At 38.9% G+C, this 72,089-nt stretch overlaps 1 protein-coding gene, 2 non-coding genes and 1 pseudogene across 3 annotated transcripts; 2 read left to right on the top strand and 2 right to left on the bottom strand.

The window, feature by feature from the left end:
• Nucleotides 1–46,367: 46,367 nt before the first annotated feature.
• On the bottom strand, nucleotides 46,368–46,470 carry TRNAL-CAA (transfer RNA leucine (anticodon CAA)). Its single transcript is given in 2 exon segments — nucleotides 46,368–46,413; nucleotides 46,433–46,470. It is a non-coding gene; the product is annotated as a tRNA-Leu (tRNA).
• A 116-nt stretch (nucleotides 46,471–46,586) lies between these two features.
• On the top strand, nucleotides 46,587–48,216 carry LOC120599529 (40S ribosomal protein S27-like; annotated as a pseudogene).
• A 7,031-nt stretch (nucleotides 48,217–55,247) lies between these two features.
• TRIM27 (tripartite motif containing 27) lies at nucleotides 55,248–71,793 on the bottom strand. The gene is made up of 8 exons (XM_039858627.1): nucleotides 71,028–71,793; nucleotides 69,964–70,059; nucleotides 67,049–67,279; nucleotides 61,682–61,704; nucleotides 59,691–59,806; nucleotides 59,536–59,568; nucleotides 57,648–57,674; nucleotides 55,248–56,067 (listed from the first exon to the last, which is right to left on the bottom strand). The coding sequence occupies exons 1-8, from the start codon at nucleotides 71,445–71,447 to the stop codon at nucleotides 55,472–55,474; spliced, it is 1,542 nt and encodes a 513-aa protein (XP_039714561.1). The 5' UTR covers nucleotides 71,448–71,793; the 3' UTR covers nucleotides 55,248–55,471.
• On the top strand, nucleotides 64,576–64,680 carry LOC120599563 (U6 spliceosomal RNA). Its single transcript, XR_005651929.1, has one exon. It is a non-coding gene; the product is annotated as a U6 spliceosomal RNA (small nuclear RNA).
• Nucleotides 71,794–72,089: the final 296 nt, after the last annotated feature.

Raw genomic sequence — 72,089 nt, 5'->3', positions numbered from 1 at the left:
TCTGAATGAGTCTCGATGAAGGTTTATCAATTTTGTTTATATTTTCAAAGAATCAGATCCTGGTTTTATTATTTTTTTATTATTTTATTTATTTTTTTCTATTTTATTTATTTCTACTCTGATCTTCATTTCTTTCTACTCACCTTGGATTTTGTTCCTTCTTTTTTCATTCCTTCAGTTATAGGATTATTTGAGATTTTTCTTGTTTCTCAAGGTAGGCCTATATTGTTATGAATTTCCCTCATTAGAACTACTTTAACTGTGTCCCATAGATTTTGGGTCATTGTGTTCTCATTTTCATTTGTCTCTTGATATCTTTTGATTTCCTCCTTGATCTCATTGTTAACACATTCATTTTTTAGTAGCATGTTGTGTAGCCTCCACATGTTTATGTGTTTTTCAGTTTTCTTCTTGTAATTCATTCTAGTTTCACACCATTGTGATTGGAGAAGATACTTGATATGATTTCAGTCTTCTTAAATTTATTAAGACTTGTTTTGTGGCCTAAAATGTGGCCTATTTTGAAAAATCTTCCATGTGCCCTTAAAAAACATATTCTGCTGTTTTCAGATAAAATGTTTAATAAAATTTTATTAAGTCAATCTGATTTAATGTATCATTTGAAACACTATTTCTTTGATGATTTTCTGTCTGGATGATCTATCCATTGATGTCAGTAGGGTGTTAAAGTCCCTACTATTATTGTGCTATTGTTGATCCCTCCCTTCATGTCTCTCACTATTTCATCTCAGACAAAATACACTTTAAAACAAATAATGCATTTGTTTTAAATGCATTGTTTGATTTCTGAGTTTTCCAGGTAGTGGATTAGGCCATGTACACGGAAATTTACCAAGATGGATCATTGCTCGTCCCTTGGGACTGGGTACATGGCTGCCTAAACAGCATTGAGGATCCGTTACCAAGGAAGACAGGAGAAATTACTATTGGAGAATTAACAGTGACTGCCATGAATAGGGACCTCTCTTCTCAATGAATGGTCCTGCCTGCTCTCTCTGCCTGCACCCTGCCTTGACCTCCCCATGTAGCAGCTCCAAGTGTGTGCTGTGTACTTTCTCTAGGACTTGAGCTTGGTGGTGTTGGGGGCCAGTAATATATGAAGAAATCCAGCTGGAGTACCAGCATTGATTCTACTGCTACTCGGCTCAAGCATCAACATCTGTAAAAGGAGGCTGTTGGACTAGATCATCTCTAATCTTTTCATGGAAGGATTCTGTAACAAGGTTACCCTGCAGCTGGACTGACTTGGAAGATTTTACCTTTGGATCTCAGAGTACAAATAGTTCCATCAATATTCAATTTCTCAAAGAAGATTGTGCAAATATTCACTTTGCTTAGACATCTGGGAGATTTCTTATAGAGTAACCTGATCATAAAGTACGTGGCTTTCAAATATAGACTTTCTGGTGTCCACTGAGGGTTCATCAATGATGTAAAGATAACCATCTTCAAAGCCAGTGTGGAGAGTGATGTCAGAAATATGGTAGAGTGACAGATATCTCCAGATCTCTCTCCTTGAAACAGCAATAAGCCGAACATCTAAAACTCAACAGAAAACACCCAAACTGCACACTAGCACATCTGAGTGTGGGATCTGCTAATAAGAGCTACCACAGGTCAAAATCCCAAGGAGATTGAAACTCTCAAAAAAAAAAAACAATGAATAGACCTTCTGGAGATAAAAAACAAACTGCAAGAGTTGAACAATGAAAAAACAACCTTGGAAAATAGAATCGACCAAATGGAGGAAAGGATCAGTGATATCAAAGACAGAAACCTAGAAATAAATTAGAAGGAAGAAGAGAGAAACCAAAGGATGAAAAATAAAGAAAGAGAAATACAAAAACTAACTGATACCATATGGAGAAGAAACATAAGAATAATGGCATTACTGAAGGGTAGGAAAAGAGGCAAGGATTAGAAAGCAATTTCAGACAAATAGATGACCAGGATTTCCTAAATCTAAGGAATGAACTGGAGCTTGGAATTCAAGAAGTCAATAGAACACCCAATGATCTCAACCCCAAAAGGCCTTCACCAAGACATATTATATTAAAGTTATCAAAAATCAATGATAATTTAAAATCAGAATTCTCAGGGCAGCCAGTGAAAAGAAGATGGTAACCTATAAAGAAAACACATTAGATTATTGTCAGACTTCTCAGCACAAACTTTACAAGCCAGAAAGGAGTATAATGAAATATTCAAACTATTAAATGAGAGGAACTACCAGCAAGAACAATGTATCCAGCTAAGCTCTCCTTTAGATATGAAGGAGAAATAAACCTTTCCAGACATACAAAAATTGAGGGAATTCTCCACTACGAGGCCTGCACTGCAAGAAATACTGAAAGGGGTCAGCTCACCTAAAACAAAATGACAAAAAAAAAATACATAATTAGGAAGAAGGTGACTAGCAGGCATATTAGGAACAGGGCATAATATGCTTAAAAATAAGAGATATGCTATAGCAAGATAGTGATGAACATTCAGCATACATAGGAATGAATAGAGACAACAATGACTGAAAAGGAGAGGGTTCAAAGGTCCAAATTTACAAAGAAGAATGGAGATAAGGCACTCGCAGAAGAAAAGGAACTACTATATAAATATAACTATCCTTTACATATTCGTAATGATAACCACATGCCAAAGATTCAGACTAAAATATATAACATAAAACAAGAAGAACCAGAGGGAACCCACAAAAACCAACCAAAATGAAGAAAACAGAAACACAAGGACAAGGAAGCAATGGAAACACCGAGATACCAAAAAGCAAAAGATAAACGGCTATAAGAAGACTTCATATTTTAATAATCACCATAAAGATAAATGGACTGAACTCACCAGTAAAAAGGCACGGAGCTGCAGATTGGATCAAAAAACAAAATCCAACCATATACTGCCTCCAGGAGACATATCTCAGTTCCAAAGATAAATATAGACTCAAAGTGAAAAGATGGAAGATAATATTTCAAGCACATGGCATTCAGAGAAAAGTGGGAATAGCAGTACTAACATTGGATGAAATAGACTTCAAAATAAAAAAGGTAAAGAAAGACACTGAGGGACACTTCTTAATAATAAAGGGAATCATGCACGAAGAACACATACACTTATTAATATCTATGCTCCCAATCAGGAAACCCCCAAATATATAAAGCAATTACTAACAGAACTAAAGGGAGAAACAGACCAAACACTATCGTAATGGGGGACCTAAATACCACATTGTCAGATATGGACAGATCATCCAAACAGAAAATCAATAAGGAAATAACATCCTTAAATGACATATTCGACCAACTGGACATAAATGACATTTACAGAGCCTTTCATCCCAAAACAGCTGCTTATACATTCTTCTCTACTGCACATGGAACATTCTCAAGAATTGACCACATACTGGGACATAGAGATAGCCTCAACAAATACAAGAGGGTTGAAATCATACCAACCATATTCTCTGATCATAATGCTTTAAAACTAGAGATCAACTGTTAAAAGGAAGAGGAAAGAACCACAAATACAGGGAGAGTTAACAACATACTACTGAAGGATAACTGGGTCAGAGAAGAAATAAAAAGAGATATCAAGAGATACATAGAAATGAATGATAATGATAGTACAACATATCAAAACTTTTGGGACATGGCAAAAGCGGTCATAAAAGGAATGTTCATATCATTACAGCCTACTGCCAAAAACAAGAACGAGCCCAAATAAACAACCTAATGCTTCATCTTAAACAACTAGAAAAGTAAGAACAAATGAAGCCTAAAGTCAGCAGAAAGTAAGAAATAATCAAAATTAGAGCAGAAATAAATGAAATGGAAAAGAAAAAAAAAACAATAGAAAAAAATCAGTGTAACAAAGAGCTGGTTCTTTGAGAAGGTTAATAAAATTGACAAACCCCTGGCTAGACTCACTAAAGAAAAAAGAGAAAGGACACAAACAAAATCAGGGATGAAAGAGGGGAAATTACAACTGACATTGCAGAAATACAAAGGATCATACAGGAATACTATGAAAAAGTATATAACAGCAAATTTAACAACCTAGAAGAAATGGTCCAGTACTTAGAAAAATACAACCTTCCGAGACTGAATCAAGAAGAACTGGAAAATCTAAATAGACTGATTAGCAGTATGGAAATTGAAACAATCATCGAAAACCTACCAAAAAGTAAAAGTCCAGGACCAGATGGCCTCACCAGTGAACTCTACCAAACATTCAAAGATTTAATACCTATTCTCCTCAAACTCTTCCAAAAAATCGAAGAGGAGGCAGTACTTCCCGTAAATTATTTTATGAGGCTGATATCACCCTGACACCAAAACCTGGTAAAAATAACACAAAAAAAGAAAACTATATCTCTCATGAACATAGATGCAAAAATCCAAAATAAGATACTAGCAAACCAAATACAGCAACATATTAAAAAGATTATACACCATGATCAAGTGAGCTTCATCCCAGATACTAGCAAACCAAATATAGTAACATATTAAAAAGATTATACGCCACGATCAAGTCGGCTAAATCGATCAATTAATACACCAGATGAAAAAATTAAAAAATAAGAATCATATGATCACATCAATAAATGCAGAAAAAGCTTTCAACAAGGTACAGCACCCATTTATGATCAAAACACTTAACAAAATTGGTATAGAAGGACAGTATCTTAGCATAATGAAAGTTATATTTGACAAGACCATTATACTTAATGGTGAAAAACTAAAAATCTTCCCTTTAAGATCAGGAACATGGCAAAGCTATCCACTATCACCACTGTTATTCAATATAATCTTAGAAGTCCTAATGAGTGCAATCAGGCAAGAGAAAGATATAAAAGGCATCCAAATAGGAAACAAGGAAGTCAAATGTCACTATTTGCAAATGACATGATTCTCTACATAGAAAACCATAAAGACTCCACAGGAACAGTACTAGAAACAATAAGCAAATACAGTAAAGTTTCTGGTCACAAAATCAATGTTCAAAAATCTATAGTGTTCCTATACTCTAATAATGAAGTGTCAGAAAAAGAAGTAGAAAAAAGAATTCCTTTTGCAATTGCAACAAAAAGAATAAAATACCTAGGAATAAATCTAACGAAACATGTGAGGGACCTATATAATGAAAACTATAAGACCTTGTCAAAAGAAATCCAAGAAGACACAAAGAAATGGAAAGAGATTTCGTGTTCTTGGATCGGAATAATTAACATAGTTAAAATGACCTTATTACCTAAAGCATTACACAGATTTAACGCAATCCCCATCAACATCCCTTCGGCATTTTTTAAAGAAATTGAACAAAAAATCATCAGATTTGTATGGAAGCACAAAAGACCCCGATTGCCAAAGCCATCCTGAGAAAAAATAATGAGGCTGGAGGCATCACTCTGCCCAACTACAAAGTGTCAGTAATCAAAACGGCACTGTATTGGCAGAAAAACAGACATACATACCAGTGGAACTTAATCAAGAGTCCAGAAGTAAACCTATATTTATATGGGTAAATAATTTTTGACAAAAAAAATTCGAAAACATACAGTGGAGAAAGGAAAGCCTCTTCAATAAATAGTGTTGGGAAAACTGGAAAGCCACCTGCAAAAGAATGAAACTAGACTATTGTCTATCACCACACACCAAAAGTAACTCAAAATGGATTAAGGACCTGAATATAAGACCTGAAACAATAAATTGCATAGAAGAAAACATAGGAACTAAACTCAAGGATCTTGGACTTAAAGAGAGTTTTATGAATTTAACCTCAAAAGCAAGGGAAGTAAAAGCTAAAATAAATGAATGGGAATACGTCAAACTAAAAAGCTTCTGCTCAGGAAAAGAAACCATCAAGAAGATAAAGAGACAACCATGCAAATGGGAAAATATATTTGTAAGCAATACCTCCAATAAGGGCCTATCCAAAATATATGAAGAACTCATATGACTCGATAACAACTACAACAACAACAAACAATCAATAAATGGGCAGAGGACCTGAACAGATACTTCTCCCTACAGGACATACTAATGGCCAACAAATATATGTAAAGATGCCCAACATCGCTAGCTATTAGGGAAATGCAAATCAAAACCACAAAGAGATACCTGTTAGAATAGCTATAATCAACAGGACTAGTAAAAACAAATGTTGGAGAGGATGCGGAGAAATAGAAACCCTCATACACTACTGGTGGGACGGCAAATGGGTGCAGCCACTATGGAAAACAGTATGGAGTTTTCTCAAAAAACTAAGAATTGATCTACCATATGATCCACCAAGCTTTCTACTGGGCATTTACCCCAAAGGCTTCAAAACTCATATCCAAAAACTTGTATTCCAACACTATTATTTACCCATTGCACACCGATGTTCATAGCAGCATTATTCACAGTGGCCAGGACATGGAAGTATTGAAGGGCCCTGTGATAGATGATTGGCTAAAGAAGCTGTGGTACATATATACAATGGAATATTACTCATCATAAGAAGAGATGAAATATTGCCATTTGCAGCAACATGAATGGACCTTGAAATAATCATACTAAGCCAAATAAGCCAGACAGAAAAAGTTGAAAATCACATGATATCATTTATATGTGGGATATAAACCTGAAAGCAACAAATGAGCAGGACAAAAAAACATAGACTCGTGGACATGGATAATGGACTAGTGGTTATCAGAGGGGAGGGGGAAGGGGAGAGTTAGATGGGGAAAAAAATTTAAATTATTTCTTCAATTAAAAAAATTAATTAAGAATGTGAAAAAATAAAATAAAATAAATAATACAAAAAGAAACAAAGAAGGAAATTACATAATTATAAAGGGGTCAACCCAAGAAGAGAATATAAAATCTATAAATACCTAAGCATCCAACATTGGAGCATCAAAGTATATAAAGCAAATATTAATGAACATTGTGGGCGACTTTCATACTACACTTACATCAATGGATAGATCATCCAGACAGAAAATCAATAAGGAAATTTTGGCCTTAAATGGTATATTAAACCAAATCAACTTAGTAGACATTTATAGAACATTTTATCGCAAAACTACAGAATACACATTTTTCTCAAGTGCACATGAAACATTTTTCAGGAAAGACCACACACTGGGCCATATAATAAGCTTCAATAAATTCAAGAAGATTGAAATTATATCAAGTATATTTTCTGAGCACAATGGCATAAAACTAGAAATCAACTACAGAAAGAAAACTAGGTAAAGAGAAATATGTGAAGATTAAACACCAGGCCACTAAACAACCAATGGATCCAAGAAGAAATCAAATTGGAAATCAAAAACTACTTTCAGACAAATGAAAATGAAAACACAATAAAATTTATGGGATGCAGTAAAATAAGTTCTAAAAAGGAAGTTCATAGCAAATAAATCTACCTCAATAAATAAGAAAAATCCCAAATAAACAATCTAAATTTTAAAAAGAACCAGAAAAAGAAGAACAAACAAAACCCAAGGTAAATAGAAGGAAGGAAAAAAATGAAGATCAGAACAGAAATAAATGAAATAGAGACTAAAAACTTGGGGAGTGGGGGGAAATCAATGAAACTAAGAGACAGTTATTTGAATGAATAAATAAAATTGACAAACCTCTAGCTATGCTTGTCAAGAAAAAAGAAGAGAGATTACAACCTATACCATGAAATACTCAAGATCAGTAAAGAATACTATGAAAAATTATATGCCAACAAAGTGGATAATCTAGAAGAAATCCAGAAACATACAACCTCCAAGACTGAACTAGGAAGAAACAGAAAATCTGAACAGATAAATTACTAGCAATGAAATTAAACTAGTAATAAAAAAAAAAACTCTAAACATACAAAAACCCAGAATAAGATAGCTTCACACGTTAATTTTACCAAACATTTAAAGAAGCATTAATACCTATCCTTCTCAAAGTATTCCAAAAAACTGAAGAGGAAGGAACACTTCTAAACTTATTCTATGAGGCCAGAATTATCCTGTTACCAAAACCAGACAAAAACACTTCAAAAAAAGAAAAGTATAGGTCCATATAGACAGCATGGATAAACCTAGAGGGCATGCTAAGTGAAATGTCAGAGAAAGACAAATACCATATGATTTTACATACGAGTGTAATTTTTAAAAAATCAAAACAAATAAACAAAGAAAGAGACTCATAGAAACAAAGAATAATCTGGAAAAAAATAAATGGCGTAGATGATAGACGCTCTGTTCATCCCTCTGGCAACAAAATCAAAGTTGTGATGGAAACAAGGAGCAGCAGCAAGGAAAAATTGCCTGGGATCTAGATAAACAAGCCATACAACTATGGAGATATCCTAGAAATCACCTTGCAACGGCAGAATTTAGGACTGGGAGAGGACACGGGGCTCCCAGGTCTCAAGCCACTGAGTGAGTCAAAGGCAGCAGCTACTACAGAAGCTTCTTAGAGGGGCCACGTCCGCAAGCAGATTTTCGCAGCGACAGACCTACTCGCTCTGAACATCAGTGCCAGTTCTGCTATGTGCAGGGGGCACCGGGGACTTACAAGGAGACATTGTTAGAGTGAGGGCCGAGGCAAGACTCGTTCTGTACAGAAGTGCTGGCGGAATCCATTGTTCCCTGTTGAGCCCTCCCCACTTCCCAGTGCACGAACACAGCACTGCCATAGCCGAGACATCATCAAACTAGATAACAGAGGTCACTCTGCCCAGAGGATTCCCTGAGATCCCGCCTACCACAACTCACGGCCCAACCCAAGCTACATCAGGTGTATCCTCAGCGAGTCAGGTGCTCCTTGCTTATCAGCGCCTAGATTCAAATTAGAGGCAGCTGGCCTCTGTTTCTGCTGTGTCCTTTTGAGGCAACTATAAGCACAGTATCTGTGGATTGCTTGCTGAATCTTAATAGGTGGCCCCAGAGGGGTTGGGTCTTGGGCTAAATTTGGCCTGCAGCTGAACCCCTCAGGACTGTGCCACTGGACACCTACTTCACAAATCCACACTAATAAGACCGGGAGATTTAGGAGCTTTACTTAGTACATAGAAACAGACACAGAAAGGCAGGCAAAATGGGAAGAAAACGAAGCAGAAACCATATGAGAGAACTAAACAGAGATCCAGATATAATGGAGTCAAGTAATCTAACAGATGCAGAGTTCAAAACACTGATTATAAAGATGCTCAATGAACTTAGGGGGAGTGTAGATAAATTCAGTGAGAACTTCAACAAAGAGATAAAAAACATAAAAATAGAAATAGAAATTATAAAAGGGAACCAGTCTGAAATGAAGAACACATTATCTGAGAAGTATATTAAATGGAATAAATGAAGAAATAAACAAAGTGAATAAAGAAAAGGATTAAACGCTCTATCTAGAAGATAGGAAAGCCAAGGACACGAATCAGAATGGCAAGAGATAAGATGCCAAGACTATAGAAATAATTTAAGGAGAATGTGGGACACTATTAAGGGTCCAAATATCCTTCTGATCGGCGTAACTGAAGAAAATCAAGATGTTGAACAGCTGGTTGAAGAAATAACGATGAAAAACTTCCCTAACCTGGGAAGGAAATGAACATAAAACTCCAGGAAGCTCAGAAAATTCCAAAAATCAGCGATCCAAAGAGGCCCACACCAAGACATATCATAATTAAAATGCCAAAGGTTAAATACAAAGAAAGAATATTAAAAGCAACAAGAGAAAAATAGATAGTTACTTATAAGGGAACACCCATAAGACTGGCAGCTGATTTCTCAAAAGAAACTATGCAGGACAGAAGGGCTCGGCACAAAACGTTTGACAAGATGAAGGCCCAGGATCTACAACCAAGAATAATTTATCCAGCAAAGTTATCATTTAGAGTTGAAGGACAGAGAAAGAGCTTCCCAGACAAAAATAAGCTAAAGGAATTTATCGTCACCAAGCCAGTATTACAGGAAATGTTAGAAGGACTTCTTTAAGAAGAAAAAACATGTATCAAAAACAGGACTAAAGAAAGGTAACAACTATATCCCTATCAATAAGTATCTTAAATGGAAAAGAATTAAGTGCTCCAACCAAAAGATAGAGTGGCTGAAAGGATAAGAAAACAAGACCCTGACATATGCTGCCTACGAAAGACTCACTTCAGATTAAAAGACACACACAGATTAAAAGGAAGGAGATGGAAAAAGATTTCACTCTGATGGACCTAGAAGGTATTTAAATCAGACAGAGAAAGATAAACACTATATGATTTCACTTATATGCGGAATCTAAGGAATAAAAAGAACAAAATGATCAAAAACAGACTCACAAATATAGTGGACAGTTTGAAGACAGAGGGGAGGGGGTTTGGGAGCTGGGAGAATGGGGTGAAGGGTTAAAGAAGTACAAATTAGTAGCCGATGGATGATCTCTGGGATGGGGAGTACGGCATAGGGAATACAGTTAGCATTAATACATTGGCTAGGTGGAGGGTCAGGGGAGGGAGGGATCAATTGAGGGGATCGTTTTACAAACTATATAGATGTCTAACCGATGTCTTGTATACTCAAAACTAATTAAAACAAATTTTTAAAAATTAACAATCTGGTGTTTGCCAAAGGCGAGGTTGTGGAGAGATGGGTAAAAAAGGTGAAGGGGAATAGTCAATAATACTGTGATAACTTTGCATGGTTACAGATGGGTACTAGACTTCGTGTGGTGCTCATATTATAAGACATATAAATGTCGAATAACTATGTTGCACACCTGAAACTAATATAATATTGTATGCCAACTATACTTTAACCTAAAAAAATTATTTTAAAAAGATAAAATAATAACAACAATGTATTTGATATTTAGAGCTTATGGGTAAGTGAAATGAATGACAGCAATGTTATAAGGGTTGAGAGGGAAGAATTGGAAATACTTTGTTATAAGGTACTTGTCCTACCCATGAAACAGTATAGTATCATTTGAAAATGGAATCAGATTAGTTGTAACTGCAAATTGCAAACTCTAGGAGAGACACTAAATGTTTTTGAAAAGAAGTATTGTTCATCACATAAACAGAGTAGACAAGCGGCTATTAGGGGCCAGTGGGTGGGAGAAATAAAGAAAAGTTAGTAAAAATGTACTTTCAGTTATAAGATGAATGAGGCCAGAGGATCTAATGTATAACGTGGTGATTATATTAATAACATTGTATAATTTAAATTTGCCATGTTGAAATACTGTTATACACCTAAAACTAATATAATATTGTATGCCAACTATATCTTAATAAAATAAGATTTTAAAAAGAGCTATCAAGCCATGAAAAGATATGGAGAAACCTTAAATGCATATCGCTAAGTGAAAAAGCCAGACTGAAAAGGCTACATACTATACAATTCCAACTACATGACATACTGGAAAAATGCAAAACTATAGAGGCAGTTAAAAGATCAGTGTTGCCCTGGGTTCAGATGAGAAAGGGAGAGAGTGACCCCAGGGGATTTTTAGGGCAGTGAAACTATCCTGTATGATACTGCAATGGTGCATACATATCATTTTGCACATGACATTAGTCAAAACCTATAGAACTGTGCAGCACAAAGTTCATACTTTGTTAATAATGTATCCATATCGACATCAACTATAACAAACATACCACACTGCCAGATGTTAATAATAGGGGAAACAGTACTGGGAAGAGAAAGTACTTTCTGTATTAACTACTCGATTTTTCTGTAAACCTTAAACTGTTCTAAAATTTAAAGATTGCTAGTTAAAAAGAATAAAAGCTAATTGGAAATTGAGTATATGAAGGAGGCTTGTTTACTATGATTTGCGCATAAGATCACAATGGTGATCTGGTGAGCTATTTTATTGTTGGTATCTAGGTCTCTCCTCTTGATGCGGTCAGATTCCACAGAGAAGGCTCTTCCAATTGCCTGCCTAGAGAATAAAGGCCTGGCTACCAGCATTTTAGAAGCTGAGTAAGGGAAAAGGGTTGGGCGATAACACAGAGGGGAGGCAGTCTTAGCATTCATCAGGCATAAATTCACTTCATCTAATTTCAGTATGGCACTCCTCTAATGTCTCTCGGTATAGGCATGCTCTCCTGAGAAAATATTCATCCGTGATGAAGAAGCAATCATACCTATCAGAATAGTCTGGAGACATCAGAATCTCAGTGCTTCTTAAACAACTTAAAAATAACTTCCTTTATTTTAGCACCCCACAGCACTCATTCCCAGAGATAGCTGGTATTTCTATTGGTGCTTCCACTATACAAATTGAGTTTTCTCACTGACAAGGAGTTTGCAAAATTAATTAGCCTTAGGTCCGTTTACTTACCTGCTTCCAAAACTGTGTTATTGTCCTTCAATTTTCCTTGCCACTGTGGGTTTATATATCTTGTAAAAACTCTTTTTACTCTTGTTTGGGAGGGAAATAAATTAGTTGCTGTGGTCATTGTTGTCTTTACCCATATGTTCACATCTCTAGTAATAACAAATAGAAAATGATGTGCATTTTTAAAATTTACAGGAATGATATCATATTTTTGGCAACTTCCTTTTTTTATCCAACAAGGTGCTTTATCGTGTTTATAGCTACAGGTATAGCTGACTTCCTTCACCTGACATTACATTCTATTGTATGTAATAATTTTATTTATTCCCATATCTAGCATACCTTTTTAATGTTTTCAATTTTCATTTTGCACACAAGCATTCTGTCAGGCTTCCTATACAAGCAACAGACATATATAAGTGTGTGTGAGTAAAAGAGAACACAGAGAAAGCTAGTGGAAATGGGAAAGAAGTAAAGACAGAGAGTAAAAGAAGCTCAAACTGAAGTTAATACAATATAATTTAGGTAAAGACAGAATAACTCAACAGAATGGTGAATATTCTGTGACTGACTTGAAACCTTATCCTAAAGACAGTTATATACATTTTTTAAACAAACAAGATGACCAAAACCTGGAATCCAATCTGATCCGTTTTTCTCTTTAAAGTCATTAAATATGAACAATTTCTGTTCCTCTTGAAGAGTCCTTTTAGAGCAATAGGATTCCATCCAAGAGGAATGCAAATCCTACAAGGACACCATCCTCTTAGATTTTCTTTAGATCCTCTATTAGAGCAAATCACAGCTATCATGTATTCTAGTGGCTGCTATAGGCACAGAGCCATTCAGCATTAAGATCATATTGAGTGCTTTTCTGCTTGGAGCAGGCATTGTCCTACTTCAACCATATATTGTAGTAACACTGAAGATACCTGACTTTATGGTTGGGTGAATACACTATCACCACTAAGGGCAGCATGGATATCACAGTCACTTGATGTCCCATGATCAAACATTCAGTATCTATGATAGGTGATCCTAAAGAGAGGAGGCTATTTTATCTATACAAGATACGAGGTACAGAATAATATTGTTTCATTCAATGTCTTTTTACTATAACATTGATGAGATGATATAGGAACTTAACTCTTGTTTATATTAATCAGCTTATGATACAATTGTTTTCTTAATAAGTCGTTTTGCCACAGTTCCAAAGAACCTGTCAATGACATTAAGTGAACACTTACTGTAATCATAATAGAATTCTCCTGTGTGACACACTTCTACATGGGAATTTAAAAACTATAAAATCAAAGGAAAACACATCATCTTGATCCCTCATTGAAATTTAAAGGATTCCAAAAACATTTAGAAATCCCATTCATTCCCTTCAGGATTAGTATTGCCTATGCTTCTAAATTTTATTCAGAAAAAATCACTTTTCTGAAATTCTGGCTTTAAAAAAACTGAAAAAAGAAGCTTTAAAGTTCACAATCTCAGAACTTATATAATTATTATGCCACAGGCATAATATAAACCATGGGATACAATTTATGAAAATCTTTCTGATATCAGTGGTGCATCTATAATGGCTAATTGGATAGTCAGTCCTTTCTGGCATTTTTCTGTGTAACATCACTCATGATCCACACTGGAGTCAAAACTCGCACAGCCACTTAGTCTGCTGATAGGGCTTAAAAATTTTAGAACATGTAATGGGAAAAGGATTCCTCTTATAACAATAACTTATTTTAAAAAAGAAAAACTTAAATGTGGAGGGTCTCTAGTGAGTTTTTTCACCGCGGATGTAAAAAAAGAAAACTTTAAAAAATAGAAATATATGCTTTGCTCTTCATCTATGAATTTAATGCAATTCAAATATAAACACAAAAGGATAGTGAAGGGAGGGAGATAACATAACGTTCATCTGGAAAAATAAACACATAATAATCAGAAAAGCATTGGAAGAGAGCAATGAAAAGAACTAGCCCTACTAGATATTAAAAATATTTTTTAAAGCTGTAATGATTAAAGAATACTAGTACTGGAGAAGAGATGGACCAATGAAGGAAATGGAGTCCACCTGCACTTCTTCAGTATTCTTCCCCACCACTCCTCATTGCTTACCCAGAATAACCTTGGACTTTTACATGACTGTGTTAATTTTGAGTCTAGTGTTTATTACACCAGTTTAGTCTACCTTAAATTATATGACCCACCTAGTGTAAGAATAATTAAAGTCACTATTTTAAATCAGACCTCACTGATTTAATTCTATATAACTCTGATATAAGGAAGAGTCGTGAGAACTACAGAAATTGATAAGTTGTATTCAGAGCCTGCAATGTGCTATCAGACCACAGGAAGCTTATGGAACAAAGGAAGATTCCCGCTGTGATTACTAACAAACTATTTACCCACACCATGAAAGGAAAGCAGAGTTTATAAGTCATACCCTACACAAAATAAACCCCACCATTCATTACCTATAGCCAGACAATGGGAGACCTACAGGACAAAGGCTGAGGTTACTAGCATGCCTTTCATGCTGCGTGCCCATACCATCAAAGGAAAATAGGTAAAGTCTTTAAACTATAATTCATAGAAACTAAAAATCACATGTAAATTGAATTCCTCGAGCACTCAGGGTTTGTCTCTCTCATTCTCTGTCTCTGAGAGGAGACCACGCTCTGTCTATGGAGCATTATTCCTTCTCTAATAAACTTTCCTTTTGTCTCTAAACTCTGGCATGCGCTTAAATTCTTTCCTGCATGCAGTCAAGAACCCTCCCTCTTAATGTAGGACTTGAGTCCCCACTTAGGAGTATTCTCCTTGTCCTGCATCAGCTCAATCAGCTTAAGACTGTATAGATATTTTTATAATTAGAAAAGCAATCTACCCCTCCTTATAATATGTAAGGAAGGATAAGTAAAATAAAATCATTTTAAAGTAAAATAAAAGCATTCAGATTGACTTTCTAGAACTGAAGAACCAAATATGTCACTATACTTACATGATACCTTAATAAATATTTGGAGCTATAAGTTTTCTTGTTAAAAAGCAAATATCAATGGCAATGCAAAATGGCACAGCCAGTTTGGAAAACAGTTTACCAGTTTTTTTGTAAAGTTAAACTATACTTACCATCCAATTTGGCAAAACAACTTCTAGCTACTTATGCAAAAGAAATAAAAGCATATTTTCATACAAAGTCTTTATTCCTAATAACCAAATACTGGAAACAACTCAAATGTCCATTAACTGGTGAATGAATAAACAAATTGAGGTATATTCATACATCAAAATTCTACTCATCAATAAAAGTGGAACAATCATCTCAAAAGCATTATTGCTGAGTGAAAGAAGCCAGATTCAAAGAGCTGCATACTGTGCGATTCTATTAAATTCTAGAAAAGTGCACTATAATAAACTGTAGTGACAGAAAGCAAATTGGTGGTTGTGGAGGCCTTCAGAGTATGAAAACATTCTGTGATTATGGGGATAGTTTTATGACCATTAATTTGCCAAAACTCATCAAACTGTACTCTTAAAATTTTATTGCATGTAAATCATACCTCAATCAAGTTAATTTTTTTAAAAAAGACAGCGGCAGCCATCTATGCCTAAGATTTACCTGTGTAGGAGGTCCTAGCTGGTTGATCTTCTGGCTTTGCAAGACTCTTTATCCCTCCTAACAGCACCAAGTCTCTGCCCTAACACACATTCTAGGAGTTACTGGGTATTAGAATATCCTACTCAGAAAGTTGACCTTGAGCCTAAGAATGTGAAATGACACAGTGTAATGGAGAGAGAAGTTCATTTCTGTGCTGAAAAGTTCATTTTCTATATTCACTTTGGTAACTAGGTGTTTGCTCAAGTAGTGCTCTAAAAATCCAGTTGCCATAGTGTCCAAATTTCTGTCCAGATGTTAGGTCTCCCTGATTAACCATGGCCACTAGAAACGCTTCTCAGAGCTAGTGGGATCCAGATGCCTCCCTTTTTAAATGCCCCATAGACCTAATTTGCCTTCAGCCCCAAGCCTACTAAATTGAGTCCTGGTAGGGCCTCCTCCCCTGTCTATACCATAGTTACTTCACAGAAATGACAGTGAAAGTAAACAAATCCTTTGGTCTGATTCCATGTGTGTTATATCTAGTAGATATTCCTTTAAGCTTCTGTAGTGAGAATGTAACCCTTTCTTAGTTTCTGGAGTTATTTCAAATTTACTCCTGATGTTTCGTATCGTTGGACATTTCAGTGGGACTAGATAGGGGAGGAGGTGGGTAGTGAGCTTGATGCGCGTGTTAGGTTACCAGCTCATCCAGAAATCCCACCCTACAAAAGTCTTGTAGCTAGACTCAAGTACAGTCTACTAAAAGTAGTCTTGAATCTACCATCCCAGTGATAATTAGCTGAGTGGGAGCAGTGCCCTGTACCAGTACCCAGTCTCAGTTCCACAACAGATGCCACTCTTAACTGCACAATCTTGAGAAGCTCTCTTAACACGCGTTATGGGGTGAATTGTATCCTGCCAAAAAAGACATATTGGAGTCCTAACTTTCATTGTCTCAAAGTGTGGCCAAAACCAGCATCTGTAGAGAACCTGGTAGAAATGCAAATTATTGACCCCCACCCCAGACCTCCTGAATGTGAAACTCAGAGTGGAGTTGGGCATTCTGAATTTTGGCGAGCTCTCTAGGAGATTCTAACGCAAGCTAAAATGTGAGAACCGCTAGGTTAGAGAAAGAGATCTGTGGCAGAGAGTTAAGATATTACAAAAAAGTAAACGGGAAGATACAGCAAGCCTCTTTCCAGAGGTTGCTTCTCCTGGATGACCTTACAGGAATCCTACGCTTTCCTCCCCTCCTGACCGCTGGCGGAGCTCGGGTGCTGAGTCCGCGGCGGAGAGGGATTGCCCCTCCCCGCCAATAACCTGCGCAGAGTTGTTTCATCTAGTTCTCTCTCCATACAACCCGCTTTCCTCTCTGTTCTAGCCACACCTGCCCTTGTCCCGCGACCGCCCCCAGGCATGGGCCCGCCCTCCTTCTCCAACCACCTCATCTAACTACCTCATCTAACTCGCCCCAGGTTCGCGCAGGTGGCAGCATAAGGCGGAGGTTGCAGACACCAGCGTCAGGGCGTGCCCACAGGACCGGGAGGGAATCGCGCCCCGCCCCCATCGCTCGGGCAGGAGAGCGACTTATGTCACCGCGGGATTCAGCACTCTTGGCGTCTCCGCCCCAAGTTCCTGCGGTCTCTGAGGTCCGGGCTTCACCCCAGGTACCTCACGCCTGCGAGAAAATCCTGCGGGTTTCATTTTCAAAGAATCCCTGCTGCTGCCTCTCTAGACTCGGCCTGTTTTAAGGACCTTTTCTTTCTTCCTACGCACGGAGTAGCCACAATCTTGAGCTCCACGGTAAGGAATATAAATTTTAATAAGGATGTTGAAACATTTCCCTTGTCTCTATCTCTGAGAAATAGAGCTAAGAGAAATCTCGCCTACCATAGATCTGTGTGGTAGAGCAAAACTTTATTTAACTGCTCATGCTAACCATACCTACAACTTTCTAATCAATGACAATAACAACAAAATACTGGATATTCTTTATAAGGAAGATGCTAAGGTGAATATGGCACTAAGAAGGAAGCCATGTGGTAGCCAGTTAGGAGAATTAAGTTTCCAGTCTTCAAATTTCCAATGGGAGATACTTCTGCAACCCATTATTACAAGGCTTTTATTTTGCTCACTTATTCTTTTAGGATGACACTTTAAAGTTCATATTAATGAAGCACCCCTCATTTATTATGTCGATAGAGTTTATCCTCAGTCTTCACTTTTCTTAGTATTCATAAACAGTGATCAATGGATGTAGTTCCATAGTGTAGCGGTTAGTACGTCTGTTTTACACACAGAAGGTCCTGGGTTCGCATCCCTGGTGGAGCCACGGTCTGTGGGCTACGGCTATGCCACCCTGAAAAAGCTGGATATCGGATCTCGGCAGTGTCAGTCCTGGTTAGTACTTGGACTCTTGAAAATGCACAAAACATGAAAGGTTGAAGACAAAGAATCAAAACTCAGTACAGAGCCCAGTTGGCTATTATCAGAAGGACTGTGGAAAATAGGCTAGAAAGAAAAATAGAATAAACAGAAATACATCCTTGGCCAAGTGGCAAAATCAGATGGAAATTTTGAATAGAAGCAAGTCTTCAGAGAAGGAAACGTAGCTATTAAATTCTTTCTGCCTGGCTTCTTAGTGGTAGATGTGAATCATGTACTTGAAGACCTTCCAGTTAAAGTAGGTAGGTTCATATACTACTGTGACTCCTACTGTCTTATAAACCTGGGTGAAAAGGAGAGTATAGGTTCATATGCTACTGTGAAACACCCAAAGCACCTAAAACAAGAGTCAGAAATCCAGAGTTCCTAAACCCCTAAGAAATCACAATTCTAAATGTTGCTCTTGCTAACAAGGTCAAATGAAAGAAAATCTCTATTTTCCTCCCATTCTCTCCCTTCATACTGGGTTGAATCCTTCACCTTACCCTTCTCTTGTAAGGAATAATTTGACTGTGGAGATTTACTTCTTAAATGGGTTGCTGAGGACAAGAACTTGAAACATAGTGACCCCTGTGCTATTTCCATGGGTTCCACCTACTTCCAGGCCATTTCCTGTGTACTAACAGGAATCTAGGAAAAACTGGGCGGAGATGGACTCATATGGGCTTCAGTATGAAACCTAGAGTGAAAAATCTTAGACATGAGAGAAAATCCATGAAAATTCTAACAGGGAGAGGACAAACTTTTTTGTTGTTGCTGTTTAAACAATCACTATTTAATTTGTAATTCTGTAGGTTAGCAATACTTGTTTGAGTTCAACTGGGCAATTATTCTGGCCTCCACTAGTCAGCCGATTGTCATCTGTAGACTGGTGGTAGCCTAGGATGGTCTCAGATGGATGGCTCATCTCTGGTCCAAGTGATCTCTCCTCCAGTAGACAATCCTGGGTTTGTTCACAAAGGTGAATGGGCAGGGTTCCCTGAGAGAAGGTAGAAGTGTGCAAGGCCTCTTGAGAGTCCTAGTGTACCTAGAACTGGCACACTGTTACTTCTACATTCTATTGGCCAAAGTATGTCCAAAGGTTGGCCTAGAGCAGGAAGCTAGACTTGATAGGAAGACCTGGTCACATCATACTGTAAAGGGTATGGGTACAGAAAGGGTGGACAAATGTTCAAACTGTCTATCATATCCGGTGTGAAATGATTTCATACAGAAGGATTGGATACATCAATCATAAAATGGACTCCAAATCTTCTTAAAATGATTAATGCTGTAAAAATATAGATGATGGTGGTAACAATAGGAGGCAATGTGCCAGTTCCACTAGGAAGACAAATGAGAGAGTTAGGAGATGGGTGGGACTGCAGTACCCATGGTGATACTAGCTGCCTGGTATGTATTCATGCCCAGCCTCATTTTTAGTTCCAACTCTAGGTGAGAAGAGAGAGGGCAAACTTTTCAATCCCAAAGATAAAGACAGAATCAGAAGGAAGTCACTATATACTTATTTAGAGAAAACTGAAATTTGCCCACTCACCAATCGCTAGGTAGATGCATCCCACCAGGTTAGAGATCTAAACCCCTTCCCTGAGAATAGTTCACACTCTCTCTCCCACCTGTTCTCATGGCTCATCCAGCTTTTTCTCTAAATCCTCCAGCACAGTCACCTCTCTCCTACTCACAAGGCAGTGCTCCCACACCCAGGCTTAGAGCATCTTGGGAAGGATGATCAGGAAGTGCTCCAGCACCAGCGGCTCCAGGATCTGCTCCTTTGTATATCTCAGGCTTCAGCTACTAGTGACAGCGATCCTAGAGCCCAGAGCCTGGAGCCAGCTCAGAGCCTGATGAGGACCAGGTATCTCTTAATGGCAAAACTGTCTGAAACACTGGCAAAAGATCTCCCTGGCATAGGGTTTCTTCTTTTGATTGCTGGATTCCTATTTCCAAATATATTCATCTTTCTCTACCTTCAGGATTAGAAGCCCCACAGGGTCCTGTGAAAGTTGGAGGAACCAAGCACCAGCTTCGATTGGCTTCATAGTCTGCTGAGTTGAAATAACCCCCACACACTCTCCCTGTTGAGAGATATTCCCCTTGAGGTTCCTCCTACTGCGGTAAAGAAGTAGGAAACAACTTTAATGAACAAGACAACCTAGACGCCAAATACATTCTGACTTAGGAAATCATGATTAGAAAAAAAAGATGTTAAAGTTATTTAAATACCACCAAAAGACAATTACCAGAGTAGTTGTCCATAAGCAATAAAGCTTGTAAGAGACAATAGATCACAAATCTGAATTCCCAGATGATGAAAGATTTTTTATTTTTCTGTTTCCCAAAGAATTTGACTTAATTTTGGGTCTCTTGTTTTGTTTTTAACACTTGGCCTCTAAAATCTATAACAAATGTTCATTGCTTTCTCTAACTTTCAATATAACCAGGTCACAGTCTAATTTTCATATTCTACTTCTTCTGTGGATGAAGCAGTGAATTAAACTCTCCCAGGAAAGGCTTGTAGAATTTTAAAACTTGTAGGGAAAAAAAACAATATTCCCTTTGCCTTTCTAAATTTTCAGATGGGACCCTGTAGCAAATGACAGATTAACAAGAGAAACACAAAAAGGTTTTTAACATTTACATATATACATGGGAGATACTCAAGGGAAAATGTGTGACTCTCAGAGCTGGCTTGGAAATCAGGCTTAAAAACCATCTTCAGCTAAAGACAAAGGAAAGAGGGTAGGGGAGGGACCAGTTATGGGTAGGCTACAAGAAAACATATGATAAACAACAGTAAAGTTTGTTGACTTCTGGTCAAGATGGCAGAGTATGTAGATGCTGTACTCGCCTCTGCCCGTGACCACATCAAAATAATTTATAACTAAATTACTGAACGATATAACATTGATAACCACCTGAAGACTAAATAAACAAAATTCCTATAACTAAAGATATAAAGAAGTCATGCCAAGACTGCCAGGAGGGACGAAGACATGGAATGAGAAGGTTTCACACCTACAGTGTGATGGATAAGATTCAAGAGAGAAATCTTATCTGCGGAGTTACCCCCTGAGGAAAAAAGAGTCCTACCCCCACACCAGGATCCGCAGCACAGGACACCAGTTCAGGAAAAAAGAAGTCTCCATAACATATGGCTGTGAAAACCAGCAGGGTTGAGGTCTGAAAAAGACAACAGGTTGCCAGATACCTAGGCACTGCAGGTCTTTAGGGGCCTATGCACAGACTCATTTCCTCACAAACTCACTCAGAGCTCCAGCACAGGGGCAGCAACTTAAAAAGTGCCTGGAACATACAGGGGAGGAACTGAATTAACTAGCTTTAGAGCAAGAGCTAAAGGGCCAGGGGCCAGGGCAGCTCTCTCCAGGATGGAAGTGCTAACAGGTAGCATTTTTCCTTTATTCAGCCCTCTCTCACCCAGCCAGGCATGATTGTTTTTTTGTTGAGACCTCCTTTCACCCAGCTGGTAGGCTCAGGTGGGCTCTAAATCTGAATCCTCATTAACCTGGCTAACACCCATCACCTCACCCTGGTGATTTCCTAAGACCATGCACCACCCAACTATCTTGCCCAGTTCAAACCTCTTTCAACGACCTTTCCAAACAAACTCCCTGCCTCAGCTCATGCTGTAGAATTTTCTAAAAACTCTTCAAGTTCCACAAACCCAAAGCAAGAAGCAGCTCGCCTTGGTGTGCCCTATACCTCTTGCTAAATGGACCCAAGACTGGCACTAGTGGCAGCTGGGCTCAATTCTCAACATAGCCTCTCCCAGGTGCCTTCAGGCTTGCAACAAGGAGCTACCAAAAGCAGATTATATTGCTTTTACCAGGTGGCCCCAGACCAGGCACAAGCAGTGGGTGACCTTGGCCTGCAGTGGAGTCCCTCACAAGAGGCTCAAGAACCAACACACCTAGTGGCTAATTTCAGACCATACCAGACAATCACACAACCAGCTCCACAAATGACATACCCAAAGGGCAGATTCAGCAGGTACCAGAGCCTCAGTAAAGAGAATCTTCAGTGTGGCATCAACCCCCAGCCAACAGCTCATTCACAGTTGTCAAGGACAACTCTCAAAGCCAGTGTACCTGAGGATCAATATCACCCACTGACATGCCAACAGCAATCAAGGCTCAACTACAATAAGGGGGCACACACAATCCACAACAAAGAACACTGCTGGAGCACCCAGCTCAGATGACCAGGATGACTGCACCACAGGGCCTCACAAGACACCTACTATACTAGGTCACTCTACCAAGACTGGGAGACACAACAGATCTACTTGATACATAGAAACAAACACCAGGGAGGCAGCCAGAATGAGGAAACAAAGAAACATGTCTCAAATGAAAGAAGAAGACAAAACTTCAGAAAATAAACTAAATGAAATGGAGACAAGCAATCTACTAGATGCAGAATTCAGAATACTGGTTCTAAGGACACTCAAATAAATTTAGAGACTAGTAGATGAACTCAGTGAGAACCTAAACAAAGAGATAGAAACCATAAAAAGAATCAGTCAGAAAAGAAAAATACAATAATTGATATGAGAACACATAAAATGGTATCAGCATTAGACTAGATGAAGCAAAGGATCAAATCTGTGATTTGGAAGACAAGATAGCAGAAAACACCCATTCAGAACAGGAAAAAGAATTTTTAAAAATGAGGATAGTTTAAGGAACCCCTTACATCAAACATGCTAACATTCACATCATAGGGGTACAGGAAGGAAAAGAGAGAGAGCAAGGAATTGAAAACCTATTTAAAAAATGATGCCTGAAAAATTCCCTAACCTGGTGAAAGAAATAGAGTCCCAAACAAGATGATCCCAGAGAAGCCCACACCAAGACTCATCGTAATTAAAAAGCCAAAGTGAGAATCTCGAAAGTGGCAAGAGAAAAGAAGATAGTAACATACAAAGGAGCTCTCATAAGACTGTAAGCTGATTTCTCAACAGGGAATTTGCAGGCCAGAAGGGATTTAAAGTAATGAAAAACAAGGACTTACAACCAAGATTACCCAGCAAGGATATCATTTAGAATCAAATGAGAGATAATTTCCCAGGTAATATAAAACTAAAGGAATTCATCACCACTAAATCAGCATTATAAGAAATGTTAAAGAGACTTCATTAAGAAAAAAGAAAAGACCAAAAACATGAATAAGAAAATAAAAAATCAAATACTTCTCATGGACAAAATGCAAACACAAAAAAATGGTGGATCAACTAATTACAAAGCTAATACAAAGGATGAAAGGGAAAAGTAGGAAGATCATGTGTAATTACAACAATAAATAAAGGGATAATGTATCGATGTAATATAAACAAAACCAACTTCATCTCTGTCCCAGATTTCATTTCATTTTTAAGTTTTGTGCTATAACCTTTGACCAACTTCACTGTCCTTAGCAAGCATATCAAAGCTTTCTAGTTGATGATTATCTGTGTTCTTTAAAATGTAACCATAAATATTTTTTGTCAGCAATAGCCAGAATGTCATGACAACTGAGAAAAATATCAAACTGGTAATAGTATCAATTTGAAGAAATCATTTATCACAAGACTACCAGGAAGTATGGCCCCTGGCACTACTGCATTCATTGTCCCTCTGTCTTGTCAATCATTAGCTCCAATCAAAACATATAAGGTGACTGAATGGATAGCAAATAAGACCCATACATATGCTGCTTACAAGAGACCCACTTCAGATTGAAAGACACATACAGACTGAAAATAAAGTGATAAGAAAGATATTTTATGAAATGGAAATGAAAGCAATCTTGGATAGCAACACTTATATTAGACCAAATAGACAAGGGCTGTAACAAGAGACAAAGAAGGGCATTTCATAATGATATAGGGATCAATCCAACAAGAGAATATAACAGTTGTAAATATCTATGAACCCAACATAGGATCATCTAAATATACAAAGCAAATGTTGATGGAAATAGAGAGAACAGTAATACAGTCATAGTAAGAGATTTTAACAATCTATTAATATCAATGGGTAGGTCATCTAGATAGAAAATCAACAAGGAAACAGTAACCTTAAATGCACATTAGACTAGCTGGATTTAATTTATATTTTTAAGACATTTCACCCAAAAACATCAGAATATACATTTTTCTCAAGTGTAAATGAAACATTTTTCAGGATAGACCACATGTTAGACCACAAAACGAGTCTCAATAAATTTGAAATCATATCAAGCATATTCTCCAGTCACAATGGTATGAAACTAGAAATTAATTATAACAGAAAACTGAAAAACGCACAAACATATGGAGGCTTAATAATATGCTACTAAACAATGAATGGGTTAGCAATGAGATCAAGAAAAAAATTAAAAGATATCTTTGGACAAATGAAAATGAGAATACAATGACCCAAAATCTATGGGACACAGCTAAAGCAGTTCAGAGAGAAATTTATAGCAATACAGGCCTACCTTAAGAAATAAGAAAAATTTGAATGAACAATCTAACCTTACACTAAAAGGAACTAGAAACGAAGAACAATGCCCCAAGTGAGTAGAAGGAAGAAAATAATAAAGATCAATGTGGAAATAAATGATATTGAGTCTAAAAGCACAATACAAAAGGTCAATAAAACCAGGAGGTGATTCTTTGAAAAGATAGACAAAATCGATAAACCTTTAGCCAGATTCATGAAGAAAAAAAGAAAATGGCCAAAATAAATAAAATCAGAAGTGGCAACTGACACCATTGAAATGTAAATGATTATAAGAAACTACTACAAACAATTATATGCCAACAAATTGGGCAACCTGGAAGAAATGGATAAATTCCGAGAAACATGCAAATTTTCAAGACTGACTCAAGCAAAAACAGAAAATCTAAACAAACCAATAACTACTAATAAAATCAAATCAGTAATCAAAAACCTCCCAACAACAACAAAAGTCTTAGATTAGATGGCTTCACAGGTGAATTTTACCAAACATTCAAAGAAAATTAACATTTATTCTTCTCAATCTATTCCAAAAAATTCAAGATAAGGGAAGGCTCTCAAATTCATTTTGCGAGGCCACCATTACTCTGCTTCCAAAGCGAGACAAAGACGATTCAAAAACAGAAAGAACAATGCCCAAAGTACTTGGCCAATGTACCTGATGAACATGAATGCAAAAATCCTCAACAAAATATTAGCAAATGAATTTAGCAATTCACTAAAAAGATCATACACTATGATCAAATGAGATTTATTTATGGGAGGCAAAGCTGGTTCAATATCCACAAATCAATTAAACATGACACACCACATAAAGTAAATGAAGGATGGAAATCATATAATCGTATTAATAAATGCAGAAAAATTATTTAACAAAGTCCAACATTCCTTTATGATAAAAACTCATAGCAAAATAGGGATAAAGGAAACATACCTCTATATAATAAAGGCTATATATGACAAACCCACAACTAACATCATACTCAATGGTAAAAAGCTGAAAGCTTATTATTTATGATCTTGGACAAGACGATGATGTCCACATCACCAGTTTTATTCAACAGAGTATTGGAAGTCCAGCCACAGCAATTAAGCAGAAGGAGAGGGAGAAGTAGGGAGTAGGAGACGGGGAGGATGATAGGAAGGAGAAGAAAGAGAAGGAAGAGAAGAGAAGGAGAAGGAGAAGAAGAAGAAGAGAAAAGAGTAGGAGGAGGAGGAAGGGGAGGACAGGAGAAGAAATAAAAGGCATCCAATTTAGAAAGGAAGAAGTAAAACTTTGCATATGACATGACACTATATAGAGAGAACCCTAAAGAATCCACCAAAAAAGCTAATAAATGAATTGAGTTAAGTAACAAGATACAAATTAACATTCATCGGTTGCATTTTTATACTCAATAACAAACTATCAGAAAGAGAAATTAAGAAAACAATCCCATTTACAACTGCATCAAAAATAATAAAATACCTAGGAATGAATTAAACCAAGGATATAAAAGACCTCTCTTCTGAAAACCATAAGCCATTGAAGAAATGAACTGAAGATACAAATAAATGAAAGCATATACTGTGTTCACGGATAGGAAGAATTAACATAGTTAAACTGTTCATATTATCCAAATCAATCCTCATCAAAATACTAATGGCATTTTTCACAAATTTTCTAAAATTTATATGGAATCACAAAAGGCCCCAAATAGCAATCTTGAGAAAGAAGAACAAAGTTAGAGGTATCCCACTACCTGATATCAAACTATACTACAAAACTATGGTAATCGAAACAGCATGGTACTGGCATAAAAAGACACATAGGTCAATGGTACAGAATCGAGAGCCCAGAAATAAACCCCCACCTATATAGTCAATCAATCTATAACAAAGGAGGCAAGAATATACAATGTGATGAAGATGTAGTCTCTTCTATAATGGTGTTGGGAAAACTGGACAGACACATGAAAAAGAATGAAACTGGATAACTTTCTCATGCCATAACCAAAAATAAACTCAAAATGAATTAAAGACTTAAATGTAAGACCTAGAATCATAAAACTCCTAGAAGAAAATATAGACAGTAAACTCTTTGACACCACTCTTAGTCATCTTTTTTTGGATATGTCTCCTGGGGCAAGGGAAACAAAAGGAAAAGTAAACAAATGGTACTACATCAAACAAGGTTTTGTATAACAAAGATAATCATCAACAAAATGCAAAGAGGACCTCCTGAATGAGAGAAGATATTTGTAATGATACATCTGCTAAGGGGTTAATATCCAAAATACAAAGGAATTCATACAACTTAATACCAAAAAAAAAAAATCCAATTAAAAAGTGGGCAAAGAACCTGAATAGACATTTTTCCAAAGAAGACATACAGATGCCCAAAGACATATGAAAAGATGCTCAACATAACTGATCATCAAAGAAATGCAAATTAAAACCACAATGAGATATTACCTCATACCTGTCAGAAGGGCCATCATCAATAACATAACAAACAGGACTCTAGAGGAAGATTGCAGGGTAAAAGCAGAGTAAAAGTAGAGTTTGCCTCCTCCCAGGTCTGCACTGAAATTACAACCAAAGTATAATCAATGTGGAGAATCACCTGAAGTCAAGCTGATAACATGTATGTATGATAATAAGAAGGAGCCACATTGAAGCCGAGTAGGAGGGACAAAGTCATGAATCGGGCTAGATCCGCACTCACAGGTGGTTGAGGAACACCGGGAGGGAGAGCGATGCTAAAGTGGCTCCCCTGAAGGAGAGGGGGATCCTGGTCTCGTTCAGGGGCTCTCCAACCCAGGGTCCCAGGGCAGGGAAGAGGAGTTTACAAAAACTCTTGACGGTAAAAACCAGAGGGGATTCTGGCTGTCTCAGTGAGACAGAAGAAGGCTGAAACCCTAGATGTCCCTTTGAAATGCCCAGGCACAGGCTCCCTCACCTGCGGATACTCACCTGGGGCACCAGTGGTGGGTCAGATGCTCGCACAAGATTCATACTGGAAAAGACTGCCTTTCTTGGCACCAGAACAAGGGCTGGAAGGGTAGCCACCATTGTGCCTTTGTCCGGTCCCCCTACAGGGCAATCTACTGACCACTCTAGCTTGCCGGTGCAGACCCCTCCCACAAGGCCATTAGGAAGCACTGGCCTAAGGGGATCAGCCTGCCCCACCCAACCTGCAGTTTGCCTGGGGCTTTCATTACTGGATAGCTGCCACGCCCTGCACCAGTTCAGGGTCAAATTCGCAGCTGGCAACCAGCACGGTGAGCATGCATTTCCGAGACAGTTTCAAGCATATCACTGCTGCCAACATGAACATGGATGGATCTCAGGGATCTGTGGGCCAGTCCCAGATAGCATTTTGTCTTGCTGTGATCTGTGACTTTTGTGGGAACAGGCAAATGGTTACAAAGTTGCAGCAAGATTGAGGCTGTATTGATCTGATAGCCAGAGTCTCCGGAGACCCGCCCCACCAACCCACAAATTGCTCCAGGAAGCCCATTAACAGTCACCCACCACCACCCTGTCCCTCTTCCTCAGTCTTCTAATCCACTCAGGCTAGTACAGGGTGGATACTACTGGGAAGGCAGTTGCAGGCAGACCTCTGCTCCCTACAAGAGCTGCAATATCGTGTGGGGGATCACAAGGGTCTGTGGGACCGCCCCAGATGGCAACTGGTCTCACTGTGATCTAGGACTACAGTGGGAATGTTATGGAAAAATCTCCAAAGCTCCAAAACTCAGACCAGCAAAAATCCAAGCAGTAACCCAGAGAGAAAGAGAACTCAGTTTTATTACGCCAGCGGTCCCAGAAGAGCTAGTGCTCTGAAAATCTGGGCGCAGAGCTTAGGGGCAATTTCGTTTTTATACCCACATTGTTACAGTTGGCATGAGCTGATTTACAGACCCCTGAAATTGCTATGGGCTGCGAGCAGTTACAGAGCACAGGATTTTCTAACAAGTACTAAAGCATTACTTCTTAAAGGAAGGGGATACATCTGTCTAAACACTAAAAGCAATATATCTTAAGGGGAGGGTGAGTTTTCAGTTGACCCTGAGATCTTTGGCCTATGCAGCAAGCATGTTTACAGAAGCAGAACAAAGGACTGATTAGAAATGTTGGACATTTAAGTGGGAAATTCCTCTTCAGGAACACCCAGGCACAGAAATTGCAGCAAAACAGGCTGTATTGGCCTAATGGCCCCTGACTCCCCGATATAACCACTTCACCAAAGCCACACGTGCCTGCAGCCCATTGACAGGCAGCCTCCACTGCCTTGCTTTTCTCTGGGGTTACGCATTCTGTGCAGGCAATAGACCTTGGCTAACACAGTGAGTGCATTTCAGAGAAAACAGTTGTAGGCAGACCACTGCTGCCTGTACGAGCTGCAACATCTCTTGAGGGGATTGCAAGGGTCTGTGAGACTGCCCCAGACAGTAATTAATCTTCCTGTAATATGTGACCACTGCGGGAACGTGAAGACACAGAAACTGAAGAAAACTGAGGCTATTGACCTGACAGCCCTTGACTCCCTGAGATCCTGCCCCATCCAATACACAAAGTGCCCGCCACACGTTGACAGGTAACTGACCCTGCCCTGGGGTAGCACATTCTGCACAGTCAACAAATTAGCCAGCAAAGTGAGTAAAGTTCAGAGAATACAGTGACAGGAAGATCATGCTGCCAGTACAAACACAGTATCACTTGTGGAGGTCTCAGGGGTTTTGTGGGCCCATCACAGATGACAGTAGGTCATGCAGTGATATCTGACTTTGATGGGAGCCCACAGTCCCAGAACTGGCAACAAATCTGGTGCTATGTAGGCCTGACAGCCCCCGTGTCTCACTGAAATGACACCCTCACCTAACCCACAAATTACCTATAGCAAGCCTGCTCGCAGGCAACTCAGTCCCATCTTGTGCTTTCCTTGGGTCCAAAATTCAATAGCAAATAATGGCACTCAGTTCGTGTGGCCCACACAAAGCCTGTTCATCCAGGAGAAGCATTCGATGGTGAGCCACAAACTCATACCCACAAGTTTCAGTAATTCTTAAACAGAGCTTGGGTGTTTGCAGACTCGAGGAGGGCAGCAGCTGACCTTGCTACAACTGGAAACTTGCAGTGACTTGGAATCACAGAGACAACACTGGCATGTAAACTGACATTGCAATGGCAGGGGGAAATTTACTCAATAGATCTAGGAGACTCTCAAGGTCCATGTACCACCCAACACACATATCACCCAGAGGTTCTTACAATTTCAGAGACTTAGGGGCAACTGACAGACAGCGTCAGGCCTTGAGGAGCACTGGTCCTTCTGCTAAACTGCCCTAGGCCATGTATGGGGCATAAACGAACCGCTGCCTATAGATCCAGCATAGGCAACAACCATCTGTGGTTTGCTTTGTAGCTCCCACCAGGTAGCCCTGAGCAATCAAATGCAGTGGCTGACCTAGGCCTACTGGGGAGCCCCTCCCAAGGGGCCATAAAACCAGTGTACCTGGAGGCTAGCACTAGACTACAGCAGAACAAGTTCTGACTAGTCCCATAAGTGGTACACACAAAGGGTGGTCTCAACAAGTACACAAGCTTGCTAGGGCAAATCACATTCATTGGGGTCAGCCACCGTATAGCAACTCATACCCTGTGGGCGCAGCCAATTCCCACAGTTAGTCAGCCTGAACGTTAATTCCATTCACTGATGTCCTAACACCAATAAAGGATTGACTACAACAGAAGATCACTCACAACCCACACAAAGATCACGTCCAGAGCACCTGGCACAGATGATCAGGGAGAGTATGCCACAGGGCCACACAGGACACCTTCTACATAAGACCATCTGGCAAAGGCTGAGAGATGAAACAAATATTCCTAACACATTTTTATGAACACAGAGAGGCTAATAAATTGAGAAAACAAAGAAACATTCCACAAAGGAAACAATAGAAGAAAGCTCCAAAAAAATAAGCTAAACGAAATGGAAGCAAGCAACCTATCAGAGACAGAGTTCAAAATAATAGTTATAAGGATGCTCAATGAACTTAGGAGGAGAATGCATGAGCACAATGAGAACTTCAACAGAGAGATAGTAAACATTAAAAAAGGACATAGAAACCATAAAAAAGAACCAGACAGAAATGAAGAACACAATAACTAAAATGAAGAATGCACTAGAAGGATTCAACAGTAGATTGGATGAAGCAGAAGATCGAATCAGTGAACTGGAAGACAAAGTAGCAGAATACACCCGATCAGAACAACAAAAAGAAAAAAGAATTTTAAACAATGAAGATAGTTTAAGAGACCTCTGGGACAACATGAAGTATAACAATATCTGTATCATAGGAGAATCCAAAGGAGAAGAGAGTGAGCAAGGCATTGAGAATATATTTGAATATATTTGAAGAAATAGTGACAGAAAACTTCCCTAACCTGGCAAAGAAATTAGACTACAAGTTCAGGAAGCACAAAGAGTCCCAAAAAGAGGAATTCAGACAGTAAATCCACACCAAGACACATCATAATTAAAATGCCAAAGGTTAAAGACAAAGAGAAAGGCAGCTAGTTACTTACAAGGATACCGCCATAAGAATGTCTATTGATTTGTCAATGGAAACACTGCAGGCCAGAAGGGACTGGCAAAAATATCCAAAGTTATGAAAAACAAGAATCTGCAACCACAAATACTCTACCCAGCAAAGCTTTCTATTAAAATAAAAGGTGAGATAAAGGGCATCCCAGACAAGGAAAATCTTAAGGAATTCATCAACAAGCCAGTATTACAAGAAATGTTAAAGAGAATTATGTAAAAAAAAAAAAAGGGGGGGGGGAGGGCTAAAAGAAAAAGAGAAAAACAACTATGAATAATAGAATGGCAGTAACTATGTACCTATCAGTAATCACTTTAAATATAAATAGATTAATGCTCCAATCAAAAGACACGGGTAGCCAAATGGATAAGAAAACAAGACTCATACATATGCTGTCTACAAGAGACCCACTTCAGATCAAATGACACTCACAGGCTGACAGTAAAGAGGTGGAAAAAAGATATTTCACACAAATGAAAATAAAAAAATAAAATAAAAAGCCAAGGTAGCGATAGTTAGATTAGATAAAATAGACTTTAAAACAAAGTCTACAACAAGAGACAAAGAAGGACATTACATAAAGATATCAATAATCAAGAGGACATAACCCTAATAAACATATATGCACTCAACATAGGAGCATATATAAGGAAATTAGTGACTGACATAAAAAGAGAGATCAAAAGTAATACACTCAGACTAGGAGACTTTAACACCCCACTGACACCAATGGGCAGATCTTCCAAACAAAAAATAAACAAGGAAACAATGGGCCTAAAAGGCACACTAGACCAGATGGATTTAATAGATCTTTTCAGAGCATTTTACCCCAAAGCAGCAAAATATACATTCTTCTCAAGTGCACATGGAACATTTTCCAGGATAGACCACATGTTAGGACACAAAACAAGTCTCAATAAACTTAAGAGTGAAATGATATCAACCGTCTTCTCCGATCACAATGGAATGAAACTAGAAATCAAGAAAAACACTGGAAATACACAAACACATGGAGGCTAAATAACATGCTACTAAACAGTGTATGAGTTATCAATGAGAGCAAGGAAGAAATCAAAAGATACCTACAGACAAATGGAAATGAAAACATAGCAACTCAAAATCTATGAGATACAGCGAAAGCAGTCCTAAGAGGGAAATTCATAGGAATACAGGCCTACCTCAAAGAACAAGAAAAAGTTCAATCTAACCTTACACTTAAAAGAACTAGAAAAAGAACAGCATACAAAGCCCAAAGTGAAGAGAAGGAAAGAAATAATAAAGATCAGAGTAGAAATAAATGAAATAGAGTCTAGAAAAACAATATAAAAGATTAATGAAATTAAGGGCTGGTTCTTTGAAAGGATAAACAAAATTGACAAACCCTTAAGCAGACTCATCAAAAAGAAAAAAAGGAGAGAGGACTCAAATAAATAAAATCAGAAATAAAAGAGGAGAAATAACTATGGACTCCACAGAAATACAAAGGGTCATAAGAAAATACTACAAGCAATTATACACCAACAAATTGGACAATCTTGAAGAAATAGATACATTCCTAGGAACATACAGTCTCCTAAGACTGAGTAAAAAAGAAACAGAAAATCTGAACTGACCAATTATCACCAATAAAATCAAATCAGTAATCAAAAACCTCCCAAAAAACAAAAGTCCTGGACCAGATGGCTTCATAGGTGAATTTTATCAAAAATTCAAAGAAGAATTAATGCCTATTCTTTTCAAACTATTCCAAAAAATTCAAGAAGAGGGAAGGATCCTTAACTCCTTTGTGAGGCCACCATTACCTTGATTCCAAAACTAGACAAAGATGTTACCAAAAAAATTATAGGCCAATATCTCTTATGCACATTGATGCAAAAATCCTCAATGAAATATTAGCAAACTGAATTCAGCAATACATTAAAAATAACATATACCATGATCAAGTTGGATTTATTCCTGGGATGCAAAGTTGGTACAAGATCCACAAATCAATTAATGTGATACACTGCACTAACAAATCAAAAGATAAAAACCATATGATCATATCAATAGATGTAGAAAAAGCATTTGACAAAATCCAGCATCCATTTATGATAAAAACTCTCAGCAAAGTGGAAATAAAGGAAACATACTTCAACATAATAAAGGCCATATATGACAAACCTACAGCAAACATCATACTCAATGGGGAAAGGCTAAAAGCATTTTCCTTAAGATCAGGAACAAGACAAGGATGCTCACTTTCACCACTCCTCTTCAACATTGTGTTAGAAGTCTTGCCCACAGCAATAAGACAAGAAAGAGAAATAAAGCTATCTGAATTGGAGAGGAAGAAGTAAAACTCGTTATTTGCCGATGACATGATACTATATACATATAGAACCCCAAAGATTCCACCAAAAAAAACTGTTAGAACTGATCGATGAATTCAATAAAGTAGCAGGATACAAAATTAATATTTAGAAATCAGTGGCATTTTTATACACCAATGATAAACTTTCAGAATGAGAAATTAAGACAACAATCTTATTTACAATTACATCAAAAACAACAAAATACCTGGGAATCGAATTAACCAAGGTAAAAGACCTGTTCTCAGACAATTATAACTCATTGAAAAAAGAAATTGAAGAAGATACAAATGAATGGAAGCATATACCGTGCTCATGGATAGGAAGAATTCACATCATTAAAATGGCCATACTACTCAAAGCAATCTATAGATTCAATGCAATCTCTATCAAAATGCCAATGCCATTTTTCAGAGAGTTAAAACAAATAATCTTAAAATTTATATGAAACCATAAAAGCCATGGCAATCTTGAGAAAGAAGAAAGAAATTGGAGGTGTTACACTACCTAATATTAAACTATACTACAAGGCTACAGTAATCAAAACATCATGGTACTGGCATAAAAATAGATACATTGATCAATAGAATAGAATAGAGAGCCCAGAAATAAATCCATGCCTATATGCTCACTTAATATATGACAAAGGAGGCAAGAATATACAATGAGGTAAAGATAGTCTCTTGAATAAATGGTGTGGGGAAAATTGGACAGATACATGCAAAAAAATATACAAAAATAGTCTCACAATAGATTAAAGTCTTAAACGTAAGACCCAAAACCATAAAAATTCTAGAAGAAAACATAGGCATTATACTCTCTGATATTGCAAACAGTAATTTCTTTTTGGATGTATCTCCTCCAGCAAGGGAAACAAAATTAAAAATAAACAAATGGGACTACATCAAACTAAAAAGGTTTTGTACAGCAAAGGAAACCATCAGGAAAACAAAAAGACAACCAACTGAATGGGAGAAGATATTCACTTATGATACATCTGATAAGAGGTTAATATCCAAAATATATAAAGAACTCATACAACTCAACAAGAAAAAAAAAAACAATCCAATTAAAAACTAGGCAGAAGACCTGAACAGATATTTCTCCGAAGAGGAAATACAGATGGCCAATAGACATGTGAAATAGACTTATGAGATGGTCACTAATCATCAGAGAAATGCAAATTAAAACCACAATGAGATATTAACTCACACCTATCAGAATGGCTATCATCAATAAATCAAAGAACAACAAGGGTTGCCGAGGATGTGGATTAAAGGGAATTCTCATACACTGTGAGATTGCAAATTGGTACAGCCACAATGGAAAACAGTAGGAAGGTTTCTCAAATAATTAAAAATAGATCTACCTTTTGACCCAGCAATTGCACTTCTGGGCATTTATGCAAAGAAAACCAAGACAATAATTCATAAAATCAATTTACAATAGCCAAGATATCGAAGCAACCTAAACAGACGATTGGATAAAGAAATTATGGTTCATATATACAATGGAATATTACTCAGCCATTAAAAAAATGAAACCCTACCATTTGCAATGACATGGATGGACCTAGAGGTTATTACGCTGAGTGAAATAAGTCAGACAGAGAAAGATAAATATCGCATGATTTTACTTATATGTGGAATCTAAGAAGCAAAAAGAACAAACTAATCAAATATAGAGGACAATCTGGTGATGGCCAGAGGGGAGGGGATTTAGTGGGCTGGGAGAATGGGGTGAAGGGTTAGAGAAGTACAAATTAGTAGTTGATAGATGGTCACGGGGATGAGGAGCACAGCTGTTGGGTGAGGAGACTGACGAACAAGATGGATGCAGTCAGTCTCCCTTCCAGCAAGCCATGCAGTTTCTGGGAAGCCTTAGCTACATCTTCCCTAGTGGCCTTAGCTACAATGTCCCAGGTGGCCTTAGATACAGCATCCTATTCAACCTGTAGATTGTGATTGATTATAGTATCTGGCCTTAAGCCACTATTATGCCCCTTGTTATAAGAACAGCCCTGCCTGTGCAGGCTGAGGGGAGCTGAAGCTATGCCTGAATAAAGCTATGTCACATCTACCCATGGCTCCTCGCATATTCTTCCAGCTGCCAGAACTCTGCACCCCAAGCTTTGGTACCCTGAAATTGCAGAACAATGGCATAGAGAATGTAGTTAGCATTAATGTAATGGCTAGGTGGAGAGCAAGAGGAGAGAAAAAGCAATTAGGAGGATCATTTTATAAACTATGTAAATGTCTAATCAATGTACTTGAAACTAATAATAAAATAAAATTTAAAAAAATAACTCAACAAATAACAAGTGTTGGTAAGGACGTGAAGAAAAGGGAACCCTCATGCCTTTTTGGTGGGATTGTAAATTGCTGTAGTCGCTCGGAAAATAGTATGGAGGTTTCTTTGAAAATTAAAAATAGAACTACCATATGACCCAGTAATTCCAGTTCTGGGTATTTTTCCAAAGAAATTCAAAACACAACTCAAAAAGATACATGCAGCCCTATGTTCATTGCAGCATTAATTACAATAGCCAAGATATGGAAGCAACCTAACTGTCCATCAATAGACAAAAGTATAAAGAAAAGGTGGTACATATATACAATGAAATATTAATCAGCCATAAAACAGAATGAAATCTTGCCATTTGCAAAACATGGATTGACCTAAAAAGTATTATGTTATGTGAAATAAGTCAGACAGAGAAAGACAAATACCCTTGAGTTCACTTATATGTGGAATCTAAAAACAAATAAATAAATGGGAAAAAAAGACAGAAATAAACTCATATATACAGAGAACAAATTGATGGTTGCCAGATGGGAGGGAGTTTGGAAAGAAGAGTAAAAAAATAAAAGGGATTAAGATATACAAATTGCTTATTATAAAAACAGTTACAGGGATGTAAAGTACAGCACAGGGAATATAGTCAATAATATTATAATTGTATGGTGTCAAATGGGTACTAGACTTATCGGGATAACCATTTCATAAGTTATATAAATGTCTAATCGCTATGTTGTACACCTGAAACTAATACGATATTGTATGTCAATGGTAACTGAAATTTTTCAAAGAAAAAGAGTAAGGTATTTTACACAGATTGTGCTTTTTCCATTGTTACAATTTCCTGTGAATCAGTCATCCTTCTCTTCCTGGTACCAAAAGGTAGACACCTTACGAAGGGTAATTTCTACTCTGTTTTCAGAGCTTCTCCTTTGTTGTTTCTCAAAATAATCTTTATGCCAAAGAAACTAATTTTGGGGTGTCATATTTGGCCACCCTTCAAACTCATGCCTTATTGTGATCTACTTTCCTATTGTAATCTCTTGATTGTGACCAGATTTTGAAAAGAATAAAAATCTTATAATCTTTCCCTCCATTGCATGTAAGGACACTTTCCAATTTCCTTGAGCTGTCCAGATCAAATTCCCCTCTCCAAGAAGTTTCTCCAGGTCAAGAACTACATTGTATATTTTATCTCTAATTCTCCTCTTAGATATTTCAACTGATATGGGCTATAGATATATAAGACCTCACCCAGTTCCAGCATAGAGATTGAGATCCTTAGTATTACAAAGTCAAGATTACAAGATAAAAAAAAAAAGGATTATAAAGTCAAGCTTTCTGTGATCTAGTCATTTCTAATCTCCCTAGCTTTCTTCCCCTACCACATCCTTGTAGCAAACTCTTCACAAATATTTTGAATAAGTTTAGGACCCTTTAGGCCTTTGCACATACTGCTCCTTCTGCTTATATCAGACTCCCCATCATCAGGGCTTCTTTTCTGGCTTTTGTAGGGGAAAAATAAACTTTCCTCTATCCTCAAGGTTCTTCTGACTGGGTCTAATAATCAAATAGGCATGAGATAGATTAGCAAGAGAAAATAACCAAATTAAATACATACACATGGATGGAAACCTATGTACTTGAGAGAGTCAGAGACCCCCACATGAATGAGAGTGTTAGAGATAGAAAGGGGGATTGAGGTATATAAGAAAGACATCCTCAGTTAGGGATGAGGTAAGGTGCTTTGGGAGCTTCAAAAGTTGATTGATTGCAGGAAGATAAGAAGAGCAGATCTTTAGTAAATAGAAGTTTGCCCTGCCTTATAGATAGGTGAAAAGTTACCTCTGATAATCTTATATGGGCAAGGTCTCTAATTCAAATTTTTCTAGGTAGTTAAGGGAAGGGGCAGAGGGGGGCAGAAGTTTCTCTTGAGCCTGTGGCCAAAGTTCCCTTTAGCTCAAAAGAGGCTGTATACCATTAAGTACATCTTGGGGTGACTGGTTCTGGACCTCCACACTTTCTCCTCCTTATACTGATGCCTTAACTTGGCACTTCAAGGAAGGTTTCTCTTCTTTAACACTTATTACACTGAACTGCAAGTGTAGTGGGATGCTTTCTTCAAGGAGTTCATCTTATGTTTTTTCAGACAGTTAAGTAACATTGAGAGGTTGGGGTCTCCTTGGAAGTTTCAAAAAAAGAGGATTTAACAGGCACCTCACATATAATTGCCATTTGAAAATGGAGTGGGTAAGAATTAATTTTGTGAAAGCTTTTCAGAGGTTATTATCTTTTATTTCATCAAAGAATCAGAAATGTGAACATTGCAGGGAGAAGTAGGGTAAATCCAGACATACAAGATGGATTTTGGATAAGAACCCACAATTTTCTTAGAGAATTTTGAAAGGCATTTATAATCTCTTTTCTTTAAATAATCTGTAGTTTATTTTTCTTAGAGGAAATAATTTTGTGGAGATGAAATGTGCAGGAGAGTGCAGGATTCCAGAGTTAACAGGGGACTGGCAGGAAAAGGAGAAAGAAAATGAAAAAAGGTAGAAAGGAAGTAAGAAACAAAGAGGAAGCTTTCACAGAGGAGATTATTAGGTCAATGTCAAGGATCATTTAGTTTGGTGGATAATATTTCAAACCATAAATGATTGTATTAGATAGAAATTTAAGTCATTTTCCCTCCTCTTTCTTATTTTTTTCTTGTGATCACGACCTTGATGTTAATGAAAATTTTAAAACCCTGAAATACCTAGATGTGAAGAACTTGCATGTAACAATGCAAATTTCATAGATTTGCTCAATAAATGTTTGCTATTATTACATACAAAAAGGACACTGGCTGTAGAATTATTTCAAATTGGAGAGTGCTTGCTGAGATGTGGTGAGATACCCAAATTCTCCACTTTTTAATAAATTCAACTCTAAAAATCAATTCTATGTGATTATATTAACTAAATACTAAAAGGGAATGTTAAACTAAAAAAATTTAACTTCCACAGCTAAAAGTCTCTTTGTAAGGAAGGTTTTATTGAGCCAAAAATACTAGCTAAAAGACCCAGTTTGGGCATGCCTACGAAAAGAAGACAACATGTTCATTGTCCCAGAGTTTTGCAGTTGTTTTTATACATCAAGCAGGGAGAAGGAGGAAGAAGGAATTCTGAATTTACATGGGCTATAGGCAAAGGAGTGGAGGGAGGTGAAGTGGCATAAGTTCTGAGCTAGCAGAATCCACATGAAGAAATGTCTGCTATTGCAGATTAGCTGGGACAGCAGTCCAGAAAGCCCATGTGTAAACACATGGAGACTCCTGGAGTTAGATGGTGCCTGGCTAAAGTAATCTGTGGAAATGGTCACCTGGAAATTAATCCAAAATTCCAAATGGCAAAACACGGATGTGAGAAATCCTTTGTTAACAGGTCAGTAGCTATTAACAGACAAGCAGTTCTGTCTCTTTTCCTCATTCTCTGGCTGCTGTAATTTAATTTAAAACATCTCAGAATTTTCTCCTTATCAGAAAGCATGTGTTTAGTTTTGAAGGTTATAATCACATCTTTCTTCCATGTGAATTTTGTCAGAAAAAGATGTGAGTTTAAGATAGGCAAAAAAAATAAAAAATAAAAAATAAATCCTGCGTACCTTGTCTAGGGCAACTGGCCTAGTAGATAGTAGACTGGTATGCTATAACAAAAATATCGTAAACTGGATGGCTTAAAAAATAAAAATTTGTTTCTTATTGTTCTGGAAATTGGAAAGTTCTCTTTGGGCTCTTGTGAAGAAGAAGGAGGCTGGATGCAGAAGGCTGTCTATCTGGTTGCAAAGGCTGTCTTTACTGTGTCCTCAAGTAGAAGAAAGCAGAGTGAGGAAGCAAGCTATCTCAGAATTCCTATAAGGACACTAATCCCATTCATGAGGGTTTTACCCTTATAACCTTATCTAATCCCAATTACCTTCCAAATGATGCAGAACAAGGTGAATTTCCTCTGGGAGGCACAGAGACGAAGCCCTGCACCAAGAGAAGAAGGTCTTTTGGCAGAGAGTGTAGAAAGAATTCAAACACATGCCAAAGTTAGTCAAAAGGAAAGTTTATTAGAGAAGGGGTAACACTCCACAGACAGAGTGTGTTCTCCTCTCAGAGGCAGAGAGTAAGAGCCTAAGAAAGACTTAGAGGAACAGAGACAGAGTAAAGGCACTGAGAGTTTTTGGGGAATTCAGTTTACATATCATTCTTTAGTTCCTGTGAGTTACAGTTTAAAGACTTTTTTTACCCATTTCTTTTGATATGGACTTACAGTGAAGAAGGGGAAGGGGAAGAGTACATAGATGAAAAGGTAAGAATATTTAGCGTGAAAGGCCTGCCAGCAGTTCCCAGACTTTAATACATAGGTTCCCCATGGTTTTAGCCATAGGGAATAAACAATTTTATTTTGTGTAGGGCAGCCACTTAAAGGCTCTGTTTTTCCTGTTCTTCCTTCACAGTGTGGGGAATGGATTATTAGCAATTCTAGCAGAAATTTTCCTTTGTTCTGCAGGTGTTCTGGCTGCAGCGCTGATCAGCATATTGCAGTCTCTGAATATAGCTTGAATTAACATTTTAGTTCTCTTTCTTCCTCCTACATTACAAAGACCCTATTGTTAGGTAGTTAGTTAGACATGAGTCACAGGAGCCACCTTTATGATACACAAAAGAATGTAATAGAGAAAAAAAAGACATTAATTTTTTGTGTAGGGAGATTTCATATTTTTCAACTTCATGTTTTTCAGTTTTTTAAAAAACTAAAATATATCATGGTATGTTAATATAATATTTTATAATAATATAAAATATTAACATGCTTTCGATGAGATTCCTCCCACCCCATATTGAACTCTTCACTATGGAAACTTTTAAGCACACAAAAATGAAGAAAATATACAGTGAACCCTACCCCCCCATACCATCTCCCAACTTCAATATATGGTCAATCCCATTTTGAATATAGCCTCATCTGAATTTCACCCCCATCCCTGTAGTTTAAAATAATTTTTGGAGCTTTTCAAAATTCCTCTTGTAGAAATGTTAGGTGGTCAGGCAAGAATGACAGGAGCGAAGGCCCAGCTCTGTAACCACAGAAACTTTCCTTGAAGACCTTCCATAAGTACCTCTCAGAAATACCTCCCTTTTGGGGTTACAAATTACCCTAAATCCTAGAGCTCAAAGGCCATAAAAGTTGCTGGCTGGCTAAACCAGCCAAAACCGCATGTGCAGAAAGTACTGCCTTTAACTTCAGCCTCATTCTATCATCATGACTATGCCTGGAAGTTCATGAATCTAATTATAACAGACTGATTTCTGGGCAAGCACATGCGCAGTAGGCAAAGAGCCATATAGCAGCCAACTGTCAGTCAAGGTGACTTCACATACAGGTCATCTAGGACCTCCCATCACGGCCCAGACTTTCTCATTTCTGCATTGTTACAGCGTTCCTGGCTGGAAACCCGCCCCTTCCTTTGGAGTATACTGTCTTATATGTTCACTAAGAGAGGAAGCATCTGAGAAATGCAAAGGGAAGGGCTTGCAGAAATGACTAACTCAGCCGGTTATAGATTAACCACATCCTGTAGATCTCTGAATGGTCTTCTGGAAACTCTTGTTATACCTACAAGACAAAACGATCGATAAATAGATAGGACTGGTGGTCCAGGAATTCCTTCCTCCTTGCAACCCCCACCTGAAACTCTCCCTCTCCATCCTGAGTCATGAAGTGCACATAGAACCTCAGACAAAGGAATCACGTACCCCTTGCATGACACTGCAGAGGTATATAAGCTGTAAGAAATCTAAGGAGAGAGAGCTCATGCTTTGGTACTGTTAAAGCCTCACACACTCTGCCGGCAATAAATTATCCTTCCCCCAACAAAGTTGTCTGAGTGTCCAATTTCTTCCATTGGGTGTCACTTCCTGCAACATCACCTCCTAAATTCCATAGGGCTGCAGCCTTCCTTAGCAGGGCCTGTCTCCTTCCAAAATGTACTTTCAATAAATCTTACTTTTTCTCAATCTCACCAACCTGTAATTCTTTACTGCGTTGGTGGAGCAGAACCAAGGAACAATAACACATGCCACCATCCACCATATTCCACTATCCACCTCCTCATCCTCCCCCATGCTACTGGGCCTACCCGGATTTCACATCACCCCAGTGGTGACACCATCTCCTAATGCCATCACATTAAGGGTTAAGGTTTGAACATGTTAATTGGGGGGGGGAAGTGACAAATATTCAGTCCATAGAGCAACTTCCGTTGATTTTGAGGTATCTTATGACTTTTTAAGTTGTAGGAAACTTATAACAATGCAAATCATTTTCATCCACAGAAATACAAAGAAATCGTGTCCAGTAAAATGGAATCAATCGTTGTCCTGAAAATTGACAACTTAAAAAAATCTATTTCTAAATTTATTTCAGCATTCCAGATTGTCTATAAATATGTAGTACTTTGATTTTTTTTTTTTTAACCAATTGTAATGTCTTTCTGGTTGTTACATTATTTCATGAATTAAATAGTCTTTGACACATTCATTTCTATTTTTATATGAAAGTCATAATTTTACTTTTCAAGAATCCTTTATCAATTTGGTAACAATTAAGGAATATACACCAGTGGCAGAAAAAAATATCAGCTTTGTAGCTGGTATATGTAAATTGCCGAACATGGTTTTAATGTAGGGAGGAGGCAAGAGAATTAAAATGTTAATCAAACCACAATCACAGACTGCAATATGCTGATCAGCACTGCAGCCAGGCCAGGAGGACACCTGCAGAACAAAGGAAGATTTCTGCTTGGATTGCTAACAACCCATTCCCCACACCTATGAAGGGGAAACAAGAACCAATAGACTCATTCTCTATGGCTAAAACCATAGGGAACCCATGGATTAAAGGCTGGGAACTGACAGCAGGCCTTTCAGTCTACACATTCTTACCTTTTCATGCTAGATACTATACACCTTCCTCACTGTTTATCTATATCAAGGGAAATGTGTTAACAAAGTCTTTTAAAGTATAACTCACAGGAACTAAAGAATGATATATAAACTGAATTCCCTGAACACTCGGCCCTACTGACTGTCTTTCCATGTCCCTCTTAGTTCCTCTCAGTGCCTTTACTCTGTCTCTCTCTCTCTGTCTCTCGCACTGTCTCTCTCACTCTCTGCCTCTGAGAGGAGACCATGCTCTCTGGGGAATGTTACCCCTTTTCTAATAAACCTTCCTTTGACTCTAACTTTGGCGTGTGTGTTGAATTCTTTCCACACTCTCCGCCAAAGGACACTCTTCTTCTCTTGGCACAGGGCTTGGTCTCCCCGCAACTTGGGGAAATTTGCCCTGTCCTGTGTCAGTTTTGAGGCAGGACAGGCAGTGAAGGGAAACCCCCACTCATTCCAGGATATGGCTCTGAAAATATTTCCTTTCTTCAGACCTCCCCCAGTTTTAGCCCTGGCAGGGAGTAAATAAGCCAAGATCCATCTTTTCCAGCCTAGATGCCATCTTTGGCTAAGGCATGACCTTTGGCTAATTATAATATCATTATGATCTCATCTCCAGCGCAAATATTTCAGCTCCCATCATGCACCTGAAACCATGACAGTTCCGGAAACACCATATGAGGAAGAAAACGCAAGAACCGAGCTGCCTGCCTACTGGGAGGAAACAAGGAGGTTACATCAGCACTATGTTTTCCTGGGTTCTGCCTCTGGGAAAAACAAAATTTTTATAACCAGCCATCTTGGGAAAAACTCTCAGAAACACGCATTCACTCTCTTTATCTCTCAAGCTTGCACTGCCCCCCGCCACCCCCAATCTTGAGTGTGTACTTTCGCTTTAGTAAATTTTGCATTTTCCTGTTTGCTGTTTTCCTTGCCCTCATATTCTTTCTTGTGGAATAGGACAAGAATCTGGTCACTGGACCCTGGCACCATCCAGCCGTTTATCTTACCCTTTAATTCTTTCTTGTGGAATAGCACAAGAACCTCAGTTTGGATCTGAAGCTAGAATGAGCTTTCTCTGCTCCTTTTCCCCATGTCTAGACCTAAAACCCAGTATACATACTCACCTAGCAACTCTGTAAAGCTGCTAGATACCCCTAAAAACCACCAGTGCAAAGGGCTAAGGGATACCACAAAAGTGAAGTTCGACATTAATGCCATCCAAACAAGAAATGTGGATCAAAGAAAGTAAACTCCTGTAGACTTTTACTCACATGGGAAAGAAGAGAGTGGATGAAGGGCTGAATAACCTTCTCAATAATTCCAAGAGGCACTTGTGAGTGAAACAAGAAGGGGAAATTTCCTCTTAAAAATAGTTTTATAAAAATTTTGTAATTATGTTTAAAATTAAGCTTTTGAATTCCAATATGATAGTTACATGAAAAGTCATTTATGATAGCATCCATGCTTCCTTTTCTTCTAGAAACTTCTGGGAAAATAGCTGCTATCTCCTCTCCCTTATACTACCTTCCTGTCTTTTTCCAACTCACCCAGTTCCCCAGCAGAAACTACAAATTCTTCCAGAGTCTTCAGAGACACACTTGTCTATACCCTGAAATTGAGTTTATGAGGGCAGTGGATATGCATGCATATGATATATTGCACTGTACATTTGTGTATTTAATAATATAATAAAAATCTTGTGAGAATTGGTATCATTTCCCCTCCTAAAGCTTTTATATTTCATTTCATATTTTACTTAACCACAGTTAGGAACTCCAGGGAGTTGAACCTGTTTGGTAGTACTTGAAACCATTTGGTTCCAGCCATCTGACTTCAGAATGTGACCTCTCAAATGGAACAATTGGATCTTGTCCATGACGAATGCTTCCTGAGAATTTTATTGTCAAATAAGCCAACTTTCTTTCACCTACCCAGTCTCTTACACTTTAACTATTAGGATAAAATCAGTAATCAAATGACTACAGTCATAAATGGCCATAATGATAGAGAAATATATGGTCATGCATATATGAATCTTCAATAGCTGGCTTTAAACACTTAGTCTCAAGATACAGGATTTATATTCTTCTCCTGATATATAAGGAAATTTTGGAATGTGGTGTTCCTAAGGCAGAACCCAAGTCATTTAACTGGAATATAAGCAACAAAAGGGCAGAAACTTATTTTAATACTTTTTAAATTTAGTTTAATTTTTTATTCTATCCTATCCCATCCCATCCTATCCTATCTTATTTCATATTTTTACTGCCACACCCCCCAGGGTTGCATCCCCTGGCACATGATAAGCATTAATTAAATATTTATTGGATGAATAACAATTAGAAATACTGCAAAAAAAAAAAGTGGATAAATGAAGTAGATATATTTATCCTGTGGAATGATTTGCGATACTCCATTTGTAAGGGAAAAGAACGTGTTCCCATGAAAAGGACCTGAGATATATTAAGTGAAAAATTTGTCGGAGAACGGCGTGTTTGGTGCGATCGCATTTCTGTAGAAAAACAAACAAACAAATAAAATCATTATAAATATATAAATGAGAATGCAGAAAAAATGAAACAGTATGCTATACAATAAAATTTTGATGGTGGCTACATTTGGAGGAGGAAGGTATAGCTTTTACATTTTATTCAGAAGTTGAAATGGTACTCAATTTTGAATGAGGAGAAGAAACAATAATTATCAAATGCCAATGTGCAAATGTGCACAATTTACAGAGGAAGTGTTAAAAACTAGTTTCAAGACGTTTGAACATGGAGAATAAAGCACAAGATCAATGTAGGATTTCTTTAAAGACGGCACTGCTATAAAACAGAAGGGAGTGGGATTAGTGGGACTGATACAGGAAATGTTCAGGGAAGGGCCTGGGTCTGGGACACAGTGAGTGAGCCAAGCAGAGAAGCCGCGAGGAACGAGGTCGTCGTCCCTTTCTCCTCCGGCACAACGGGAGAGAAAAACAGGCGTTTCCATTTCTCGCAGTTTCCAGATAATCTCGCGATGCCTCAGAGAAGTAACCCTCTAGTAATCCGCTCTTTATCAGGAGTCTACACCAAATCTCTCGGCTTCCAAAAAATACCGCGATGCTTCCTCTTTTAATCTTTTCGGTGTTAAGTCTCTGTGAGAAAAATTTTTTAAGTCGATTTTTAACTCTGTGAGCAAGTTGTTTATGTTACTGCTCCGATCAATATAAATATTTGTTTTGTACAATAGAGGGGATAAAAAGAAAACGATGTGTCAGAAGTGGGATTCGAACCCACGCCTCCATTCGGAGACCAGAATCCCCAAAGGGAAGCAGAGCTTGAGTCTGGCGCCTTAGACCACTCGGCCATCCTGACACCCTGTAAAGCAGCTCTAGATTTTTCACTAAAATATATACAGAGGCGCAGCGTTTCTGTGACGTAAGTCAAAGCGTTGATTTCAGGGTCGCTGGGTAACAGGCCCAAAAAGAAAAAAGCCACAGGCAGGTTATTACTGCGGGAGTAATAAAAATGTTGAGGCATAAAACTAGGCGTAGGTCTCTTATGATCCTTAGCATTCTCATCCCAATCTCAAGAAAGGAGTACAAACATTTAGTGTGCCCAGACAGCCCTTATTTCGGTAAGGAAGAAATAACAATTTGCCCAAGTCGCTTGGTCGGCTTTCCGGCCTCGAAATCTTACTGAAATCTCAAGTGTGTTTAGCCTCGCCTTAGGGTTTCTTTATTTTGAAGATAGTGAGAAACAAAGAAAAAAATTTTAAAAAACAACTCCGATTCTATGGCATGGCCCTCTTTTCTCTCTTCTATTTAGGTTCCTGTTGTCCCTAGAACTGCCTTGCCTCTCATTGAGGAGTTTCTTAGGGCTCCGAAAGTGAAGCGGCGAACAGCCTAAGAAAGTCCGTGCAAGACGCGACATCTCCCACACGTGCAGGTGGGACAAGGCCGGTCTCTGCCACGAGGGGCTGACCTGTCCCGGGTCCAGAGCAACTCCTGGAGCGACATGCTCCCGTCCTGACCTTCCTGGTCACTCTCAGATATTCCTAATTAAAAGTCTTTATGGCGTCCATTGCCAGGTCGGTGATAACAATGGCGATTTTTAAGGGGCGTGGTGAGGTGAGAATATAGGGAACGTGCCACATCTCCTTACTCAGACTCTTCCAGCTGTGCCCAGACAGCCCTTGGACAGATTTAGAGATTTTTTAATAGGTTTTGTACAGATAGGTATACACAAGGTTTTCATTTTTCTTTTAATAAGGTAAAGGTTAGGTCCCTCTTCTGCATGAGAGAAATGATTGATTTACTATATTTTCTTTCATAAGCTATAATTCTATTGTAGTACCTTAAGTGATTCCCAACATGGCACTAGTAACCTCTTCAAAATTTAAAATTTGTGGGTTTTTTCCTGCTGACATTCCACATTAAAATGGTATTAAACTCTGGATTATTTCTAAGCTTTCGTTTTCATGAGCAATATTCTAAAGAACATTCTTGTTTAGATATTTTCAAATACCCATAATTATTTCCTTAAATTTCTAGAAATGAAATTACTACATCAAAGTTTATCCAGTTTTAAAAGCTTTTCATGCATACTGTCCAACTGCTTACCAAAAAATTTGAAACAATTTCGATCCCCCAAACCTGACCAACATAGAAGTCTATATTTAAACAATAACAAAAGTTTAATAGGTGAAAAATGATAAGGCATTGTTATATGGCTTTATTAGTGAGATTCAACATTCATATTAAAAGGATTTTTGTTTCGCCTTTCCAGCGGTGATGACCTCCCCAGGAGAATATGCCTCTCGCAAAGGACCTCATCAATCCCTCTTCAGAAGAGAAGAGGAAACACAAGAAGAAGCGCCTGGTGGAGACCCCCCAACTCCTATTTCATAGAGATGAAGTGCCCAGGATGCGATAAAATCACCACTGTCCTCAGCCATACACAAACGGTAGTGTTGCGTGTTGGCTGCTCCACTGTCCTGTGGAGGAAAAGCAAGGTTTACAGAAGGATGCTCCTTCAGAAGGAAACAGCACTAAAAGCATCATGAATTAAGATGAGTGAGGAACCATCCCAATAAACACATTTTGGATACAAAAAAAAAAAGGATTTTTGTTTCTACCTCCGTACATACCAAATGTTTGAGGTGTTCATTATTCCTTATTGATTTGTAAAACTCATTAATGAGAGATAAACCCTTGTGATAGTTTCTATTTACCAAGAACTCATGCAGGAAATTCCTTTTATTAACAAGAATCCCATTAAGTCTTTTAATCATTTAGTCAATTCCCATCTCACAGAAACTATGAGATATAAAATTAACAAGGTTCCCATGTAAATCTTTAAAATCCAACCCGTGGCCCACATTTAGTGTCCTTGCAATGTTATGCTGCTATACATATTCTTTTATTCCTGGTCATTTTCTGTCCTGTCCTTATGTCTTTCTCCCTGTATGCATGTTAACCTCCTGCTAACACCTCGATTTTGCTTTTTGTCTTAAATGGCTTGAAGTCCTTTCTGGAATAAGGTGAGATACAATTACATAAATATTTTTACTATTTGCTAAAAATATTTATTGTGCAGTAGGACTTGCCAGAGGTCATCCTACATTTTTATGGAAACACCTTCTGTTACTGCTGGGGTGATGTGAAATCCAGCATTGCCCTAGCGGCATTGGGGAGAAGGAAGAGGACAGTGGTGTTGAGTGATGTCCCTCGGTTCTTCCCCACTGACGCAGAAAAAATTACAGTTTGGTGAGATTTAGAAAAAGTAAGATATATTGAAAGTACATTTTAGAAGGAAATGGCCCACACTAGGGAAGGCTGAAGCCCTGTGGAATTTAAGAGGTGAAGAGATAAGACAGTAGGCCCCAAACGGAGGAGTAGGAACTGTAACAACGCAGAAATGGGAAAGTTTGTTTATATTTGGGCCATGATGGGAGGTCCTAGATGATATTATGTGAGGTCACTTTGACTGACAGTTGCCTGTTGAGCACATACTTACCCAGAAGTCAATCTGTTATAATTAGATTCATGAACTTCCAGGCATAGTCATGAGATTATAATGATGATAGAATGAGGCTGAAGTTAAAGGCAGTACTTTCTGCACATGTGGTTTTGGCTGGTTTAGCCAGCCAGCAACTTTTATGGCCTTTGAGCTCTAGGATTTAGGGTAATTTGTAACCCCAAAAGGGAGGTATTTCTGAGAGGTACTTATGGAAGGTCTTCAAGGAAAGTTTCTGTGGTTACAGAGCTGGGCCTTCGCTCCTGTCATTCTTGCCTGACCACCTAACATTTCTACAAGAGGAATTTTGAAAAGCTCCAAAAATTATTTTAAACTACAGGGATGGGGGTGAAATTCAGATGAGGCTATATTCAAAATGGGATTGACCATATATTGAAGTTGGGAGATGGTATGGGGGAGATGGTATGAACTCTTCCATAGTGAAGAGTTCAATACGGAGTGGGAGGAATCTCATCGAAAGCATGTTGATATTTTGATATATTTCTTTAGTTTTTTAAAAAATGTTTTAGTTGAAAAATATGAAATCTCTCTACACACAAAAAATTAATGTCTGTTCTTTCTCTATTGCATTCTTTTGTGTATCACAAACCCCAAAATGGGTCTGGCAATTACATCCCTTACTATTATCAAGATAAATTCTATATGTGCTCTGAATGAGGAATCTGGGAAAGAGATGAGTGTACCTCAAAATGTTACCCTCAAATGCCCTGGTAACATTTCAAACTTAAAATGCAAAATTAAAGCCAACCAACCAGATCTGAGAAATTTATAATTAAGATAAAAGGCCTTTCCAGAGTGAGGGGCAACAAGTATTTCTTTGATATCGAAAAGAATAACTATTCCGGGAAGCACTAATTTAGGCAGAATCCGAAATAATGTTCCCATTAGGCGACAAAGGGGTATTTATGAGAAAGGGAAAGAGAATAATTACATCAATAGAAGAAAGCTATCTCCATAGTGCAGAAAAGCTAACAGTGATGTTAATTCAAAACAATGTTTTTAATTTTCAGTCCAGTAGTCATTAACTGCTTTCTTGTTATCTTTGCATTTCTTCAGAGCACAAGATTGCTTTAGGCCCAGTCCAAAGGTTCTTTTGCCATTTTAACATTTCAAATGTTTGAAGCAGACTTGCAAAGCAGTTGCTCTGGGATGGCAGCTCCAACTCTATTTTAAAGTGGTTGCATTTATTATTATTTTTTAACATTCTCCAAACAGAAAAAGGAAATGTAACCAGAGCATTACTGTCAAATTTAAGTACAGATCCTTGAATAATGTAATTTCATTATAACATTGATGAGATGGCATAGGAACTTAACTCTTGTTTATAACTTAAACCCGTAATAAAATTGGTTTCATTCTGTGTCATTTAGCTTACTCAAAGTCAACTTCGATAAGTGAGGACTTACTGTATTGTTTGCAGTTTGAAATCTAAGCTACTACATTTACATCCTAGCAAAGCCAATTCCCCTACAACAATCTCCACTAGTTTGGTTGGGCTTTCTCATTATGCTTCAAAGAATCTTCACACAGGAGGAATTTCTGGGTTGAAGAAGGGGCAGGGATTTAGTGATTTAATTACATAAAGGAGTACACTTTATTGCAGAACCAACACTGGCCTCTCAGCCTCAAGAAGAAGGGCACTAATGAAGAAATGTAGACCTAGGATTTCAGCTTCCTATCAGACCACTGTCATCCATGTCTTCAGCAGTATACAATGCTTCATTTATCCATAAATCATCTTTTGTTGCTCTCCACTTTTCATGTTACTTTTCCTCCTCATAATTGACTTTAACTTTTCCAGAAACAGAAGCCATGTTCTCTTGTTCTCCCCAGGAGTCAAGTTCACCTAACACTGGTTAATTCTATATCTGAGTCAAAGAACCATTGTCTTTCATTTGTGAAGAGGCAACTCACCCACCATTGGTACACTACCTTTTGAGTTTTGTTTTTTATTTTGCTGGGAAGAGATGTGTGCTTTCCATCTACACTCTTTGGTTGGGATCACAGAAAACTGAAGGCATAAACAATGGTTCTCATTTACCATATCACAGTTATTTGCTCTTAATTTCAGGGTGCCTTTAAAGTGTTAGGCAGTTATCATATGTATTCTCTCATCTTCTCATTTGTACATTATGGATGGCAGGGGCCATGTACAGTTTTCTTTTACTCTCTGGATTTGTCCCTTCTGGGTCTTATCAGCTCTTGTGGAAGATGCTCTTCTCTGCCTACCCATCCAGAATTAGAAAAACAAGAGCAACTGAAAATACACAATATTCCTGGGGAGCGAAAGAACTAAAAAGTTGTTTTTGAAGTCCTAATGTATAATTAACAACTTCAGATGTTGAGGAAAGAACCAAAGAGTAGCCAAAAGAATGCTACTGGGCCCCACCTCTGCTTTAGGATCTCAAATCCTGATTCAATGAATTCAAATGTTGCTTACCTTTCTGCAGATGAGTAAACTTAGAATCATTTACAAGCTCATTTGGATTTATCCAAATACCAGAGTTTTAAAGTTAAAAATTTTAACACCTATGAACCCATTACAAGAACCATAAGATAAACAACATACAATAACCTGTGTCCTCCTTTGCCTCCCGCATACCCCATTGGCAACCACAATCCTTTTGTCTATATTATAAAAAGAGTATTGTAAGGTATATACAACACTGAGGCTCTTTTCACTCAGTATTTTTAATAACACTCATTCTTGTAGTACATCTCCATTCAAACTGGAAATAGCTTTGTTGAATTCATAACGTTATATATCCCTGCTCCAGCTGCTGCTGCTGCTGCTAATAAAAATGCATTAAGATGCTGCTCCTGAAGCACTGGAGATAAAGTAGATCCAGTATGTGAACTCTCTAAGTTAGCCTAGAGACAGCTCCATCTCTTCCACAATGACCAAGAGTCCATCCCAGGCGCACACTTTCTTGGACTGTTACAAGCAAGGTGCTCTCTTTGTAAGTACCACAATGGACTGAATTAACTCATTTCCCGTTTGTCCAAAGAATATTTTTCGGTGGAGCTTGCGGCTACAGCATTTACCCCGAGATAACTCGTGGATTAGTCCTAACATTACCCCCAAAGTTTGCCATAAAATATCTCACTTTATTATTTTCGCATCGCTCTAGTATATTGATAGTCTTTGGAAACAAGTGACATCATTCTATTTATAGCATTTTTTTTTTAGTAGTATTTCCATTTACAAAATATAGTAATTCTAGATCGTTGAAAATGTCAAATCCTAAAAAACACAGCATTCCTATGAGTGATGTTAACATCGTTCTCAAACTGTCGTTAGCCGAAGATTCATTTGATGAATCCGATTTATGTATACATCTGTTACACTAGGATTAGAGACAAGTTCTGTTTAGAAATAACTCCAAGAAGTTTTTATTTTTTCACATTGAAAACCAGTCATATTTGCTTCATTCTCAAAGAGCGCGTTTATATAAAATTAAATTAACGCTGGAAGCAAGCTGCACTGTTTTTTTCTAAACAGGAAATGGGTTAAGTGAAAGTGGAATGCAATTTTTATTGGTACTCCACCCAATTTTCCAGTTGCAGATCCTTAAGTCTAGAGTAGACAGTTATTGTTAAAGGTAGAAATCCCAAGTACTGGTGTTAGGTAGTTAGGGAGGCATGACCGGAAAGGAGCAAAGGCCCAGCTCTATACCTATAGAAACCTCCCTTAAAGACCTTCCTAAAGGACCTCCCAGAAACACCTCCCCCTTTAGGGTTACAAATTACCCCAAATCCTAGAGCACAAAGGCCATAAAAGCTACTGCTTAACCAGCCACAAATATGTGTGCAGGAAGTACTACCCTAACCTGCCCATAACTTCAGCCTCATTATACCATCATTATAATATCATGCCTACCTCTGCAGGTTCATTAATCTAATTATAACAGACTGAATTCTGGGTAAGCACATGCACAGTAGGCAGTGTTATATAGCAGCCAACAGTCAGTCAAGGTGACGTCACACATGGATCATCTAGGACTTCCCATCACGGCCCAAACAGACCTTCTCATTTCTGTGTTGTGACAGCCCTCTTTGCCGAAAACCCGCTCCTCCCTTGGAGTGTACTCTTTTATTTTTTCACGTCCCAAATTCCACAGGCTATCAGTCTTCCTTAGTGTAGCCCGTCTCCTTTTGAAACTGTACTTTCAACAAATCTTACTTTTTCTAAATCTTGCCAACCTGTAATTCTTTGCTGAATCAGTGGGGAAGAACCGAGGACGCCCTCCCCATGCTGCTGGGGTGACGCCGGATTTCACATCACCCTAGAGATAACACTGGCACTCCAAGTCTCTCAGTTTCCACTCTGCCTTCCCATGCAGAAAAGCATAATCCATATATATAGCGGGGCAAGATATGATGTATGTAATCATGTGTTCCATCTCAATTTGAATCCTGGCTCTGCTGCTTCCTAAGCTGCGCATCTTGGATAAGTCACTTACACTCTGTGTACTTCAATTTCCTCAGCTGTAAAATAAGGGCAACAGTACCCACTTTGTAGGATTATGGACATTAAATAAGTTATTGTGCATAAAGTACTTCATACTATGTGCCAAGCACTGCTATATGTCTGTTAGTATTTTACATACAGTACACACACACACACAGGCACAACACATATATGTATGGTATCGTGTATTTTTTATATTTGAGAACATTCAGCAAAGCTAACCTAGCCTCATGGAAGTCCCTCTCTATAGTGCCTGATTATATTATTTCCCTTAAAACCTAGTGAATAAATGAATTCATTCCAATACATCACCAACTCATGATCTTTAGCCAGGGAACCCCAATGCCTGTTATAGGACTAAGTAAAGACCACAGAATCTTGTCTTATGAGGCCATATCCAAAAGCAGAAAAGATCCAAATCCCCAGGAATAGAGATATTCTCTCAGCCTGATTCTTCCTCCTCAGCCTCTGGCAACCTCCATGACTCCAAGGACTTAATTTGATGGTTCTGGTTTGGGAAGCAAGTTCTGGGCCCTTTGATATATGCCAAGCATTGCTACATTACCCCACTGCCTCCCGCATACCCTATTGGTTATCAAAACGATTTGAAAGAATACGTTTTTACTGTAGTTACAGGATTAACCAATACAGAGCTATAGGCCGTGGACGTCCCGCACTACTTTCTCAGAACCATTAGAAAGTAGCGACATGGCATTGAGCAAGTTTTATCATCCAGCTAGAAGTAAAATATTGGCCAGGATTCTGGACTCATAAGGGAAATCAACACCATTGACCATTCCCAACTTTCCTCCAATATCTATGCACCCAAACCTACCAAGCCCCAAAAAACAAAAACAATGTAAATAGCATCCACACTCTATTTTCAAACAGATGGGCAGGTAACCAGAGAATTAGAACTAAAAATGCTTAGGGGCTTGGCTCAAAGTGATCTGTCTTGGCCTTCTGACCCTAGAATACCTTGTGATACAATTGCTATGGGGATGGAATTGCCCCTATGATGGTACACACATTCTAGATTGGTCAACTCCTCCATCTCCCAAAAGAAGACAGAGAATAAGAGGCAAAAGGTTAATGAATCCCTGAAATACTGCCCAAGAATCCTTCCAGGAATGGTGTATGACTGTCAGTCCACAAATATGATAGGGAGGAAATCTAGAAACAATGGATGGTGTTGGGCAGAAAATTATCCTGGATGTGCATCCAGCACTGGGATACACTCTTCATTAGAATGAAGTGAGCAAAGGCCTCAGAAAAGATAAAGGTAAATTAATTAGAACATCATCTTATAACAAAGGTAGGGCCATTTCCCACCACTATTGTAAAATAACTGTTAACAATCAAAACACATATAGGCCTCTTTAATGGAATTCATATAACTACAGGAGGGATAGAGGAACCATTTCCAGAGGAAGGCCCATGCCAACAGGGCCTTCTAGTTCCATTTTAGGTTCTAAGAAAAGAGCTCTAATCCAGAAATGACAACAAATACAATCACTATGTGGGACTCAACCAGAGGAAACCAGGCTGAACCAAGGTGTATCTTGAACGGCTTTCCAATTCCAAAGGTTATCCATATTCTTAATCCCCTCCAACAACGTACTAAACCAAAAAATGTGACACATTAAAGGTAGACATCTGATTTTTATTTCTGAGCAAGCTGATGCTTCTCATTACATCTCATAATTTTCATGGGAAGGGAAAGGATGAGAGAACATGACATTTTGTCTCCAATTGCAGGGGCATGGAAAGTGGTAAGGATATCCAGCTGTGATGGTCAGGCAACAAGATACCTTATGCCTAGGGTAGGATTATGGCCAACAGCCCTTCTGGCCTGTGTTCACCTCCTCAAGGGGAGGTTTCCATGGAATGACCATGATTCCCAACATGGCCAGAAAACCCATCGATCCCACTCATAGGGCAGATGATTAGAGGAGCTGCGCTCTTCCCTCCCGAGTAACTCAGACTGAAGTAGGGCCGGACAGGCCCACAGAAGGTAGCATGAGAGAAAGTAAATGTGTGACACCTCTCTGTTACATTGTAGAAGGAGACCTCGCCAGCATCATAGTCCAAGAAAATCCCCACCCGCTGAAGAGGGGTCCGCAGGGGGAGGGCAGTCATCGGGGAGGTAAGAGCCCAGTATTCTTTCCCATACCACAAAGACACTGCCCAGAATCCATTCTGGGGAGCTGAGGTTACTCCACCTTTTCTGCATACTGAGTCTTCACAGACACCTATGGTCCACTTGGCTTTATCACCCACCTCTACCTCCCAGTAATGTCTCCCAGCAATGAAGCATGGAGAGCCCAAGACACAGGGAAACAGATTGAACCGCTCAGGGTTGTCAGGCAGGTCCTGCTGGAGGTAACTGTACCGCACTTGCCGCAGATTATCGGAGAGGATTAGGCTGGGGTAGGCTGTGTCTGGGTCCAGAGTCACATCCACTGCAGAGACAGAGGGCAAGGTGACAGTCAGCTGAAGGCCAGGAGAGCCCACTATAGAATACCCAGCTTTTTTTCCTACCTACCTGAGAAGAGAGTAAGAGCTCCCCAGTATAGGCTGCATTTATCTTATGATGAAATATATCCTGAATTTAACATTCAATAAAATCAGTTTGGATTAGCTGATTACCTTTTTAAATCAGGATATATTGAAAATATTGAGATTTTACCTCCATTCCCTTCTTTCACACCTTAAACCACAATATCCATCTGAATTTGCCACATAAATTCAGAATTTTGGAATTGTGGAGAGAGACTGGGAACCTGTAACAATCTGCCCACCTTCCAATTCACTCTTTTATATCCTCCATTTCATGAGATCTTTACTCAGCACATTAAATCCTATTCATCTTCTAATGCTCAATGTACAATCCACATCTTCCTCAAAAAGTTGACTTTAAGCAGGCCAGGCCATTTACATTCACTTCCCCTCTCTTAAATCTAAAACTGTGTATTGCCTGTGTAACACATTCTGGTATTTAGTATTACAGCATTTTGCAATCATGTGGATCTTTCCTGCTTTAAAAGCACTGATACATATTCTCTTATTTGCTCTTCACATCTTGTTTAGGAAGAAGATTCCCAAACATCCCTCTAAACCAAAGCTCAGGTGGGGGCTACAGGAATCCCATAAAAGTTTATGAAAGGCAACTAGTAGAAGTGACCAAGAACCCCAGATGGTCAGTTCTTGGTTCAACAATCTGTCCACAAAGGTCACCCACCTCTTTCTCATGTCACAGGTATACCTCACACCTCTAACCAGACACTAAAACCCAAGGACAGGAAAGTATCTTATGCTCTTTTATTCCCTCTATAGTACTCTGCACAATGTTACCGTAGGACATAAACAAGGTATTAATCTCTGTTGAAAGAATATGGATCATAGCCAGTGAACACCAATGAAAGACCTGTCGTTTGTGGAGTCCTATGTCATGTGTAGAAGGTGGCCATGTGACTATGGAAAGTACACATCTAAGATTTGTGAACCTCTGGGAACAGAGATTTACCCAGTCTCTCTGAACCTTAGGTAAAGGAGATGATCAAGGAGAGGGAGAATTTCGACTCCTGCCCCAAGGCACAGAGACAGGATGACACAAGATTCCTAAACTTTTCCTAGCACTCAGAATGAGTTGAAGTCAATCACTCTTTCTTGAAAGATGGCTGCTTTTTACAAACCATACATTGACCAGAGGATGGACAGGCAGAGCAGTATACCAGTGTACTAACAGTGTTCTACTTTTTGGGAACAGTAGTTTCCACTCCACAATTCTTCACAGCTCCTGAGCTTGACTTCTTCCTATTTCAAAGGCCCATGGCTTTAGCTCTTGAAGCATTTTAGGAGGCAAAAATATTGTACACATATAGAAACAAACAATAGCTTTTTAATGATTGTTGTTTATCATTTTTACACATGTAACCTAAAAGATCCCAAATTAGGCAGTTTCTTAAATCATTCATAATAGTGGTTAAGTCCAAAAAGAGTTTTACTACTTTCTCTGTATAGTTTTTCTCCTATCACCTACCTGAATATAATTGAGCCTCTCTTAATTCTGAAAAATCAAAAGAGAAAAGAAGTTATGGAAGTCATATAAGTATTTCCAGGAAATACTCAACTGAGGGAGCTTTGGTTAGAGACATCATAAGGCAGTGGTCTCCATTAGAAACACCAGAACCCTGGTTGTCGGTCATGCACCGATTTCTTCATACAATATATGACTCTATCACCCAACCAAAAGCTTTGAAGGAAGAGAGACTGGGAACTTTGGGTAGAAGAATAACCACATGCCTGGTATTGGTAGCCTATTGGGTCAAACCGAGCCAAGATCAAGTACTCCACCCTCCAATGTGCAAGCTGGTTCTGCTAGGGGGAAACATGGTTGTAAGTTCATATCACACACAACTCTTAGCTTTCATAAGCCACCTCTGTTCTAGGGTCTAGGTGGTTCGAGTGACATCCACTACCATGGTGGGGCAAACAAGACCATTCACTTAAAAGGCACTTTAGAGTTGACAAAGCATTTACACAGATACGTTCACGGTAAGCCTTTTAAATGGCAAGAAAAGAACAGAATGAAGGTCATATCTGAACTAATGGCTTCTGGTATTATCCATTGTATTAAGTGGAATTTCTCATTTGTTTTGCTTATGGACGTGTGAGTGTCCCCTATACCTATGTTAGTAGATACAAAAAAAAGTATGTATTTGAATAGTACGATGCTAATGAGGATTCAGCATACATAACATGGGAAATTATCAGAGATTATAAGGAAATATAATTTGCAATAAATAAGAAAAGGGTTTACCTACATGAAACGATTTCAGATTCCACAAGACTACCTAGGAATTTTAGCATTTAGTATATAGCTGGCTCTCAATTGACTGTGGAGAAAATTTATAATTGAAAAAGATTTCCTTTAATACCTAGAACACTTTATTTAATAAACATAAATATTAGGTTTATTATGAGTCAGGCTCCATTTTAAAGACTTTAGAAATGGCACCTAATACTTATAACTTTGTGAGGTAAGAACTATCATTTTCCTCATTTTACAGATGAAGAAATTACAGATGTACCTCTTTTTTTTTTTTTTGTAGACACTGTTTTTTTTACTAACTGAAGGCAAGACCCTATACCAGGAAAAAGATTATGACTCATTGAAAGCTCAGATGATGGTTAGTATCTTTTAGGAATAAAGTATTTTTAAATTAAGGTATATACATTGTTTTTCTTAGACATAATGTTATTGCACACTTAATAACTACATTATACTGTAAACACAACTTTTATATGCACTGGGGAACTAAAAAATTCATGTGACTCGCTTTACTACAAAATTCACTTTACTGTGGTGGTCTGGAATCAAACCTTCAATATCTCTAAGCTATGCCTGTATGGTGCAGAATCCTTATTAAGGCAGAGGTAGGCCCAGGACCCAGACATTCTCATTCCCGAATCTCTGCTCCTAACCACTTCCCCCAAGGTTCCACCTCAGTCAGTGCTGCTCAATTTCTCCTGTACTGATCAGCACTATGCCCACGAGCTGTAGGAACTCAGTGAATTATAACTATAAATACTGATCCAAGTGAAACACAGCTAGGATAGTTTCTGTTCACTCTTTCCCAATTAAAAAATAAAAACAATCACACTAATTCTGGATTAATTTTTGAATTGACTATTCTTCTCCTCCATCAATTTAGATTGAGAACTGAGTGCACAGAGTTAAGACTTCAAATTAAAACAAGAGGCTATGAATTGAAAAAAATGAACAAAGCAAAAGGAAGGTGTAAAATACCAGGGAAGGCTAGCAAATGGGTGCCACCCCTTTCCCATTTTCCCACACTTTCAATGCAGATGTTCATCTTCCCAGGAAACTTCAACTTCGAAAGCCCATTAAAAGTAGATAAATTTACCTTGGATTTTCTCCATATCTGACTGCATTTTTTCTAAGGGGAGAAAAGAAGATATTCAGTTTGCATCCCACTATCTGGTTGGAAAATGTATCCAGGCAATATGCAGGTATTTAGAACATAAATCCCTTTCCCCTCAGAGCCTCTTTTCACATTACCTGTGAACTGCTTCAGACTTTCAGTCATGAACAGACATTTTTGGGCAAAAATATGTATTTTCTCTTGCAGATCTGGAGGTGTAATCCAAGGTTCAGGGATCCTGATTCTTTCAGCCCTAAGTTTAAAAAAAAAAAAAAATGAACCCTTTCCCCAACTCTATGACTTTCAAGGGACAGGACAGGGTCTGGGCTAAATTGGCTAACAGAAATCAAAAGTCTTTAAAAGCAATCACTACAGCCTTTCCCATATTTTCTTCCTAGACTATGATCCTCCAGACCAGAAAAGGGGAAACACTTTACTCATTTTTTTATCCCTCAAAGCACATAGCTCATGGCTTTTCAAATGGCATGTTCTCAAAAAAGTTTACTTAATTAAAATTGAATTTAAAGCCAGAAAGCACTAGATTCCATAACAAAGTCCTTAATTTCATGGTGGGCAATGACCTAGAATCCTCAGGTTCACAAACATGGTGAGAACGACATCTTCAGACAGATAGTACTCTCAGGACAATACCCAATCACCCACGCCCTTCAAGGGGTCTATAGCAAAGACAGATTGCTAGTTGCAGGGATACCCACAATTATCCCTTCTCTTATCTTCCAAACTTTACTAGATTCATGGTTACCCAGTCTAGGAGTGACCCTGCGACAAGAGTTCTGGCCAACGAAAGATAAGAAGTATCTTGTGGTAATTTAAGATGTCTACTTAAAAAGAAATGTGATGTGACATATCTCCCTCCTGCTGGTTGGCATTCTAGTAACTATCTTGGACTATAAGAATGAGGATCATACCTTAGGGATGGCAGAAGAGTGAATAGAAAGAAACCTGAGTCTGATGATCACTGGAAGCACCATACCAGCCCTGGGCACATAGCGTACATGGTGACAAAATATTTTATTATGTTTAGGCCTTAAGCCAATGAAATTTTGGGTTTCCTAGCTCATATAGCCAAACTCAAACTTTAATGTCACAAAGTGCTAGGATCTAAGGGATCTATCTCTCTATCTTAGGTCAGAACTAAACTGGCATCAAAAAGTAAAAGTAACAAGAAAGGCAGTATTTGCTCTGGTCATCTGTCTGGGACAGTTACCGAGTACCGACTTATCTCTATCCTAGGGGCCTTTGAGAAACTCAATTTTATCAGCATGATTCTATCCACATAGCTCTCTGAGCCAACCTACTGAATCTATGAGGCCCTCCCCCATCTCCTCAAATGCTTTCACATAATCAAGCTACATTTCCTCTGGAGGTTTTCACCATTCAGGATTTTAATCAGATTCAAAGTTCTGCTCCCTCAGAGTCAGTTTCCACCCCTATAGGTACTCCACCAAACATTTACATTCCCAAGGCCTATCTGGTTTGCCGTCACCATCTGCCTGCAAACACAACTTCGCCTTGGCTTCTTGCCCACTCAGCTCTCCCTGCTCAGTCATGTCCCAACACCCAGGGAGCTCTTTCTTCTTCACTTTCCATCTAATGATACAGCAAAGAAATAATGAGTAAGAGCCAGAATCCAAGTAGTTATCACTAATTACATAACTAAGCCTGTCATACCTTTCTTAAGCCATGTTTTCCCTATTAGAGGAAAACAAAGGTGGGTGGCGGGCGAGGGGCGGGGGTCCGAATAAGAGAGAAAAGATTCTGAAATGCTTAGGAAGTAGCACCCATAAGATACTAGTGCCCTTTGCCCAAGTCCCTGTAAGTCTCCACCCTCCCTATGGAAGAGTCCTCACAAACCACCAGCACCTTGCCAAGTGAGCCCCCTACTCCACCCCCTCACTCTTATAATCTGTCAATAATTCCTGAGTTTTAATGAGAAGAGCTGTGGTCCATCTAATTTCTTTGCACACTAGTGATTCTGTTCAAGGATAGACAGGGTATGTGTCCATCTGGTAAGATGTCCATCTCAGGGTCTGCGTTCCTTTTGGGATTTATAAGGGAGACTGTTTTCCTATGTTAGATTTAATACTGGGGAGAGAGAAAACTGTACCTGCTCAATGTGTCCCCGATGTCCTATAAGAGAAAGGAAAAGGATAACCATGAGAAGTCATTCATAACTTCAGTTTTTTTTTATAGACGTTTGCTGAAAACCCAGCTATGGGCTGGTGTCCTCCTGCAACACTAGTCAAGGACCTCAAGATTTAAATTTACTAATTCAAGCATTCTATGCTTGGGCCACAGCTGTCCAGCTTGCTTCCTTTAATTTTCTTTGTGAAATAATTTCAAATACACAGAAAAGCTGCTAGTACAAAGAGTTCCTGTATACTCTTCCCAGACTTAACCAGATTATTATAACCATATTTATATCCTCAGGATCATTTTAGAGATCACTGTTTACATTATATCCCTTCATTCCTTTATGCTTCTGTGTGTATTTCCTAAGTACATTTTCTTATATAACTACAGTATAGTTATCAAACTCAGGAAATTGAACACTGACACAATATGTTTATCTATATTAATCCATAGTCCATATTCTAATTTAACCAACTGTCTTAATAATGTTCTTTGTGGCTATTCCTCCCCCTACCCTCCAGGTAATCCAGGATCATTTGCTGCATTTAGTTGTCATAACATGTGTCTTTAATCTCAAACAGTTCCTCAGCATTGATTTATCTTCCATGTCATTGACACTGGTTTAATATAGGGTAGTAATTATAGAATGTCCCTCCATTTGAATTTGTCAGATTTTCCCCTCATGATTAAATTCAGGTTGTACCATCTTTGACAAATGTTGTGTCCTTTTAAAGGTACACAATATCTGCTTGTCCCTTATTGGGTGACATTTTGATCACTACATAGCTATTATTTTTCCTTTTGTAATTAATAAGTAACCTAAAAGTGATACTTTAAAATTATGTTAATATTTCAATTTTTATTAAACTTTCCATCCTCAGATTTCGCATCCATCAATAATTATTATCAGACTTATGATGACTGTCAATTGGTAATTTGCTAATTCCAAAATTCCTTTTACATTAGTCGACATTCTACTGGAAGGAAGAATTTTACCTTCTTATTTATTAGTGTGGACTCATAGAGTCTTACATTATTTAATGAGTTACAATCCATCACTATTCTTATTTATTTGTATGCTTATAACATCTGAGACCTGGCTGGAGAAAGTCTCTGTCACTCATTCTTCTATCCCCTCCCATTCCATTCTCCCCGGAATCCCAATGTTTTCTGGTTTATCCTTCCAGTGTTTCCTTTGCAAAAATAAGCCAGATACATGTATTTTCCAATTACCTTCTCTTTTTTTACACAAAAAGTAATACACTTTGTATTTTGCACTTTGATTTTTTTTACTTAAGATTATATCTTGGAAAACACTTTATATCAGTTCATAGGTATCTTCCTTATTCTTCTTTACAACAGCACGGTATTCCGTTGTGTATGTGTGTGTGTATGTGTGCTCAAATAATCGACTCACTAGGTTTGGGAGTTGAGTTGTTGCCAATATTTTGCAATTACAAACAATGTTACATCAAGTAACCTTATGCATTTCTACCTTTGTATCTTCATATGTAGGTATATCTTGAAGGTAAATTCCTAGAATTCTTGGTTAAAGTCTAACTGCATATATAGTTTGGTTAAATACTGCCAAAATGATTTGCATTGCCACCAGCATATGAGATTATCTTTACTAATAGTGTACTGAATTAGAAAAATTAGAGAAAAAAAAAAAAAGGAAAATTTTCCTATTCAAACAGGTAGAAAGGGCATTTTAGTACTGCTTTAATTTGCATCTCTTATTTAAAAAAATACAGTAGAACATTTTTTCACAAGTTCTGGTCCAAGTTTGTGTTTCTTTTGCAATTTGCCTATTCATGTCAATAGCTCATTTTTCTATATAATTTGTCTCCCACCTTCAATTTTAAAAAGTTCTTTATCACTTCTATTTGTGATATTTGTCACAAATATTCTCTTTCAATTTGACACTGGTCTTTTGACTGGTTACAGTGTGTGTGTGTGTATTCCTTATGTTTTACCAATTGCTTTAATTATATAGGCTTTGTTGTATGTTTTGATATCTAATAGGGCCAGTTCCCACCTTGTAGCTCTTCTCTTTCAGTATTTCCTAGCAATTTTTGTGTGCTAATTTTTCTATCTGAACTTTTCTATCACTTTGTCTAGCTCTAGAAAAGTGTTGTATTTTTATTGAGATTGCATTAAATTTATAAATTAGCTCATGAAAAACTGACAACTTGATGACTTTGAGATGTCTTATCTAAGAATAATATCTTTTTATTAGCTCAAGTTTATTTTGTTTTTCAGGAGTGTTTTATAATGTTCTCCACACAGGTTTTTGCACATTTCTTACAAGTTTATTCCCAGGCTCTTTTTTTTTTTCCCCCCAGTTAGAAATGGGACTTTCTCTTCTATTATGTTTTCTAGTGGCTGTTATCTGTGCATATGAAGGCTGTTGATTACTATAGGTTAATCTTATATCCTGCTGCCTTGCTGAATTCTTCAGTTTCAATATTCTTTAATTTACCATTGTGTATTATATTATCTCCAAATAAGATAGTTTAACCTCTTTTCCAATTCTGGTAGTTGTCATTGTCTTCTCCTATCTAACTAAATTGGTTAAAAACTACAGTACAATGTTAAATAGAGGCAGACAATAATGGGCATCTTGTCCTGTTTCTGACCTCCCTGGGAATACCTCTAATTTCCCCATTAAGTAAGATACAGCTTGCTTTTCCAACGACTTCCACCATGACCACTCTGATAATCAAGACGCCCTCCCCAATGGAGTCCATGGCTCCTCTTACTTTCTCTACTTTCCTTATCATCCAGTTTTGATTTCATAGTCCACCAGTTAAAAACATTCTCACAAATAACTTCTACCTTAAAAAAATTTTTTTTTAAACTTCTATGGCTCACTTTGGCAGCACAAATTCTCAAATTGGAACTGTGAACAAAAGTTTAACGTGGCCCCTGCACAGAGATAACACTCAAATTTGTGAAGTATTTCATATTTTTCATGTTTATAGCAGCACTATTCACAATAGCTAAAATGTGGTAACAAAATGTCCATCAACTCATGAACGCATAAACAAAATTTAGTATATATTCACACATACAAAATTTGGTAATAATCCATATGGATTATTCAGTTATAAAAAATGAAGTACCGGTAAATGCTACAATATGGATGAACCTTGAAAAAAATATGCTTAAAGAAGACACAAAAGGCCCCTACTGTATGAGTCTACTTACAGGCAAACCCATAGACACACATAGCAGAGTAGTGGTTGCCAGTGTATAGAAAGGTATGAGAAATGGGTACAGGTTTCCTTTTGAGGTGATAAAGGCATTCTGGAACTACATAGTTGTAAAGATTGCACAACACTGTGAGTTTACTAAATGCTACTGAGTTATGCACTTTGAAATGGTTGCAATAGCGGATTTATGTTAAGTATATTATCACAATAAGACAAAACAAAACAAAAACCTCAAGTCCATCTTGCAAAGCCCTAATCCTGGATGAGCCCAACTACCTGCTTTACCTATGCCTGTATCAGAGCAGTCATGGTCTGAAAAAGCAAAGCAGACAACAGGGCAGACTGCTTCCAGTGTAAACTGAAGTTCACTAACGAAGTACTATGTCTCACAAACCAACTGGCTTTCCCATACTCTAAAACAATAATTTCAGAACTTCCCCACATTCTTCAAAACTCGTATTTTCTCTAACTCCTGCTGAACAGATCATCTTGCTTTCCAACTTCAAGAGAATAAAAGCCACCACGTTTTCGCAAACCTCAAACCTGCCTGCACCTACCTCCCCCAAACCCTCCTTTCTTCCCATACTATCTTCCAGACTAACTCCCACACACATGCTTTATTTCTCATTCCCATTTGCCTTCTCAAGAACAACAAGTTGGTGAATAGCCCATTTTTATAGCTTCAGTGATTTTCTCACCTTGTTCCTTATAACACAGACTCTCTTCTTTGCACATTCTTTTAAAATGTTTAACTAGTTTCTTTAAACATCCCTTTCCATGAAGCCCCACAATCCTATCTCATCTCCGAGTAGTTTCTTGCATCTCCTTCAGTCTTACTTCTTGAAATAGTCATCTACTCTTACAGTCTCCATTCACCCTACCCAGTCTCTAAACTCTCCCTAATGTGGCTCCTGCCCAAATCGTTCCACTGTGGCAGTTCTACTTGAGGTTATCAATGATGGCCATGTTTTGAAACCCAATGGATATCAAGCCCTCATATTATTTCTCAACTCTGTTGTCTACTCCCATCTTCCTGAAATATTCTTCCTTCCTGATTACAATCTGCCTCTCTGGTCACTTGCTCTTTTTGCAAGCGCTTCCTTCTCTCCCTGGCAATGAAATACTGGTGTTCATTAAGGATCAAAGCCAAGCCTTATTATTCTAACACAGGAGTTGGTAAGCTTTTTTAATAAAAGGCCATACGGTCTCTGTCGCAACTATTCAATTCTGCTGTTGTAGTGGAAAAGTAACAATAGTTGCTACGTAATAAATAAACATGAGTATGTTCCAATCAAATGTATGGATAATGAAATTTAAATTTTATATAATTTCATGTACACAAAATAATATTCTTCTGATTTTTCCAACCACTTAAATATGTAAAAACCCTACTTAGTGCACAGGACATACAAAAGCAGGTAGTGGGCCAAGTTTTTTAATGACATTTATCAACACCTATGATACTTGTCTGTTTGCGTCTTTATTGTCTGATCTCAATATTAGAATATAAATTTCAGGAGAGTTTAATCACCACTTAATCCCAGTGCCTAGAATAGTGCCTGACACAGGCAGACAATTCATATACGTTGTACAAATAACAGAGAGGTATTAGCTCATTTCCCATGGCCTTGCTGGGTTAGGTCTGCTGCAGGTTTATTATCTGCACTGTAAAGGTTAAATCACAGGGCTACTCAGGCTGACCACTACTGCTCAAGTGCCTGTTATTTTGTGGCTATGGTAATGGACATGTATGTTAAAATTACAAGATACTGGAGTAAAGAGAGTCTTTAAATGGCATGTGGACCAAAACCATCATTAGGTAATGAGTAAATGAGGTCACTGAGGCCCAGAGAGGTCAAAAGCCTTGCCTGAGATCAGTCCACTTGTCAGTGCAAGACAAGCCTGGGCATTAGACCTTCCCTCAGTGCTTTTCCATGATACAAGTCGTGTCAACCAGAGCTTCTATTACTGTACATGTTTTCCCACTGACATGCCCAACAGAGATTGGCAAGCCATTGCTACTCCCACAGAACTGACAAGTGAGAAGGGGGGCCCTGGATACTGCTTGGCAAAGAAAGGGAGACTTTTTAGCAGGAGCCACCTTGGAAGGGTGCTCTAAGCCTTACCTGTAGAAGCTCTCTAGTAGGCTGCTGCTGCTTTTCTTCCAGCTGGGCAATCAGGCTACTGAGGTGGGAGATATTGCAAGAGAACTGGGTGATGGCACCATTGATGCTGTTGTAGATGGCCAAGTCTAGCTCCTCAAGGCGGGCAAGGAGGCGATATTCATGCTCCTTCAAGGAGTGATACAGCTGCTCAAACTCCCAAATTATCTTCTCTCTCTCCATCTGGGTCAGGCTCTTTGCAGATAACAGGGAAGGGCAGTGAAGAGAGAAAAGGTTTACTTCTCGGGCTCTTCACATTTCTTCCCCAGCTACTCACCCCAGAACCTCATCGTTTCATCCGTTATATTAAAACAAACATCTTGTCTGCTCACTCGTTTTTTGTTTCTTACTGATTAGTACGTAATGGCTGAGAACTGAATTACCCCAGTGATAATTAAGACACAGTCCCTGCCTCAGGAACTCAGTCAAGTGAGAGTTAGGTTCATATGATACATGTAACCATGGATGGATAAGTAAAGGCAGGGTGACAGGCTGCAGTGGGAGAAGTTGGTACAGTCTTCACAAAAGCAGTGTTCACACAGAATCTTGTAAAATGAACAGGAGTTTACTGTGTGTTCAAAGACCAGGAGAGTTTTCCAGGCACAAGAAATGGTACAGACAAAGAAGTGGAGAGAGAAGGCAATCAGTTCTATCTGGCTGGAGCAACTTGAGTGCTGAGGGAAGAAGCCAGAAAAGGTAACAGGCCAGAACATACTTTGCCTGGCAAACTAAGAGGCAATGACTTTATTGCAACTGGGAGCCATGAAAAACTATCAGGGAAGTGACATGGTCAGATACATGCCCTGTGGAGGACAGTTTGGAACACTCAAGCACAATTTCTATAACAATCTTCGCATAATAACCTTGATGGGTTCTCTTAGGCCCTTCCTGTGCAATCTGTACCCTCTATCTGGCCTTCAAGGATATTCACTGGTGCAGATTTATTTGTCAAAGTTTCTCTGTCCTTGCTTCTCTACCCTACCCCCCACTGACAGGGCTCTAACACTTTGTTTTAAACAAAGGGTAGGGAAACTCCCTTTGTTTACTCCCTAGAAGTAAATTTTATTAGACCATCGTCACACCCATCATTTACATATTGTCTTCAGTGGCTTTTGACCTCTAACAGCAGAGTTAAGTAGTTGAAGGAGACAGCAGCCTCCAACCTTTTTGGCTCCAGGGACCAGTGCTCCTATGAGAATATAATGCCTGATGATCTGAGGTGGAACTGAAGCTGTGATGCTAGTTCTGGGGAGCTCCACAAATACAGACGAAGCTTTGCTGGCTTACCTGCTACTCACCTCCTGCTGTGCAGCCCGGTTCCTAACAGGCCATGGACAGGTACCAGTTCACAGCCTGGGGGTTGGGGACCCCTGGCAACAGAGATGATGTGGCCCACAAAGCCAAAAATATTTACTATCTGGTCCTTTACCGAGAGTTTGTTGACCTATTTAAACTGAACTCCTGAGAACCTTTCCTCACTAACCATCCCTCTAACCACCCTTCTGAAGAACTTACTGTGCGACACAGTGATGCACAAATGCTTTTGTTTACAAATCCTTTTGATAAGATTATACCTCTCCTTAGCTGGGTAAGTCTCTCAAAGACATAAAAGACACATTATAATCAAGAAAGAGGCTTTAAAGATCAAGTAATAGAATGCTTCTCAAAGAGGATACTATAGGCGGACCTGGTGGGGGGGACAATTCTGCCTGGCATGGGCTGTTTCTTCATTGCAGGACATCTAGCACCTGTCCCACTGTCCCTAATCGATTCCTCAAGTGACAACCAAAGAAACCCACACACCATTGGAGGAAAGAAAAGGGCAGTATTAGCTGAAGATCAAGTCTAGAACAACCTACCCATTTCACAGATGAGTAAACAGTGGCCTAGAGAGGTTGTATTTATCCAACTGGCTAGTGTCAGAACCAAGAAGTATGTCCAGGTGCTTTGATTATTGGAGAAAAGCTGTCTCCCCTCCTTGACAATCCTCCGACAGAGGACAAGATTACGTGCATAATGATTCGACTCCAGAGTACAAGATTATGTGCATAATGATTCGACTCCACTCAAGCTCACTAGAAGATTCTCCAACCATCATACCTACTTTCAAGCAAGGGAATCTGAGGTCTCAACAGACTGTGGTGGCATCTGAGGGCATCATGGGAATAAGTTTCCTGTTTAAAAGTTCTCTGCTACACTCTGGCCAGGACAAAATTTCTCACAAGATGATGTTAGAGACTACTAGTCTAAGTTCACATGCAAATACCTCTAATGGTGGGAATTTTTAACATTTTATTTATTGTTCAAAAAATGCTTTAAAACCTAGATGTTGGATATATACGTTATAAAAAGCCTCTGTACCTTTTGTTTTGGTTTTCAAAACAAAACCCCCAAATATTCTTATCACAAATTAGCACATCGACCACTTGCTAAAGCTTTAGGAGTTTGGGGGAAGGAAATAAAATGAAAAGTTCAGAAATGAAGTGTTGTCAAGAAAGGGACACTCCAGCAAGAAGCAAAAGTGGAGCTTATGCAAAGCCACTCTCAGCATCTGTCTATAGAATGGTAGGTACTATAGGAGGCTGACTGTGCCCAAGAATTTCACCTATGTCAGCTTTGTCAAAGGTCAACCCTGATCCACACAAAGCTAGCAGGTTAAATTTCTGATAGGTCAGATCTCCAGGGGTTCTAACCTTGGCTCCTCCATTCTTTTCTAAAAAATGTGGGAATCCTTTGGTTCTCTAGGTGAGTTCTCAACTTCCATATGACATTGTTCCAACTTCACCAGGAAGTTCTGGGTGACTTGACAAGGTTAAGCCTTACAAAAGAGGGAGTAACCAGCAGAAGTGCTATTATCTGTGAATTCCAAAGATCCTTACCAAGAGTTCAGCTCGTGCCTGCTCCCCTTGTGCCCGACGCCTCTTCTTTAAGTCTTTCACTCTTTTTAAGTGGTCCAGCTGGTTCTGAATTTGCTCCTAAGAAAAGCAAAAACAGTTGGGCAGTTCAGGATTAGGCAGACCTTAGCATCAGCATGGCTATTCTGCTTATCACACATGCAACCCACAGTTCCTGATGCCAAGTCCTGGGTTAGAGTCTGTCCTTGGACTACACTGTCATCACCAGGACACAGGGTGTCACCACACTTCTTTGGCAGTTTGCGTTTATCTTAAATTGTCAATTTCTTGCCCCTGGAAAGATACTAATTGCATGGCCTATTGGAAAGGTAATTGGATTAGGAGGCTTAAATTAATTTGTAGCTTTTCCCAAGAAGCATACTGAGGAAACGACTTTGTTTCCATGTTATTGTTTAGCTGTGCTAGTCCGTTGGTTCAACAGTTCACAAAGGGCTCCACAGATCATCTAACTTAATCTTCATAATAACTGTGTTACCTCCTGTCTCAGAGTGGTTAATAACTTAAGCAGTAAGAGTGGGGTTCTTTTCCATGAGCTTCTAGAATTGAACAGAGCACAGGGAAGTGCTGGGGAAATGCTTACAGACTAGGTGGTGGGCATCTAATCTACTTGATGTGTATACATCCAGTTAACGTGCTTTGCCTCAGATCAACTAGGAGCAAAGAGGAGTACGAGAGTCTCTGAGGCCCGCCGATGTGTACGTGGTTTTACGCGCATTTTTTAGGTCAAGGGCGTGGGTCTCCGTGGGCCGTCTTGATGTATAACGTGCTGGTAAGCCGGTAAACACAGGGGCAAATAAGGAAAGGAGAGAGGGGGCGGGGAGATTTCTGGCTTCCTCACCATCTACAGGTTTTCCTCCCAAATCTGAGTGTCGAGGCTCTGGAGCGGACAGAGAGGAAATGACGGCTGTGAACCACACGTCCGGCTCAGCCATTTTCTAGGCGGAAAAAAGGAAGCCTCTTTGGCTCTCTCCTCCCTTTGTCCGACTCGCGCTCCCAACCCCTTCCCGCTTCACGCACGAGGCCCTCACCTTGAAACCCTCCACCGCCTCTTCCAGCGGCAGCACGCTGTGGCCGCGGTGCTCACGAGAGCGGTCGCACACCACGCAGATGGGCATCTGGTCCTCCTCGCAGTACAGCTTCAGGGGCTCACGGTGTTTCTCGCACACACCCATCTCTCCTCCGGGCCCCGACGGCCGCTCGGTGCGCAACTGCTTCACCAGCTGGGTCACGTTGGCCAGGTGCCGGTTGGGCCGCATATGCCGCTGCGGGAAGGTCTCCCGGCACTGCGGACACGACACGTTGGTCTCTGCCGCACCCCAGCAGCGGGTGAGGCAAGCGCAACAGATGTTGTGACCGCAGTCGAGCATCATGGGCTCGGCAAAGTACTGCAGGCACACGGGACAGGTGGTCTCTTGCTGTAAACACTCGGCCACGCTCCCGGAGGCCATGGCTCGGGCCTGCAGGGGCGCACGGGCATGGGCCCCAGCGCCCAGCTCTGCGCAGAGCCTAACTCTACTGCGTTCCCTCTGGTTCGCTGCTTTGGGGCGACGTGGGGAAGCGAGCTTGGCTTACGGAGGGCGGCGCCTACCGGGCCCCGATCGCAGACGCGCCCGTGCACAGGAACCGCGGAGTGGCCCCGCGCCGCGGTGCCGGGACGCGTGAGCTTGGGAATAATGCAGCCCCACTAAGAACAGCGGCTACGCGACCCTGGGGGCCCGGTGGGACTCGCGCGCGGAAGAGCCCTGAGACAACGTGGCCGCGTCGGAGCAGCTCCCGGCGGCCGCACAGACCCCACCCCGGCAAAAGCGGAAGGGGCGGGCTTGGGGGCGGGGCTCGTCCCGGACTTGTGCAGGCCAAGTGAATGCCTGGTCTTTGGTCCTGGGCTGTCTCCTCCGGTAAAGGACTAAGGAACGTTGGCCACTTGTCCCTGGGTGGAATTCTCGGGAACATGAGCCTCAGGGATCCGCAACAGAGGGTGTCGTGGGGCGCGGCAGTGACAGAGTATCACTTGCCTGCAGGCTCCGGGCCTACTGCCGAGCTTTCGCGGCCAGGGGCCTGGACCCCTAATCTGTGTTTGGGTTTCCTGTATG

This window comes from Pteropus medius, unplaced genomic scaffold, assembly GCF_902729225.1.
Source record: "Pteropus medius unplaced genomic scaffold, Ma_sr-lr_union100, whole genome shotgun sequence".
In the NCBI taxonomy this organism is placed as follows: domain Eukaryota; kingdom Metazoa; phylum Chordata; class Mammalia; order Chiroptera; family Pteropodidae; genus Pteropus; species Pteropus medius.
This window is presented reverse-complemented; position numbering and strand designations above follow the sequence as displayed.

Coding starts and splice junctions, on each gene's coding strand:
- TRIM27 (XM_039858627.1), bottom strand. CDS start 71,447: ATGGCCTCCGGGAGCGTGGCCGAGTGTTTACAGCAAGAGACCACCTGT. Junction 57,675..59,535: donor AGATATGGAGAAAATCCAAG/GTAAATTTATCT, acceptor TTGATTTTTCAG/AATTAAGAGAGGCTCAATTA. Junction 56,068..57,647: donor AGAGGCTCAATTATATTCAG/GTAGGTGATAGG, acceptor CTGTCTCTGCAG/TGGATGTGACTCTGGACCCA.